The sequence below is a fragment of the Camellia sinensis genome, chromosome 1 (assembly GCF_055761805.1).
Source record: "Camellia sinensis isolate YWXY chromosome 1, ASM5576180v1, whole genome shotgun sequence".
Classification (NCBI taxonomy): Eukaryota; Viridiplantae; Streptophyta; class Magnoliopsida; order Ericales; family Theaceae; genus Camellia; species Camellia sinensis.
In genome coordinates, this window is record NC_138961.1 from 193,360,923 (window position 1) to 193,433,011 (window position 72,089).

Here is a 72,089-nt window from a genome sequence, read left to right on the forward strand (position 1 = left end):
GCAATGTCTCTGAGATTGACAAGAAGAGTTCTCGGCAAAGCCTCCACTACAAGGAATGCGCCAGACTTGTCCATGATTTCGAGCCCACCAATGTTTTCATCCTCTTAAAGTATGGTAAGAAAACCTGCATCGGTGTGTGCTTTCGCACTAGAGTAGTCTACAGTCTCAATGGTGAAGTTGTATTTGTTGATTCTAAATTCACAAGGCCGTCCCTCAAATGAAAAGCTAGTCAACTCCATACCTTTAGCTAGCTTGCAAGCAATATCCATTGCTAGATTGTGTATTGCTTCAGCATACATCTTTGTAGTTTCTCTAGTAATAATAGCAAAAACAAGAAAGAGTGAGTATTGAAAACAACTTCAAGGTAGACATTGCAATACAAAAAAAGTATGCCCCAAAATAGCAAATTGTTCTTACTCTTGCCGTTCACCTCTCAAAATTTTCCCTTCATCTTGTTTGAGGGGTTTTTTTTTTTTTTTTTGTGTGTGTTTTTTTTGGCCAATGATAGCAGTATATTAGATAGTGAATCATGAAAAACAAAACCGTCCTCAACTAAAAGAGGTAATAACCAAGAAGGGGGAGTGGCATCCTATGAGATACAAACTTTGCAATAGACTAGGTTCTACCTTATTCAAACCCAATTGGAAGGCATCTCCACAGAACCCCTTCCTTCCACCTAATTATCAGTCTCATTTGCAAGCTTAGCATTGACCTTAATAAGGTTTCCATACCAAATTAGGAATCAAATTCAGATAAAGTGATTTACTCATCCCAGAGAAAGAGACCGCGCGATCTCACGAGACAAAGGAGGAAGAGAAGAATGTAAGGGATCGCGGTGGCGGCGCTGGTCGACTCTGGAGAGGAGCGAAGGCCAGAGCTCTTCTCGCCGGAGGCTTCTATGCTTCCGCTTCTGCAGCTTCGTTGTTTTTTCCTTTTTTTCGATTTTTTTTTTTTTGAAAAATCATGGAAAAGTATATATGACTTTAAATAATAACATTTGTAAAATTTATCACTAATTTTAATTTATTTTTATTTTTTTTTGAGACCGAAACAATGTGCATTTCAAAAATGGGTGGCAGAGATTGTGGGATGGAAAGAAGAGGTGGTGGCGGTCTTTATTTAACAAAAAAAAAAAATAGAGAATTTTTTTAAAATTTTTAAATTTTTGTCTAAAAAGTAATTTTCCTAAGGGGTAAAATCATAATTAAAAAAAATAGATAAATAATGGGTGTAAACAGGCAAAAACATGGTGTAAACAGAAAAGCTCTCTTTGCCCCGCCTCAGCTTCTCTAAAATTATTTTCCGTTTGCATGAATTATTATGAGCGCATTAACCAATGTAAACAAATATGACACCCCCAAAAAACACTACAATATATAATGTCTATTAAGGGAGAATTCTATTATACACCCTAGTAAAGATTGAGACCCTTAAATTTGGAGACCTTTATGACTCTTAAAATGATCTGAACCATTTATGTTAGAGAGATAGGAAAAAAAAACACACACACACACACACAGACAAACACACAACACAACACCACACACATAAATGATCCAGATCATTTTGGAGGTCATGAGAATCCTCAAAATTGGGGGTCTGAGTCATTTTTGTATACACCCCATATCATATGTTTTTGTTTGGCTCTATAAAATAAAAAGGATTAACATATCATATGTTTTTGTTTGGCTCTATAAAATAAAAAGGATTAAGAGTGCGGTGGGATTAAGTAAGAAGATTATTAGGGGTTGTTTATGGTGTCCTAAATAAGTGCACTTTTTGTTTTTTTGAACTAAAAAATTGAGGAAGAAAATATAGATGTTTGGGTTAACTTTTTGACTTTTTATGAAAAAATGTGTAATAAAAAATTGTAAAAATTGGTTTGTAAGAGAAAATTAGAATGGGAGTTGTGCAGCCATAATTGTTGACTTTTGATGAATAGTGTTAACTTTTTAACTTTTTGAGTAACTTTTTGACTTTTTGACTTATTCTGGACTTGCCAAACTTGACCTTAGTATAATGATTATAGGTTGGAGATCTAAGATAAGGAGTATTTGTTTATATACCACCTCATTAGTAATACTATAGATAATATTATTATATAAAATTAATATTTTTAAATTTTTAATATTTTTTTATAAAATATATAAATTTTACTTAAAAATCATTTAAAAATTCACTAATCCCCTCACTCAATTTTTAATCTCAACCCTACCATATGACTGATAGTTCTACCAACGGGGGAATTACTAGTTCAGGGGATAGTTAATCTCCTCACTCATGTTCCCAATCAAACACTCCATGGCCATGTTAGTTTGGCTCTATAGGATGGAGAGAATTAAGAATACACAGGGATTGAAAGGGGAGATTATTAGTGTGGTGATATTAGTTTGGAGATGTAAGATAAAGAGTATTTGTTTGTACACCACCGGATTAGTAATACTATAGATAGTATTAATATATTTTAATTTTTAGGATTTTTTTTAATATTATAATATTTTTTTTTTGGTTCTAAAAAATATAAATTTTGTATAAAAATTATTTAAAAATTTACTAATCCCCTCATTCAATTTCTAATCCCAACCCCACCATAGGATTGATAGCCCTACCAATAAGGGGGATTATTAGTCCAAGGGAATAGTTAATCCCCTCACTCATGACCCCAATCAAACACTCTATGGCCACGTTTGTTTGGTGGATTAAGTTTAATACGATTATGAGTACGCTGAGATTAAATGAGGAGATTAGTAATATACTTAGGCCAAGTTTGGCATCCTCCAAAAAATCCAAAAAGTCAAAAAGTCACTATCCTATTTAAGTCACATCATCTTATTTAAGTCACATCACTTCTCTAACACATCACTTCAAACCCAACCCAAATCCAACTCATATTTCATAAAAAGTCAAAAAGTACACTTATTTAGTCTTCCCAAACTTAGTTGAAAATGTAGAGTAAAGTGCATTTGTTTATGTAGTAGTGTGGTAGTATTAATTGATTGGAATTAAACCTATGAAATTTCATAATTACCCTTATTCCATTATTGTAATCATATAGGCTAAGGGGTAAAATAGTCTTTTACCCATTAATCCTATGGGATTACATCTCAATCTCATGCGTTTCCAAGCTTTGCTGGTCCCTCCATAGTGTAGGATTACTACTCCAAGGTCCCGTCTGTTTGGCCGGACTAAAGTATGATGGATATGGGTCCTACTCATAGTATGTTTGGTGTTATTTAGGAAGGTCGACTTCACAGTCTGGGTGACTTAATAATCCCCCTCAATAAAGGGATTAGCTTGGCTGGGAAAATCGGGGGATTAGGAAAATAGTAAGCGGATTGAGTCTATCCAGTTGTTCGCCCGGTCGTTCTCCTGAACGTCTGGAACAGAGCTCTTTTTTTTTTTTTTTTTTTTTTTTTGCAATTGCAGCTTGTTATTTTTTTTTTTTTGGTGGCAATTGCAGCTTGTTATTTTAAAAAATAAAATTTTATATTTGTTTTAGATATTTTTTTAATATAAATATTAAATTTTTTTAGATTTTTTATAAAAATAATTTAACAATCTCATTAATCATCTCTTACACTATATTATCAAAACAAACACACTTTCACTTAATCTCCTCACTAACAAACTTGCCTGTAGGTTTTTGTTACTTTCCTTTAAGTGTTGTGAGTGCTACAAGTACTAAGCAAGAAGCAAGGCTTTCGTGCAATAGTTTTCTTGTAGAATTTAATCTTGAGAAAATAGCCAAGGATGTAAGGCGACGATGAAAAAAAGAAGCTCAACTCCAATTTTGGTTTAGAAAAGAGGGGAAAAGAGAACCTTCCATGGTTGTTAGCGGCAGTCTAAGGTTACATTTGAATAGCAGTTCAGTGGAATTCTTATTCTCATCCACTAGCAGGAAAGAAAAAGAGTTCAACCTTCTTTGCGCATGGTTTGACTGGCATTAATTGGAATGAGAAGAAGTGAGAACGTGAACAAGACAGGATTGGGAGTCACACGGAATTCTCTTCATTGGGATTGCCTTTCCTTGGGCAGATTCCTCAAAAGGAATGAGAGTCAAAGGCATCAACTACTTCGGATAAGTGCATCGGAGAATCCATTGCAGCTCTTGCTCTCTCCTAAGTATCAGACTATAACTGAACTAACAAAGGCTTGAGAGATGCCTTAAAGGACAAGTTCTTACAGGCCGTAGTAACTAACTACCTATAGGAGACTATGCCTTGTAGGACAAAGAAGCCTTCGAGCAATCTATACGTCTATTAAATGGGGCATGAAAGACGAAAAAGCAACCTCCCTTCTTTAGCATTATTCCCAGCTCGTGGGGAATTGAGTGGCCATAGCATTTTTCAAAAGAAATAGGGAGAGATCCGTCCTTTGTAATAGGATGTTAGGCCACCAAGAAAGGGAAGCTATTGACTTATATCCTATTTGCTACGTTCAAGCTTTCAAAGAGCAGATTCACTAGCAAATTTTTGACTTCTTTCCATTTATACCGTCAGTTTGTGCCAATCAAAGAAGTCCAATAGCTGCGCTTACAAAAGATTCAATGACATCGCTTATTCCTCTAAGCATGCTACCAGTCCTAGCTACTGAGACCTGACTTAGCAGACAGGAACTCGCCTTGAGTAAGGTTTAAGATGTAACCACATCCAGCGGGAATCGAACCACCACTTCATCCTCTATCTTAAGCAATGCTTGCACGGGCTGCCCTAATATGTTTTCTTTTACCCTATCTTCATTACTTCTCACCTGATTATTCCTGTCTTTGTTGAAACTTTGTCTGATTTGTCTGTTATTAGCCTTTTCTCCTTCGATAATTCCATCTAAGATACCTTTACATAATCGAAGCAACCACGACTTAGCTGTTGTGTCATAGCTAATAAGGTGGTATGTTATTTCATCCCTATATTCATCTTTTGTAGTCTACCTAGCCAGAAAAATTTATACCTTTTGGCTAAGGGAGACAATGAGATGTGTGTGTGTGTTTATATGGATATGAACAAAGATACATAAAAAAAAAAATGAAAAATATATTAGCTACCCTAATTATCTAAACAAAAGCTGTTTTGAAGTAAAAGTTGAGAAATAGCCTGCTCCCAAACCGAAGAAAGATTGAGGATATTCACTCATTTTCAAAGAAAACCACGCCCAGTGCTCTTTCCTTTCAACCACTACTAGGTCTTGATGCGGTTTTGTTTATTGATCAGCTTTTCCTCAAAAGAAGAAAAGTAAAACCGCTACAAGGGATTCAATTAAAACTGGCTCTTCTCTTGCTCTTACTCCATCCGAAGGGGAAGGGACCCCTAAATAGAGTAAGGGGGCTAAGTATCCGCTTAGAGTTTCGCAGCTCTGTCTCTCGAGCTACCAATCCGAACGAGAAACCGAATGAAGCCCAGTCAGAGTAAGCGGCAAAGTTGTCTTAAGCAAATGATATGATTTAGCAGGTCTAATCCTCAGGACACGTCACTTTCATTTTGTTAATTTTGCCTGCGGACCTGCTCGTCTATAGGCATCTTTACTACTTTAACCAAATCATACTTACTTGACTTCGCTTTTCGCTTTACTTTCAGAAAGAAGACAAGATGAACTTCACTATTGACTGACTACTACCCCGGTTATCAAATCAGACTGCTTTAGGACTGTCACTTTTGCTTGAAGCCTGGAGATCGGTGCTTGGTGAAAGCTTTCTAAGCGAGGCACAATGTAATAATGAAATGAACATATAAAAGATCAGTACAATTTCAAGTGCAAAAGTTCTTAGAACTCTTAATTCTTAGTCGAAGCCTTTTGGCCTCTTTTCTTGGGATTGATTTGAAGGCATGAAAAAACGGTCTTTTTGGCATCAAATGAATCTCTTTCTGGCTAGGACATATAAATATAAGACATAGAGGATAATTGAAGGGTTAGCGAGCGAGAGCTCTTTCTTAAACGAAGGGATCTTCCAGGAAATGCAAAAAGAATCGGTAAATCATACAAGTTGGAGGTCCTTCTGAACCTTTTCCTTATGTTGCATTTCAAGTAGCACCAGCTAGCTAGAACTAGAATAAGACGACAGATGACGATTGAACCTACTCGATATCAAGAACCTTCCGTATCTTACTTTCACCATGCCTTTGCTTGCTTAAATTTAATAGTTCGATTCCCCTTAATGGTTTATTCTAAGCCCAAAGGCCTTGTCTTGTGAAACTTTCTTCTCCCAAGTTCTAATTCATTCTGAGCTTAGGCTATAAAGGATTCTCTGAGCCAACCCAACCTTCAGTTCCCTCAGCATCTCGCAAGAGCCAATCTAAAGCATTCCCCAAACGGCTTACTTTTTGCTTGCGTCGGCATCTTCTTAATCTTAATCTTAATCTTAAAGGGCTTAACTTCTTTATTTACTTTATCAAATGGAGCTTAACTTAAAGAGTTTCCTCAGCTCTAACTCATTCCTAGCCTTCCTCCTTTTGCTTGCTTTGCTATCCCCCTATCTATCTCTGGCTTAATACGAGCATCGGGTAATAACTATAACTATAAATAAGTAGTAGATTAGCAACGAAGGCTCATACTCTATAGCTGCGTCTAAAGTCAAGCTAAGGAATGCCCTATTTTATGAAGGCTTCAGATCTCATATCGATTTGAAAGTGAAAGACCTATTGGACGACTATTCTCTCATTGTTATTCTGCTCGCTCTCATTCACTTGAGTAGACCTTTCATTCAACTCTCCTTCAACCTCCATCATTGCCAGACTATAATAAACTTCAGGACCTAGGAAAGGAAAATAGAGAGAACCCGAAAAGAGATTCATCAGCCAGCACACCTCCAAGATCAAGAGCTAGTGGGGCAGTACCGAAAGAGTTCACAAAAGAAAGCCCGGTGAAATCTCATAGGTTCGAAACCTCCGGAAAGGCTGCAAAGACTATGTTTTGAGGGATCTAGAAAGCCCGAGACGGGGTAAGGTAGACCATATTCTAAGGGTCGCTTTCCTCCCCTAGTAAGTAAATCAACCAAAGTCAAAGCAAGCTCCAAGTCTTTCTAGTCAGGCTTTATCAGTATAGGGGCTTCCAAATCATGAATCTTTTCTAGCAAACTATCTATAGTAAATGGCCTTTTGTTTCCTTCCTCCTCGCTCTTACTTTGAAGTTCGAAGGTTCCTCTCCTTCATCGGAGGTTTGCTTAGCTCTTAAACTATTCCTATTCTCAACCCCTCTTGTCGACTAACCAAGATGGTGAAATGCCCGAAGATAAGCTAAGCTATTAAAGCTCTTAAGTTAGGGTCCAAAGGAGACTTGACTATTAAGGAGAGGAGGGGAGTAAGTAAGAAAATCCTTTTCCTTGGAACATAGTACAGTCAGTCCCAAATGGAGAAAAGCCGATATCGAGGTGAAACTGATAACTCATCTTCATAACAGAATAAGCCGATGCGAGTCTAACAGTTCCACCAATAAGGAAGGAAGAAGCAGAAGAAGCAAAGATTAAGGAAGCTCACTCGACCAAAGGAAGCACAACACTGCTTTGGCATCCTGCCTTCCTGATTTATTCTTAAGAGATATCCGTAGGCTTTCTTTCTGGTGAGCTTACCGTAAAAGAAAAAAGAGGACTTCAACCAAAACAATTCACTTTACATCGTCCGAGAGAGACAATTCACTTTACATCTTCCGAAATAGGCCTAGAAAAAGAAGTTGAAAAGGTAGAAGAAATCTCAAGACCCAAGAAATAACTGAAAGATCCAAGATCTTTCATTTCAAAGTGTGCACTGAGAGATTGTTTGAGATCAGAAATACCGGCAAGGTCATCTACAGTGATAATCATATCATCAACATAAAGAAAGAGGAGAGTGGTGCTACACTCAGTTTTGTGAACAAAGAGAGCCGAATCATAAGGACTTGAGGTGAAGCCAAAATCTCTAGTGACCGTGCTGAACTTGTCAAACCAAGCTCGAGGAGCTTGTTTAAGCCCATATAGTGCTCGACGAAGTTTGCATACCTTGTTATGAGGATGATTATACCCAGGAGGAGGTCGCATGCACACTTCCTCTGTAAGATTGCCATTGAGAAAAGTGTTTTTGACGTCCATCTAAAATAATCTCCACCTTCAAACTGCGGTAACTGCAATTAAACTCCGAACGGAGGTAAGACGAGCAACTGGAGCAAATGCTTCCTCATCTCATAGTCAATCCCATGCTCCTGTGTAAAACCTTTACCAACCAAACGAGCTTTATAACGCTCTACTAAACCATTTGAACGTGTCTTGATCTTGTAGACCCATTTACAAGCCACAGCTATCTTGCTAGAAAGAAGATCAACCAAATCCCATGTATGAGTTTTCTACAATGCCTGCAATTCTTCTGCCATTGCGTGCTGCCAAAAGGGATTAGAGCTAGCCTCATGATAAGATTAAGGATCATGCTGAGAAAGATAGAGAAGTAGTAATAGTCATGAAGATAAACCGGTGGCTTACTTACTCGAGTAAAGTAACGACAAGACTCAGTTTAAACGTTGATGGTAGGACCATCAGATAGAGCAGGCACCTCAGAAGAGACCGTAGCAGTAAGCGTAGATAAAGATCCTGTATCAAGGTTATCAGGAAACAGTTTAACAGAGCAATCAGTAAAGAATGATGAAGTGGGGATAAATGGTAGGTAAAACTCGGGCATAGAGGAGAACATTTTTTGTTCCCAAAAGATGACATGTTGAAAAACACGAAGTTGTTTGGAGAGTGAATCCCAACACCTATAGCCTTTGTGTTCAATCCTATAACCCAAGAAGTAGCAACTCTAGCTCGAGCTCACTATTACCTTTCAGGCCCTATCTTATCTCGAACCACTAGTCTTTAGCAGCTCTATTCGATAGATATGTATTGACAAATTATGGGTCCCTAATTGGATAGGCGACTAGCACTACTACGACTGGCACTATGACTCGCTACCTGGAAGTGCCTTGTCATACCGCCTAAGGAAGTTTCCTTGGTCTGACCTCGGGGTCACATTAGACTAGCGTTGCTATTTTGGCTGGCACTGCTACTTGCACTACTAATAGCTCGAAATTAGATTAGGGCAAGCAATGCAGGTATTTATCGCTACTTTCTATCTAGTAATACTGGTTCCGAACTCACAATCAATCTTAATCCATTCTATCTTACAAACAACTAAGCAGTAACCTTGCTACTTATACTTATTTACTAAACAAATAAAGGGGAAGGAACTTAACGACCCATTTGGCCTCTTTCTTTAAGAAACAAAATAACCGGATGAATCGAACTACAAAAGGCTTCGTGCCTATATTTTGTCCAAAGGGAGAACTGCTAGCTGGGGCCCCGTCCCTTACATTTTAGCAGGGCGCCTGACTGTACAGAATGAAATACCATAAATAGAAGTGAAGTAGTCAAGCCCCAAAAGCACACTTATTTGTTGGGGCAGTAGCTATATGTGAAAAAGGCATGGCTTAATAGTTGTAGGCGGTTCTTTCCTCTCTTTTGCGAAGCCTATCCTTGGGCTTTTCTCTCTTGCTCATGCTCCGTATCTCGATCCATATCGGGCTCTCAATCTTGATCTTGACCAGTATTCACACCCCGTGGAATTCGTGTGAAAAGCAGTTCATTCTCATGAATCTTCCAATCATTTCAGTTAGCTTGTTGATTGAGAAAACACAATGACTGGCATGAATGAGTGAGGTGAGGTCAAAGTTCCCACGGAACATAGTCCTCTAGAAAGGTGCTTTGGTTAAAGAGAATGGAGGGAGTAGATCACTTACTGAATCTTTGAAAGAAGAGAATGCGCTTCAAGTCAGCTCATCATGTTCAATCCGTTGAAAGTGGATTTCATTAAGCGGTTCTTCCATCTGATCTGGCAACTGAGATCAGAGTGAAGAAGCTTGCTGATGAGAAAGAAAAAACAAGTTGAGATCTTAATTCTAATCTTTGAATTTGATCTCAGAGAAAAAAATGGTTTTTGACTTCATTCATCAGAGAGATGGAGCGAACGAAGTTCAGTTTTATTTATTAAGACATTTCGAATCCACTTCTACTGCAACTCCAACAACAAGCCCTTATGCTACAAAAGCTTTTGCACAATATATATATATATATATAAAGGCATCCTCAAAACAGTAGATCATGCGAGAATTGAGTTCGATCATGTGACAGTAGCGATTGATCAGTGAAGGCTGAATGTTACTACAATCTTTTAAAACTATTTCGAGCATTGAAGTTGCATTTCTTAAGATAACACGAGTCAACCGATGTGACCAAAGAATTCCTTTAAGAGAAAGCCACTAATTTGGAATTTCTTCATTGAATAGGGGGGACCTGCTAAGTTAACCAGAAAAACTGGGATGCTTGGGGCGAAACTACCTCACAGAGGGGAGATGGCGATCAATTCGATTTCTAGACTCTTTCTTTTTGACTACTTACAAAGCCGGAAGAAAATGGAAGGATAGGCTTTGGTTACCAAAAGGAAAAAAATCCAAAAAAATGAGTAAGGAGTGCTTGTCTTGTAGTTTTGACTTCCTTGGCAAGTCGACCAGAGGGATTCATCCATTCATGCAGTCAGTAGTCCAATGGTCCCTCTATCTAATGAATCAATGGCCGCTAATTCGCTTCAATGCTATTTAGTGCCTTCGTGATATCTAAGGAAATGGGAGAAGAGACTATAGCTTAACAACTAGAGTTCCGATCGAGTTTCCACTCGATAGATTGAAAGGATGAACGAAGGACGCATACCTCCTAGATCAAAGAAATTGGAACTAGGCTTCCAAACCTTTCCTTCTCGTACAGAGGGATGTCTATAGTACTCTCGCTTTTAATTCCGCCATGGGGAAGAATAACTAAAATTCTATCGGATTCCTCCTTTGCTAAAGCCCTCTCCAAAAGCACTCCTTGAACATAACTTATTTGACTGGTTGAAAGAGAATGCAGAGTCGAATGAGGATTGGGTTGGCTAGAATATCAAGTGGGGTACTTTGTTCCTTGTCACGGTTTCAACCCTTTGGGCTAACAGGAACAGGGCTGTCTTCCATGGCCTCTTAACGTATTAGAAAGGGAAATTTTGAAGTTCTCAAACCACTCAAGCCTTTAAGGATAAAAAGCGACCCAAGAAGTGCAAGGAGATCAATGTGAGTTGGGTCAAGCCTCCTCGCAGGTGGGTCAAAGTTAACACGGATGGCAGCGCGTCTAATCCTCCGGGAAGGGCAGGAGCTGGGGGTCTGTTGCGTGATGAGGAGGGGGACTAGATTGGGGGGTTTTCCCTCAATGTGGGTTCAGTAAATAGTCTATCTATAGAACTTTTTGGCATAAGGGAAGGGTTGAATCTGGCGTGAGAAAAGGGCTTTAGAAAAGTTGTGATTGAATCTGATTCAAAGGCAGCTATTAGTCTTGTTAAGATGGGTGATGTGAAGAGTCATCCCTTGGGAAGGCTAATTCAGAATTGCAAAGTGCTCATTACAAGGTTTTGGGACTACATGATAAGTCACACCTTTCGGGAAGGCAATACTAGTGCGAACTTCCTTGCGAGTCTTGGTTCGGTTCAATCTGAGAGATGCATTTATTGGGTTAACCCACCTCAAGAGCTTTGCCCATCGTGTTTGCGGACATGGTTGGTACTAGTTTTCTCAAGGTTGTAGCAGCTTAGCTGTCTGCGGTCCATTTAATCAAAAAAGAGAAATATCATTCCTATCTCTACTCAACTCTTCGTCTAGAAGAACTAAAGGCAAGGAGCTACATCCAACTACAGAAACAAAAACAGCAACCCGAGACATCCTTACCTGTCTTTACCTTCTATAGCTATCACTTGAGAGATCTTATTTGTTATCATTCATTCTAGGTGGAAAATTGTCTACTTTATCTAGCTCGAGCACTCTGGCAAAAGTTCTCTTCACCCAAGAAGCCTAGGCGTTGGGGCTTAGACAGCAAGGAAGTTAGCATAGGCATCTCATGACCCAATGAAACTCGTGACCGAGGTTCAAGCTCTAAAACCTGCTTTCATGTATTCCTTCGCCCCCTCACAGCATTCGGGGTCAAATCAGGAAAGGGATTGACCACAAAAAGCACTATACAAGCTGTTCCGCGATTAATCTTCTTGACCTAAGGCATGGGGTTTCTTTCGTCACCGTCCTTTGGAACTCTCTTTGTTGTCCTGCTCTTGTAATAACCGGTGGTGGCCTTGTAAAAGTCTCCGCTCTTTTGGTGCTATCATCCTATAATCATCATATATATTTAAGATCACGTTTCTAATGAAAAAGCGTGACGAGAATTCTCAACTCGAGATATTAGAGGGTGCAAAAGCAATGGGTGCCAGAGCTGCTACAATTGCTTCAGCGGGAGTTGCATTCGGTATTGGAAATGTTTTCAGTTCTTTGATTCATTAATGATAATGATTGCATTTTTGATCGAATTCGTATTCCAGTGGATTTTTGGGACTAGTTGGAGCCCTCTTGTTCCTTAGGGAATGGAGAGGGGCAAGAGGCTCACTAACAATCCACACATTAACAATCTCTTCATTAACCATCATTTTGCTAACAATCTTATCCAATCTAATCCGCCAAACAAACGTGACCCAAGAGAAATACTATTCCCCCACACATTTCCTAACCAAACATGGCATGAGTGGGGCCCACCTCACTCATACTCTAATCTCCCTCCCCAAACCTCCAAACAAACATGACCTATAGGTAGGTCCCATGGACTATTAGTCCAATCCCCATCCCCAAAAAGCCAAACAAACATGGCCCATAAGTGGGCAAACTATTAGTACAATCCTTCTTTCGAAATAGCCAAACAAGCATGGCCATAGTTACACCATTTTCTTTTTTAGTTATAACTAATTTTCTTCTTTAGTGATGATATTATTTTGAGATTTTAATTATGATTTTTTTTTTTTATGTATTTGGTTATAATTGTTTTTTTTTTTTTTTATAATTATGACTCAAAAAGTATGAAATTATTTCATTTTCTTTTGTAGTTATAAGATACGTATGGTATACACTAATTAAAAGGATGTGTACCGTAGTCTTTCTCCTATTCAAAAGTTAAGACTGGAGATATTAAATTCATTAATCATACTTAATATCACAAAATATAAATTTTTGGATAAAATATATTTTTCACCTTTTAATTTGACTCAAATGTCGCTCTAATCTGTATTATTTCAATTACATTTCAGGTGGACACACTGATATGTAATAAAATTTTAATTTTAATGTGTAATTTGAATTAAATGATCAAATTAAAACTGTATTACGAAAAAAGAAAGAGCAGCCAAAAAAAAAAAAAACCTTTGGTGAGGAGAGGCACCAAAGGGAGTACAAAAGGCATCAACAGCTTCATCAGAGGCTATATCATAAACGCGAAAAGCCTCACAATGAGGATTGATTTGGCTAGGTGCCACAGCTAGAGATGGTGACGGGATAAATTTGGGACTGGTTTATCATCTCTTGCTTTTGTTTCTGTGGATAAATCTTACCTTTGCTCCTGCCCCAATGCCGTTATAAGTGAAATTTTCAATCTTATTTCCATCTCCGCGGATATCCGATATCCACCAATACCCGACTATATATCAAATAATCAAAAAAATTAAGAATCATTCTCAACACACTAAATAATTTCTTTTATTTTTATATATATAAACAGTAAAACTTTTAAAATTATTATTTATTTATATTTGAATAGAATTACAGACTTTTAATATTTATTTTTTATATCTAATTATATTTTTTTTAATTATATCGGGTCGGATTTGGATCGGGAAATATAATACCCGCCTCCGCCCCACTCCCTTGTGAGTGACCAAAATATAACCCACTCCAGCCTTACATAAGTATTAGATTAGGTAAAATTCGCTCCATTCAAACATGTATGGACAGACCCGTTAATCGAATTAAAATGGTTATCCCTTACCATGTATCCACTTCTGGCGTTGATGTCCGCGTTCTGCCGCTCGATTTTTGTTCGGAAGGTCAAAAAACGACTGGAACACCACTTTCCTTTCTGACGACAGCGTCGGAGGGAGGAATTTATTGTGGTTAGTCATTCTAAAACATCCCAATTCCTCACATGCCTCTATCATCTTCCTTGACTGCCCTGGAAAGTCTTCCAGATCAATCACTGGCATATTACATTGATTGTTTGTGGTCATTTTTCCTTATATTTGAGGAATAGAGTGGCAACTAAGAACAACTTTAGAGCATCTATAATGGTATTTGCTAAAATAACATTATTATTATTATAATTTGGTAATAAATAGTATTATTTTGCTAAATTATAACAATAGTGTTCCAATGCTCACTTGCTATTTTGAAAAATTTCAACCAACTTTTCCTTCAAGTTTGTAGGTGCTATTTGGATATAAGTTTTTTAGTGATTTTTTTTTTTTGATCTTTTTTTAACTGTTTCTAAAAAAAATTATATATTTATATTATTACCAACTAGACAAATTTAAAAATGAAAAAAAAATTGAAAAATTGGAAAAAAATTTAAAATATAATTCAACTCACCAAAAAACATATCACTACAAAATATATATATATATATATATATATATATTTTTGACCTTTTTTTAGGCAAATAGAGCACAACGGCTCATTTTAATTCCAAGACAAATCAAAACCATCCACATACCCATTCACCAACGGCTGAGATGATTTATCTAGAATCATCCAACCCATTCCAAGACATACAACGGCTCTATCTTCACTCTCCCTCTCCCTCTCACTCTGGCTCTCACTCTCATATTCCCTCACCCTTCCTTCGTCATCGAAACCTCCCTCTCTCTCTCTTTCTCTCTCTGTCTCTATCTCTCCCTCTTATTCTCCTACTCTCATCATCCCTTTCCATCCTCCATCGTAGAAATGGCTCTCTCTCTCTGTGTCTCTGTCTTTGAACTCAAAAGCAGTCAACACTACCGATTTGTCTCCGATCTATCTACAGTCGTTGATCTCTCTCTCTCTCTCTCTATGTCTGTCTTTGAGTTGAAGAGCAGTATACTCTCCGATTTGTCTACTGTTCGATCTCTCTCTCTCTCTCTCGCGATCCAGGTCATCTAAATTCGTTTATGAAATTTGTTTGTGTGATTCTAAAATTGATTCACACAAATTAAAATTTGTGTGATTTTTTTGTGTGATTCTGAAATTTAGAAATTTATTCTGAAATTTGTGAAATTAAATCTGAAATCCTGAAATTTATTCTGAAATTGTGAGATTTATTTTGAAATTGTGAAATTTGTGAATTTGGCAACTCCTTTGAAATTTGGATTTGATTTTGAAATTTGGAAAGTTCGGTAATGTTTCAATTATGTTTTTTGGAGCAAAAAATCTGTTAATATTTGCTAATGCAGCATGTGTTGGCAGCTGCTATTCAACCAGCCAAACTTGAGAAAAGAAATGGCATCGCTATCTTTGGCAAGCAGAATAACAAGCCATTAGAGACCTCTTTTTATAACTTTTGCCAAATTATAGCTTTGGCAGGTAGTTTGACAGGTCTATTTGGAGATACTCTTACTTGGTGAAGCTGTTTTGAGATCTGTTTTGACAAATGATGCTCTGCTTTCAATATGGAAAATGTTATGGACCCTAAATAATTTACTAAATTTTCTATCAAACATTTCAAGGGGTGTGGACCTACACAAACCAAAATGTGTATAAGTCTCATATGGTTTAATAGAAATTTTGATAGATCATTTAGAATTCCTAACATACCTCTTTCAATATATATTGTAGTGGGAAGCAACAAAATGTCTTGGGCAAATTGGACTATAGGTGCTTTCATTTTAATTTTTTTTTGTACCATTTGATCTTTATAGATTTAATTGATTCAATTTTGACTCTTAATTTTAATTTTTGTATCGGTTCTAATTAGGGTTTTTGATATAAAAAAAAAAATCACTAAATTGGTTGAGCAAGTTTATAATTTTATCCTTAAAATTATTACGCATTTTACTTATGTGTATATTTTTCATCAAAAAAACTAATGAGAGTAATTAATTAGACCAAATTGATACGAAACCATAAATTTATGGTCATATTCAAATCAATACAAGAAAAATTGTCTTTTTCCAGATCTATCATTATAATTTTTCGCCTCATATGTGCTAAATATCATTATAAGGCAAATGAACAAACTAATTAACGAATTTTACAAATTTTTCCTTTAAGTGTAATAAATAAAAATTGTAAGTTTGTACAAAATTACTCATTTTTTAAATATGATAAGTCTTACGGCATATATATAATTTTTATTACATTAATACCTGTAAGAGATAAAATAAAATGGTAAAATAAATCTGATAATATATAGGATTTCTCAAAAAAAACAAATACAAATTTTTTAGCTATCTTACAAGTGAACATTACCCTATTCTATAATTGAATTTTTATTAGTATTCACAACTTTTTAGTGAAATTCAAAACAATGAATCTCAATAAAAGAGTAAAGAAAAATGTTAACCACCATTCAATGGACAATAATTAATGTTGATATATGTATAAAAGTGTACAAAAATATATAAAAAATGTCTTAAAATTTAAATTATTTTAACGTTATATAATCCTTAACAAACATCCATAATCCTTTGAACGATAATTGGTGGAATAGTCCCATATTTGTCCGACTTACATGGAGGAACATTTTACATGAGTCTCAAAACTAATAAAAATTTATCATGATATCATATTACAAAAAATAAAAAATTAAATTTAAGAAATAAAACAACAATGATTCATTCACACAATTTTTCTCTCCCAAATTCTCTTGAATGAGACTCTTACTAGTAAGAAACCAGACTCTTACAAATAAGAATCACATTCGGAAGGTTGAGAGAAAAAATTATATTGATAAATCATTAATCAAAATAAAAATAAAAATAAAAATAAAAAGACAAGACTAAATGCCAAATGCATGAACCAGAGAAAAGGGCCCTCTAATTTGAGACAAATCCAAACGCATAAAACACATGCCGCCCAACACAATGAAAGAGGGTCGTTGAGGTTCAAGTCTTGTCTCTGTCATGTCAAATAACAAAGGAAAGAAGAAGTCAAACAAGTAATCTCATTTTCTTTGAGTTCATACCTCACCTTATTCAACGGGAGTAATTCCCTTCAAGATCATATCTTTCATTCATAATTTGAAAGACTATTTTGTAGATTTTGCAAAATTTCATGATGATTCGAACCGTCTATATTGTAATCTTAGTTACAAGAGATGTAATATTATTAATTATGAGACATATGATTATAAAATATGTGGGAGTGATTTTAAAATATATGATATTGGTTATGAGATATGTGATAGCAGTTATAAGATATATGGTGTTAATCTAAGAAGCACGGACACTTCTAGGAAGGTGACGTATCCGTGTCGGGTACGTGTCGGACACCGACACTCTTTAGACACTCTCAGGACACGTGTCCGACACTCTTCAAAACGTGTCCTATTATTTAAAGACTTGGACACTCTTTGGACACTTGAAGGACACACGTGTCAATCGTTTAAACACACGTGTCTAACGATTAGACATACGTAAAACTAATTATAAATTTGAACAAAATAACTTAAGATACAATAATAAAATAAAAACCATATAAATTTATAAGAATTAGTGTCATATTGTATTTTTTATTATCTTTGAATGATATATTCATATATATATAACATATTGAAAATCTAAGTGATTCGTGATTAGATCAAGATTAAAATATTCCAAATCCCAAAAAGAACCAAAACACACAATCTAAATCAACAAGCACTTACGAAAGTGATTTAGATTGTTTGTTTTTGACAGATTAAATAATAAATCGACACAAAAGATTTTTACGTGGAAAAAACCACAATTGGACACCTCCAACTGTGATTAAAAAACCACGGGCGAAACGCCATAAATCAATCCACTACTGAAGTAAAAAGATTACAAAGATATCTTACAAATTACCCAACTTAGTCAATCTGTCTTCGAATCTTCTGTAACTCTTTTTTACGACTTCATCTCGGAACTGATCAATCTTGAAGTTGATTCCACAACCTCACTCACATATAGAATCAAACACCTTTCGAAACTATATGCTTGAATCTTCGGAATCCACCGAAGAGAACTCTCTCTTGAATTTAAAGAAACCAACTCCTTGATGTATGTATTTTTTTGATCCTGAGTGAAGAACTCTTCTCAAGACATCAAGAAAAACTCTCAAAAATCTCCCAAGAAGACTTTAAACACAACCCTAGTTTGTTTTTCTCAGATCTAGAAAAAACGTACCAAACAAAACAACGTTAGCAGCTTTAAATAGGAATCTGAATCGCGATCTCCGCTCGAGCTCACCATAGCCCGCTCGAGCGGACTGAACAAAAACTGCATACGAAGAAACAGAGATGCGCTCGAGCGTAGGAGTTTTCGCTCGAGCGTCAAATTACACCTTCCAGTATCTGTGCTTGCCCTGTCAAACTACTGTGACCTGCTAATCTACGCTCGAGCTCAAGAGTCTCCGCTCGAGCGTACAGTACAAAAACAGAAAAACATAGTTTTGAATCAACACAAGATTTTGTCTCCGGATTTGACAACACAGGGACCTAACAATCTCCCCCTTTGTCAATTCCCGGACAAAACTTTTCTAAACAAAAGTCCTTAAACACAAGCACTAGACAAAATTCAAAAACCAATACTAAAACACTCAAAACAACTCAAAACAACTCTATGAATCAAAACAACTCAAAACAACTCTATGAATAAACAAGCTTTCCAATCTAGCCATATATCAAGCCATCAATCCAATTCATCATCCACCATTCACCTGTAAAAAAAACGAGCAACATACCAGAAAAACCAAAACTTGTGGAACTGTATAAGAATATAGCAAAATGTATCCATTCAATAGAACCAACGGAACACAATATCAAAATATCCATACAAAACAAAATATACCAACAATATCCATGTACCATCAACAAAATATACCCATGTCCAATCCAGCATGAACCAAACTCTCCCCCTTTTTGACCGGGAATGAAGAAAGCTACAAATCAAGCACCAGACGGAGGAGGGGGCGGCTGAAGCGTCAGTAAGGAAATGATGTGATCCAGCTGCAAAGTATTGTGCACAGCAGTCTGCTCCAGCTGACCAAGACGACCATCAAAAGCGTCAAAGCGAGCATCAAGAAAGTCTAACCTCCGAGTCATAGCCTCCTCAAAATGCCGAAACTGATCAGGAAACGAGCTAGGTGGAACAGGTGGAGTAGGATCCTCCTCACCCCCGGCGGCAGCAGCATCATATTCAGCCTCCTCAGCAAGACCAGCAGTGGTACCTGTAGAAGGACCAGCCCGAGAGGACTCCCCCTTAACATGAGCCCGACTCTGTGAGACAGTTTTCTTAGTGAAAGGGCGAGAGGGAGAGACAAACTCATCATCATCGAGGGTAGGAGCCCCAAGGTCAGACAAAAGGCGGTTGATCAAGCAACCGTAAGGAAGGCCAAGCTTGGAATGGCCATGAGCACTGATCATCTTGGTGACAATAAGAGAGGCAAGATCAATAGAGCGGTGATTGGCAATACAAGACAAAATGAATCCTTGGTCTTGTTTGACCTCGGAAGAATGTGTGGTGACAATGATGTTGGCGCAGACAATCAAATTAAGCAGTCTGAACTCCGGATGATGAATGGGAGGAGAATCGACCACAATGCAGCCACACGACCAACCCTAGATCGAGAGAATGAAACAGGAAGAGAAAAAATACCTCGAAGAGTCAAGAGAGGGAGTTAAGTATGAAACAGGTCCGCTCGAGCGTACTGAGTACCGCTCGAGCGTACAAAATTGCAAGCAGACTCCCGCTCGAGCGTGTCAAAGGCCGCTCGAGCTCAAAAAACCATCTCTCAGAACTGACAAAACACGAACAAACTGCTGCAAGAGTGAAAAAAACGCTCGAGCGTAAAACATGCCGCTCGAGCGGAACAAAACAAAACAAAACAATTTTTTTTTTTTTTTTTTTTTTTTTTTTTTAAAACAATCCAATATGCAAAATCACGAGGTGAGACCTGAAACAAAAATAGATGATCAGACTGAGCCAAATGAAACTAAGATGAAATAATCCACAATTCATGAATCGTGTGAACTTGCACCTTTTTATTTTAAAAAAAAACGACACTGGAAATCATGAGCATAGCAAAAAAAATATCATCCATGATCATAAGCTACATGAGAATGTACAACTCAGAATCCAATATGAGAGCTCACATAAAAAAGTGTGTGTGTGCAATCCATGAGAGGTCACTGAGCTAGAGTTAATCCTAGTAGTGATCGGATGGCTGGACCTCCATCAAGAGTAACTCAACAATACAGTGAAAAGTCAAACCACTAGGAATCACGGGGTATTTGTTGAGTAAATGCGGAGGCTCCCCCTCAGTCAAAGAGTCCTTTTTTTTTTTTTTTTTTTTTTTTTTTTGTGGGCACTCACTGGTGGCTTTCACTCTCAAGAGTATGGAAACCAAACCAGAGAAGAATGAAATCATAAAGGATGGCCTGGTTGGTGCCTCTGAGGTAGCCTTTTCCTAATGTCCGGACTTCAAGGAATTGAGGGAGAAACCGTGGAAGTGAAAACAGATGGTGGATGGTTAAGAGACTCAACATCACCCATGATATGCTAGTATCGGTCAATTCCACAGTAAAAGTACAAGAAACACTGTTAGTGGTCCATAGAGAACTTTGATCACATGTGCGGAAACCCCTGCAACAATTAATCTCAAGGATGTGTACAGAATGAGATCATGAGGTTAATGAGCATGGGCATTCAAAATGAGCTATGACCAATGAACAATGAGATCTTGTAAGCAGCATGAGTAGTGTATAAAAATTGGATGCAAGTAAACAGAAATCAATGATATTGAGATTATCACATCCAAGCATTCATAAGGCACAAACATTTACACCTACTCAAGAAACAGGTAACACTCTAGTGATCGAGCATGACACCCAAGGTCTTTCTAAGGAACTCAAACCGAAGAAGATCAAGGGGTTTTGTAAAAATATCAGCTTTTTGATGCTCAGTGGGAATATGCTCAATAACAACAAGGCCCTCTTCCACTAACTCTCGAATAAAATGATGACGAATGTCAATGTGTTTGGTGCGAGAGTGTTGGACAGGATTTTTTGAAATGTTTATGGCACTTGTGTTATCACAGAAAAGAGTAAGAGTGTTCTGTTCTATCCCATAATCATGAAGCATTTGCTTCATCCACAACATTTGAGCACAACAACTCCCTGCAGCAATGTACTCAGCCTCAGCAGTGGAAAGAGAGATGGCATTCTGCTTTTTACTATGCCAAGAAACCAGATTGTTCCCAAGGTAAAAACACCCCCCGGATGTACTTTTCCTATCATCAGCACATCCTGCCCAGTCGGCATCAGAAAAACCAGTAATATCGGCTGTAGTGTCAGTGGAAAACCAAACCCCATACCCCAAAGTCCCATTAACATACTTGATGATGCGTTTTACCGCAAGAAGGTAAGACTCTTTAGGACTGGCTTGGTAACGAGCACAGACACCGACACTGAAAGAAATATCAGGACGACTGGCTGTAAGATACAAAAGACTCCCTATCATACTCCTATAAAGGGTAGGATCAACATCAATACCAGAGGAATCTTTGGAGAGGTGAAGACTGGTGCTCATGGGAGTGCGTGCATGCTTGGAAGACTCAAGACCAAACTTAGACACAAGATTTTTCGCATACTTAGACTGAGACACAAATATACCTGAAGGAGACTGTTTAATCTGAAGACCCAAAAAATAAGACAACTCTCCCATCATGCTCATCTCAAACTCATGTGTCATACAATCCGAAAAATATTTCACAAGATGTTCAGCAGTGGATCCAAACACAATATCATCAACATAAATCTGAGCAACAAGAATATGAGACTTAGTATGTTTCACAAACAAGGTCTTATCCACACTACCCCTTTGAAAATCATTGTCAAGAAGAAATGTAGTAAGTCTGTCATACCAAGCTCGAGGGGCTTGTTTCAACCCATACAAAGCCTTGTCTAACTTGTAGACATGATTAGGACATTTAGGGTCCTCAAACCCTTTTGGTTGCTCAACATATGCCTCTTCTCTCAAGTACCCATTCAAAAAGGCACTTTTCACATCCATTTGAAACAATTTAAAGCCAAGAAAACATGCAACACCAAGCAAAATACGAATAGATTCGAGACGTGCAACTGGGGCAAACGTCTCGTCATAGTCAACACCCTCTACTTGTGTGTAGCCTTGAGCAACCAACCTAGCTTTGTTCCTAACAACTGTACCATTCTCATCAGATTTATTTTTAAAGATCCACTTGGTACCTATCACATTCATGTCTCTAGGTCTGGGAACTAGAGTCCAAACCTTGTTACGTTCAAATTGACCTAATTCTTCATGCATAGCATTGACCCAACTATCATCTAGCAAGGCCTCTTTAAAATTTTTAGGTTCAATTAAAGAAACATAACACATATGTGATACCTCATCCCGAATCTGTCTTCGGGTTTTCATTCGATCCGAGACACTTCCAATCACCTGTTGAGCTGGATGATTTAGTTTCACCCTAGCTGATGGTTTAAGCTCAGGACTCGCAGTGACAGGGGCAACAGGAGTTATGTCCCTTGGAGCACTCTTTGGACTTGACCTTACCTGTGAAGATGGTTCTGTAACCATTTCTTGTGATGGGTCCACACCTTCTCCTTGATTTTGTGATTCCGTGTCCAAGATTGGAGACTCATCATTATCATCCTCATTTGTTGCTGGAGTAGGTGCACCTGTGTCATCTATAACCACATTGATAGATTCCATTAAAGATGAAGTTCGCAGGTTATAGACTCTAAAGGCCCTACTAGTGGTTGAATACCCTAGAAAAATACCTTCATCACTTCGGGAGTCAAATTTGCCCAAAGGCTCTCTATCTTTGAAGATGTAACACTTACTCCCAAAAGTTTTGAAGTATTTTACATTAGGTTTCAACCCCTTCCACAATTCATATGGAGTTTGTAAAGTGCCGGGCCTTAAATACACGCGATTTATGACATAAACAGCAGTATTTAAGGCTTCAGCCCAAAACTTAGGAGGAAGTTTCTTACTAAGGAGCATGACCCTAGCCATTTCTTGAACAACCCTGTTCTTCCTCTCAACAACTCCATTTTGTTGTGGAGTAATAGGAGCAGAAAATTCATGCTTGATTCCATGCATATCACAAAAATCCGAAAACGAACTATTTTCAAATTCACGACCATGATCAGTTCGGATTCTTATGATACGCCCAATGGAAACACCCTGTTCATTTTGGATTTTAGGGACTAAGGCCTGGAAAGCATCAAACGTATCAGATTTTTCCCTTAAAAAATTTACCCACGAAAATCGAGTAAAATCATCAACAGTTAAAAAAATGTATCTTTTACCTCCGATGCTTTCAGTGCGAGTAGGACCCATTAAATCCATGTGAACTAATTCAAGAGGACGTTTGGTTGTAAAGCTGTTCACTTTTTTATGAGGAGCACGGGTTTGCTTTCCAAGCTGACATGGTCCACACACATGGCTCAAATTCTTACCTAGTTTAGGTATTCCCCTCACAAGCTCTTTGTTGGCAATCTTAGTTAGGTCATTGAAATTCATGTGACCTAATCTTTGATGCCACAAATCAATGTTACTAATGATGGCAGAGTGACAAGTGAGATCATTAGTTGTAACAATCCCATAGCAGTTATCAGATGTGCGAACCCCATGTAAGACAGTATTTCCTTTTTTATCCAAAATTTCACATTTATTTTTAGAAAACAATACTTCATGATGGGAATCACACATTTGACTAATGCTTAAAAGATTTGCTTTAAGACCATCAACTAGTAAAACATTATCTAGCTTGGGAAGACCAGCAACACTAATAGAGCCCTTACCAATGACTCTCGAAGTGCCACCGTCTCCAAAGGTAACAATTCCTCCTTCATATTTTTCAAGGGAGGTGAAGTAGGATTTGTTACCGGACATATGACGAGAACACCCACTATCAAGATACCACATGTGTGAATCACGTGCTTTTAGAGCAGTGTGAGCAACAAAACAAGTCAAATCCTCTTTTCTAATCCAAATCTTTTTAGTCTTGGTGTTCAGCCTAGACATGTAAGGTTGTCTCCTAACCCAAAAAGTATTAGAATTTCTACCCTTTTGAGACACCTTACCAAAGAGTTCAAAACAGTAAGGACGAATGTGGCCATTCCTACCACAGTGATGACAAATAAAAACTGGTTTTACCTCCTTTTTGTTGATTTTACCAGCTTTCGGTAGACGGAGAGAGAGATCAGCCTGGTCTACCTTCAATTTTCCCTTTGCTTGAGTCTTCTTGTCATGTGAAGTAGAGGCCTGTCCCTTGTGTGCTGTTGCATCATAGCCTAACCCGCTTTTGTCGCAACCCATTTGTTGAGACCCGAGGATGTCTTCTAAGGATTTTGAACCTTTGTTCCACATGGCAATAGTGGTTCTAGCAACCCGAAGCTCTTCATCCTTTTGACAGATTATCTCTTCCAATCTGGCTTGTGACAGCTCAAGACTTTCAAGCTTTTCTTCATATGTGGAATACACCTTCAGAAGTTCATTCCTTTCAGTTTCAGAGGATAGTAATTTTCCACATAAGTCTTGCCTGTCACTCGAGATCTTGACAATATTCTGCTTTGCTGCTACAAGTTCTTCTTTCAGCCTGACATTCTCACCCTCACATGTCTTGAGCTTGAGAGAGAGTCTGTCGTTGAGTTTGGACAAATTCAAAGACTCCTCGTACAGCTTTTCGTAGGCTTGTTGTAGTTCATCGCCATTGATCTCCTCATTATCCTCAGATGTCTCATCATCCTCTTTTTGTTCTTCATTCTCCTTTGCCTCCTCCAATCTTGCAACTAAGACTGAAAAGTCGCTGGATGGTGGTGAATGTGAGTTTCCTCTTTCATGGAATTGGCTCAAAATTTCCCATGCCTCTTTAGCCTTTGTGCAACGAACAACCCGTTGTTGTTCTTCAGCAGAAATTGCTCTACGAATAGTGCTAAGGGCTCTCAGATTGCTCGGACTGTCAACACTTTCTGTATCTTCTTCAATGGCCTGCCAGCCTTCTGGATCAAAGGCTCTCAGAAAAGCCCTCATTCTGATTTTCCAAAACAGGTAGTTACTCCCATCAAAAGTAGGAGCATGATGCAAGTTCTGACCACGAGCTAACTCCGCTGGCTTTGGAAGAGTTTGAGTGAAAGTGGACCAAAAAGCCATAAAAGCACTATCCCCGTCTTCTCCAGATTCAGGTTCTTCGGGTTCTTGCTCCGACCCGCTTTCATCATCCCAAGTTACAGTGTAGACTTTCTTTCGATTCTTTTTCGAAGGGCATTCAAGGGTAATGTGACCAAAGCCTTGACACTCATAACACTTGACCCCTGGTCCCCTAACAATCTTTTTTTCAGTAGTTTGAGCAAATTTTGGTGGAACATTTTTGGGTTTGTCATTACTCTTATCTTTTGAAATAGGGGCTCTGAAATTCGGCTTCTTTTTCAAAAATTTTTTAAACTGTTTTGTAAGCATAGCCGTCATCTCAGACTCTAAATCAAATTCAGTCTCCGGAGGTTTTGCAGTCTCATGGGCACTCGTGAAAGCCATATTTTCTTTTTGCTTTTTCTTAGAAATTTGGTGGGCTTCATAAGTCTGCAAATTTCCAACCAATTGATCGAGCTTGAGGGTATCAACATTCTGAGCCTCCTCAATGGCTGTCACCTTTGGTTGGAACCTCTCGGGAAGGGACCTCAAAATTTTTCCAACAACTTTTGCTTCCGGGATTTTCTCACCGAGAGTGAAACAGGAATTCACGATATCACTGAGTTTTGCATAAAATTCATCGAACGTCTCATCGTCGCGCATAAAAAGGGTTTCAAAGGCGGACGTGAGACGTTGAAGTTTTGCCCTTTTAACAGAGGTGGTACCTTCGTGAATCGTTTCAAGAATATCCCACGCCTCTTTTGCTATTTCACACGTGCAAATTCGACGGAATTCTTCAGGTGTGACAGAGCAGAAGAGGGAGTTGAGAGCTTTGCTGTTCCAACTCGAATTCTGGTAATCGTTTGTGTCCCATTTATCCAGGGGTTTAGGAATATCACTCCCATCAATGGTGATTGTAGGTTCACTCCACCCAAAGATTACGGAGTGCCAAACTTTCTCATCGATGGATTTTAAAAATGCTCTCATACGAGCTTTCCAATAAGAATAGTTTGTACCGTCAAGTAAAGGGGGTCTATGAGTGGAGTTACCTTCACGAATAGAATCCATGATACTAATCACACAAAATCACACTCCTATAGTTTTGAAAAAACAAAGAGTGACCCGCTCTGATACCAATTGAAAATCTAAGTGATTCGTGATTAGATCAAGATTAAAATATTCCAAATCCCAAAAAGAACCAAAACACACAATCTAAATCAACAAGCACTTACGAAAGTGATTTAGATTGTTTGTTTTTGACAGATTAAATAATAAATCGACACAAAAGATTTTTACGTGGAAAAAACCACAATTGGACACCTCCAACTGTGATTAAAAAACCACGGGCGAAACGCCATAAATCAATCCACTACTGAAGTAAAAAGATTACAAAGATATCTTACAAATTACCCAACTTAGTCAATCTGTCTTCGAATCTTCTGTAACTCTTTTTTACGACTTCATCTCGGAACTGATCAATCTTGAAGTTGATTCCACAACCTCACTCACATATAGAATCAAACACCTTTCGAAACTATATGCTTGAATCTTCGGAATCCACCGAAGAGAACTCTCTCTTGAATTTAAAGAAACCAACTCCTTGATGTATGTATTTTTTTGATCCTGAGTGAAGAACTCTTCCCAAGACATCAAGAAAAACTCTCAAAAATCTCCCAAGAAGACTTTAAACACAACCCTAGTTTGTTTTTCTCAGATCTAGAAAAAACGTACCAAACAAAACAACGTTAGCAGCTTTAAATAGGAATCTGAATCGCGATCTCCGCTCGAGCTCACCATAGCCCGCTCGAGCGGACTGAACAAAAACTGCATACGAAGAAACAGAGATGCGCTCGAGCGTAGGAGTTTCCGCTCGAGCGTCAAATTACACCTTCCAGTATCTGTGCTTGCCCTGTCAAACTACTGTGACCTGCTAATCTACGCTCGAGCTCAAGAGTCTCCGCTCGAGCGTACAGTACAAAAACAGAAAAACATAGTTTTGAATCAACACAAGATTTTGTCTCCGGATTTGACAACACAGGGACCTAACACATATAATAAATATATAAAATTATGTATTTCATGCGTGTCCTCCTCGTGTCGTGTCCTGCATTTTTTGAAAATTAACGTGTCGGCGTGTCCGTGTCGTACTCGTGTCGTGTCACGTGTTCGTGTCCGTGTCCATGCTTCTTAGGTGTTAATTATGCTTAAAGTCGTGTAGTTATGAGATATGTTCGTTATGAGATATATGGGGTTGATTATGAGCTAAAATGATATTGATTATGAGATATGTGGTATTGGTTATGTTCAAAATTATGTGGTTATAAGATACATGGTATTGGATTATGACATGATTATGAGATATGTGATTAATATTTATGAGATATATGGTGTTGGTCATGACAATTATGAGGAGAGTGATATTTAAATTATGAAGAGAAATAGTGGTGGCTCATAACAAAGTTATGAATAAACTAATTCCAGAATAAATTTGGTTGTGGCTCATAATTAACTTATGATCAAACTAGTTCTACTTATGAACAAATCTCAACTCATAACTGTAAAAAAAATTAATGACATAGCGCAATCCTAGCCATACCTATCCTAGCCATCATTTGTTTCTACCTAGATGCAATTTCTCTTTAATTTTACAACTAAACACCCATTAATAGAGATTTTGGCTTTATAAACACACACACACAAAAACACTATAACTGAAGTTTGAGCCCAACCCTATTCAAAATTAGAACAAGGTCAACTTGGAGCTAGTAAATTATTAGTCTTCAATACATTGTTTATTAAATCAAAGCCATAAGCTCCCCAAATTTCAATTTCACTAGTTTCTTCTCATGTAAATAGCAATGGTGCATCAATCCTTTCTTTTATTAAGTTTCGGCACATATTCTTTTTCAAGAGTTGGTGTATAAAAGATCAAGAGCTTCACCAGCATGTAACTCTTTTGAGATTCGGAGCTTTCTGTAATCACTGTAAAAGAAAGGAACATACAAGCGTGAGTGTGAGGAATCCACTAATTGCACGGGAGCTTCCACTTTTGCCTCCTTTGGTCCCAACAGAAATGAAGCAATCGACATTCTTGTTCTTGCTTCCTTGCATACTACTCTATGCTTCACATTGCATAATCTACCATTACTCCATACCTTTCACATTCCAACAAGCACAGAAAAATAAATATCAGCATAATCTGTATTTGAGCAAAGTGAATTTACAGACCATAATGAGAACTAATTTTGTTGGAACATGTTTTCAAACATAACTTAAGACACTTTTTGCTGCAGGGTAACAGGCAAAGTCATCCTTAGAATTGAAGAACTCCCACGAAATTCTTTTTATTTTTTCATCATAACTATTTAGATTTTTTGATGTGTTGAAAACAAATGAAAACTTATGTATTTTTTACTGTTTAGTGTCTATTGATGAAAAGACATGCATACCCCAATTGTTGATTTGAAAATTATCACAATTTGTCCAAAAAATACCTATCTAGGTAAATAATTTATCAAAAATAAGCGTGTGCGAAAAATATCACATGATGTGCATTTTAGGCTTCTTGCGCATATTGGGTTCTTTGAAATAAATGAACCCATTCAAGTTTTGTTAATTTTCCAATATGGGACAATAATAAAGGCAATTATAAATCAAACAAAGAAAAATCTCAACAAGATTTACCCACCTTAGCAATGTCTCCGAGATTGACAAGGAGAGTTCCCGGCAAAGGCTCCACTGCAACAAATTTGCCAGACTTGTCCATGACTTCAAGACCGCCAACATTTTCATCCTCTTGAAGTATAGTGAGGAACCCTGCATCAGTATGTATTTGCACACCGGAAGAGTCTACAGTCTCGGGGGTGAAGTTATATTTGTTCATCCTAAATTGACAAGGCCATCCCTCAAACGAAAAGCTAGTTAACCCCATACCTTCAGCTAGCTTGCAAGCAATATGCATCGCTAGATTGTGTATTGCTTCAGCATACATCTTTATAGTTTCTCTAGTAATAATAGCAAAATCAAGAAAGAGTGAGTACTGAAAACAACTTCAAGGTAGACACTGGAATACCAAAACAAAAAAGTATGCCCCAAAATGTGCATCAGCAAATTGCTCTTACTCTTACACCACCACTCAAAATTTTCCCCTCACCTTGTTTGAGGTTCATGGGGAAATGTTTTGGCATTCCCTTAATAAGGTTTCATAGCAAATTAGGAATCAAAATTCAGATAAAGTGATTTGCTCATTCGAGCTTTTATTTACACGATATTTTTTTCTCCCACTATACCCACATTCTCATTACACCCAATTAAATTTTTTTGAATTTTCCTTGTCTTTTTAATCCTCTCAATGTCCCAAATTTATGACCAAGAGTTTGGCCTAGTGGATAAGGTACTCCCTTATCAGACACAATGACATGATTCAAGTCTTTACTTTTGTGTTATGTAATTTCTTATTTTCCTATTCCCTTCCTACCAATTGAGAAGAAAAAAAAGTGTGCCAAATCTATGTTATCAAAATCTTATGATTCGCGATTCGATTTGTAATTTTTGCAAAATCGATACGAATCTATGAATGAATTTATTTTTAAAGTGAATCTCTAGTAAATCGCACGATTCATAATTGATTCATTTTTAACGATTCATGTAATTCTTAAAATTATTGTTAGGTACCTTGAAGAAAAAAAAAATGATAATAACAATAATAAGTACAATATATAAGTTTAACTTCTACTGTTAGAATCCCAATCCCGATTATACGATTTTACAAATTTATGACTCTAATTGGGTCAAACGATGTGGATCATACTATGATTAGTGGGATCTTTAAAGTGACTACGATCTTAAAATTGTGTAAAATCACACTACAATCCCAATCCTACAAAAAAAAAAAAAAATTGTATTATTATCTATTTCTTATATATGTGTATATCAATTTAAGAAATTTTACTATAAACTATTTCTCTAAACGTCTCCTCTAATATGTATTAACATAAAAAAATGAATCATATTAAATTTATCATTTTTTTGATGATTTTAAAATTATTTAACATACATTATCATTATTATTGATAATTTTTCATTTTATTTTACATTAAAAGTAGAATCTAACAATCGTTGGTCTAATTTTATGTTCCGATCCACAAATCCCTTGCAAGAATCCCACCTAGGATCCCGATTTTGATAACTTTGTTCAGAAGTTACAGATTGAAGAAATTGATTATACATTAAATCACACTTAATATAACAAAATATAAACTCTACGTAAATACCTTCTAGTTTGAGTCAAATGTTACTATATTTCAATTATACTCGAGGAGGATACTGATACAAATAACAAAATTGTTAATTTAAACGTGTAATTTGGATGTAATGATCAAATTAAACTGAACTAAGAAGAAAGAAAGAGCAGCAAACAAACCTTTGGTGAGGAGAGGCATCTAAGGGAGAACAAAAGGCATTAACAGCTTCATGAGAGGCTATATCATAAAGCCCAAAGGCTTCATAATGAGGATTTATTTGGCTAGGTGCCATGTACCCACTGCCGGGGATGACGTCGGTGTTCAGCCGCTTGATTTCGACCGGAAGGTCGAAGAGTGACCGGACCACCGCCTTCATCTCCGCCGACAGTGCCGGAGGGAGGAATTGATGGTGGTTTGTGATCCTGAAACAACCCAATTCCTCACATGCCTCTATCATCTTCCTTGACTGCCCTGGAAAGTCTTCCAGATCAATCACTGCCACATTACATTGATTGTTTGTGGCCATTTTTTCATATATTTCATTTGATGAAAGAATGGAAATTAAGGACACTTTACTTTCTGAAGCTTGTTTTGAGTTTTGTGCACCAAACAATTAACCTTGTTTTGAGTTTGCGTGGGATGGTGATTGACTTTTTGATTTGTTGGTTTTTTATGGGTTAAAAAGTTTTTTTGGGATAGATTTTTTAATTTTTTTAATTTTTGTGTGAGAAAAAATAAAATAATAATAAGTTGGAGATAAGATTTTGTTTTATTTAGTTAAAATAGTCAATTTTATCTTATATGGTTATTTTAGAGGAAATTATATTTCTACACACTTAATTAGCTCAAGGTATACATTGTTGGAACAATCTTCTATGTAAATAAAATAAATTGAAACTAAATCAAATAAAATAAATAAATAACATGCCGAATTTATTTATCGAACCGAATTTAAAAATAAAAGACCAAGTCGAGTGTGTGACATTCTATCCTTAAGACAGATTCGCCCCGCTACGGTTCTTACGGTTGAGTGGCGTCTATCTGCCAAGATACAATGATCTTCACAAATTTGTAGTAGCACTTCAAACAAATTTGTCCGGCAAACTAGAACCTTGTGTTCTATAACTCTCTGGAATTTTTCCTAAAATAATATGAAGAATAAAGGACGCAAGAGAGCAAAATGAAGGCAAGGAAAATGAATTTTTAGAATTAATCAAAATTGGAATGGGGCTGCCTTTATATAGGCTTTGTTGGCACCTATTCAATTTGAATAGAAAATGTATGAAGAAGGGACATAACCCTTCCTTTAAAATAAAGAAACACAATGAAAGGTTTGCACTCTTTCATTCAAATGGAGGTTTGACCCTTTGTATAAAACAAAAAGACACCATGAAAGTTTACACCATTTCATTCAAAATGGAGTTTATTTCAATTCACAACTACCTCTTTATAAATTTTCCAACAATCTCCCACATGAATGAAATTGACAAAGAGAAAATGCAACATGATGTAAATACAGAGAGTGCATAAATTGAAAATATTCTGCAAAGGATAGGTAGCTTTTGACTTTGAACCTTCCCTTGTGAGACACTATCGGATTTACTAGCTAACTAATGAACATGATGTCTTGAACTGTTCAGTCGTTTATGTAAACTAAGACAATAGAACTCGCACAGTATATCCCCAGACACAGTTTAGTTCTCACTATTGTGTTCATTTTGGCCCTAAACAACCTGGTCATTCATAAGTGCTCTAAAGACTTGTAGCCCTGCACAAATCTCATAGAACCGGCCCAGTTCACACTCACATAGGTGATTCTTATGAAGAATATCCTGCCATACTCCACTAGGTTTACCTAGATATAAGAATCATTAAAATTTTACTTAACCTAAAACGTTGCAGACATCACTATTTCATCATAGAAATGGGTAGGAGTTAGACTCCCCAGTGATCCTTCTGAGTCATTCACAACTCGGTTGTCCCTTTGAACCTAGATCTTGGGATCTCCAGTCAACTAGGTTGGGTTGCCGTTGAGGTAACTCTTATTAAATAGGCTTAAGTCCCATTCCCCTCGATGAATTCTCAACTAACTCTCTTGCTAACCCTTTGGTTAGTGGATCCGTTATGTTATCTTTAGACTTAACATATTCTATGGAAATAATTCCATTAGAGAGTCGTTGTGCGGCGTCTGGATTCGCTCTAGATCCCTTGAGGTGAAACTAATCACGTCTTTTTCTTCAATCTTCCCCCTTTTGATGGCAGGTTGTACCGACAAAACTTCCCTCATATGTTCTGCCTTTTTTATCATGCCCCGGAGTTCGCAAACACGCTCCGGTTCCACGATGCCATGGATGACATTAATAACTCCCTGTGGTGGTGCGTCTCAGTCATCCTGTCCCCTGGGATCGACCGGAGCATGATTCGGCTTTACGCCGCCATCAATGTAAAGGTCGAGGTGCCCGGCCGCGACCAGCTCTTCTAAGTGTTGCCTCAAAGGCAAACAATCCTCAGTCCGGTGGCCTCTCTCCCGGTGGAATGTGCAACGATACCGCGGATTGTAGCCCTTCTGTCCATCGCCCAACTTAGCAGGAAACCGGACATACTTCTCGTCTCGGATTTCACTAAGTATACGATAAATTGGAATCTTGAAGACCGTGGTTATGTCAGTTCGTGCCTTCAATCTTCTGTTTGCACCCGCTACGTCATCTCGGGGGTAGTCATCCCGGTCATTCCGACGTCCTCTACCCCGGTTTTTGCGATTCGAGCCACGGTCCGATTCCTCTACTCGGTCACTTGAGCGGCTGGACTCTTGCCCAACTGCGTGCACTTTGCCTGCTGTCTTCTTGTCCGTTGCTACCGGAGTTGCCTTCATGGTAGATGCAGACGCGTCATCCTCTACTCGAATGTGCTCATTGATGCGTTGCATGAGCTGGCCCATGGAGGTCGGTTGGTGCATGGTAAGCGAGTCCTGCAGTCTATGACCGACCGGGAGACCACGCTTATATTGCGTGATTGCGAGGTTGACCGGGCAATCCAAGATCTCGTTGAAGGTTTCCCAATACCTTGAGTTGTATGCCTTTAGTGTGTCACTCGGTTCCATCTTGACACTTAGTAAGTGATCGACTTCTTTTGGTGTTTTTGTGTTGGTTTTGAAGCGTGTAACAAACGCCTCGGCCAACTGATGCCACCTTTGTATGCTCCCTTCCGGCAACCTCTCGAACCACTTTAAGCCCAGCTCGCCTAAACTTGACGGGAAGATTAGGCACATAAGTCCGTCATTTCACCTATGTCCGGCCATAACCTGTCGGAAGTGGCTCACATGCATGTAAGGATCGGTTTTTCCGTCATAGAGTGTGAACTTAGGCTGGTGAAAGCCTGCCGGAAGCGGTGTTGTTTCTATTTCCAGGGAAAAAGGGGTGGCACTCAGCCTGGCTAAGTCCGTATCTTCAAAAAGTGGCACTGCTTGGCGGGGTGGAGGCATTCCGACCTCCTCGCTGGCGTAAACCCCGTAGGATAGCCGCTGGAAAGCCGGTATTCTCTGAGCTTCGCGTCGGCGAGCCCACTCCTTTAAGACCGCCCGCAAATCCTCAAAATGAGCGGAGTAAGAGTACCTCGACGTCGTCACCGGACGTGAGGGTTTGTAGGTGCTGTCTTGCGCGCTAGACTTTTCTGCATGCACGTCGGAATCACCAACCTGGTAACTTCTGGTAATAGATATAGACTGAGTGCGTCGCTGACTCTGACCGCCTGAACGGCGGAATGGGGTGCGCTCACTGTGGTCACCCACTCCAGCTACACCTTTCCCTTTGACATGCCGCTTCAGATCCTCCATCTCCGCCGCCATTCGCCGGATGATAGCGTCTTGGTCCATCAACTTGTGTTCCAGACGTCGGGCATGTGATTCTCTCTGTCGCCGATGACCGTCCGGACTTCGTGAGTGGCCATAACTTCTTCCGCGCTTATCTCGCGTGTCTCTTGACTGTCCTCCGGTGAGTATCTCCAAGTCCGCCATTGGATGGATGGTGGGAGGTCCTTCTCTCCTTTGGGTGAACTCCGGGGTGGCTCCGTCTATGGCAGACAACGGAAACTCTTCGTTGTTCGCCATGGACGGCGATCAGACGAGCTTGGAAAACAAGGTTTTGTCTGTCAAAGTTTCCCACAGACGGCGCCAATTGTACGGGGAGCAAATATTCAGGCAAGCCCATATTCCTTTCTTCCGAGCTCCGTTTCTGTCCGATCACCTGCGAGCAAATAGCGGTGAGCTACCCGGTGGTGTGTGGCCGAAAAAACCCTCCGACGATCAAGTTAGCACACACCTTAGGATAGAGAGAGAGAGAGAGAGGAGTGTTTTAGTGTAAGAATTTCCTTACAGAATGTTCGTCTGTCTCCGTATGGAGGGCGCAGACATGCTTATATACCCTCTGCGCCCCATAACCACTCCCAGTCATCTCCTGACACGTGGCTCCGCTATCCCATCTGTCAGCATAAACCTTGCTGAACATCACCTAATCTCAACTGCCTGCCTTCTCAGCTGGAGCTCGGCAGTCGAGCTTCTCTATCCACAGCCGTGCTGTGCTTCATACCCAAGCACTTCACTGGCTCAGCCCAAGGAGGACCGAGCTAGGCGGCATCTCGGCAAAGCCTAGCCGGGGGCATCTCCTGTGGTTGGCCTTCCTGCCGATCAAACGATTACCTCGGCTGACCACGCCTTTCCGGGCGCCGGTCACTCAGCTTGACTGGCTCCACCATCGCCTGATCAAGCAGCTCGGTCCAACCGAGCACTGCCTTGCCGAGCAGCTTCTTTCCAAACTGGGCCACACATCCTCGGCCCAACACTTGCCCGACCCAAATCTGTCCGGCAAAACCCTGTCTGGCCTAGATCTGTCCGGCCCAGTACCAGATCATTAAACTCCCTCTCAATATATTAGATAATATCCCCCCTTAAGCTCAAGGTAGTAAAGCAGATATCAAGTTGAGCTTGGAAAGTAAATCAAAAAATCGTCCTGGAGGATGAGCCTTAATGAAGATGTCAACTGTCTGATCGGCAGAGGTAACAAAGATAAGACGAACAGTGCCACTAGTAACGTGTTACCGGATGAAGTGACAATCAATCTCAATATGCTTGGTGCGATCATGGAAGACATCATTATGTGAAATCTGAATAGCACTCTAATTGTCACAATAGAGGGTAGTGGCAGCAGGATAGGGAATTCCCACATCAGTAAGAAGCCAATGAAGCCACACAAGCTCTTGAGTAGTATCTGCAAGAGCACGATACTCAGCCTGAGTACTATAACGAGCAACAAGAGTTTGCTTCTTGCTACACCAAGCAATAAAAGAATCACCCAAGAAGAAGCAGAACTCTGTAGTAAAGCAGCGGTCAGTAGGATCCCCGGCCCAATCGGCATCAAAAAATGCATGTAGCTGTAAAGAAGAGTGTGTTGAGTAGTGAATACCATGGAACATAATGCCTTTTAGACGGCACAAAATGCGAACTAGAGCATCATAGTGCGGAGAGCAAGGAGCAGCCATGAACTGACTAACAATGTGAACAACATAGGCAATGTCTGGACGAGTAACCGTGAGATAGACAAGACTACCAACTAGCTGACGAGATACCGTAGCATCAGATAATAGGTAACCATCAAGAGGTGTAAGACGATTTTGAGGATCAACTGGACTAGTAGCAATCTTGCAATCAGTAAGACCAACAAGAGCCAAGTGATCAGAGATATACTTGGCTTGTGTTAGAAAGTAACCAAAAGGATCATGAGAAATTTCCAAGCCGAGGAAATAGCTAAGCAAACCCAAATCTTTCAGGAAGGAACAGAAGTAGCCCGAAACCATGTGATAATCTGGTAGTTCTTTCCTTCCCATTCATCAAGACGCTCATCGAAAGTAGATGCAGTCTCTTTTTCTTCCTGGACAAGTTTAGAAAGAGCACCAGTAATAATACGCCAAAGCCGCTTCCCTTTGACAAATCCAAGGAGAGCTTGAGCCTAGAGAACATAGTTAGGCCCATCAAGTATAACAGAGACGGAATGAATGTTGTCAGAACAATCCATGATGCTCAAACAGGGCAAAAATAAGAAAAAGGTGCTTTGTAAAGGCTAATTTTGCCAAAACATAACACGCCAGCAGATTCAGGAGGCCGAAAATAGTAGGAATATGGCTGAACGGACCAAAAACACACCCAGAAAGGCACGAAACGACTGGTTTAAGTGGGTTGACCAATCTGGTCAACTAGAGCTGATGTCACAACAAGGAGATGACGTCAGCGTGTGCGGCGCACGTTAGCAGAGAGGCGTGCGGCGCACGTTAGAAAGAAGAGCAGCAGCAGTGCACCAGGGCTAACGTCAGAAACACGCGACTCAATCTTTGAAACAAGAAGGGGCTAGATACGCAGAAACCAACGTGAGCTGGAAGCAATTTGCCAAAAAAAAAAAAAAAAGTGATGAAGAAAAAGAAAGGGTTAGGAAAAAACTCTAGGCTTTGATACCATGTTATGAGAGTAAAAAGAAAAAAGAAAAGAGAACTCTTTGTATTCAATGTGTATTAATGAATAGGTACACACTCCTTTATATAGGGGAGCATATAAGTATATACAGAGAATATACTATAATAGATATGTACAAATAATATCCTAATATATCTTAATATACTAGATATACTATATTAACAAAAATAATTTAAAAAAAAATGAGTTATAACCAAACAACACAAAGTATAATAAAAAAAATTATTGAATTATAACTAAAATAATATCATAGTTAATATTATAATGAATTATAATTAATAACACAATATATTATATCCAAAGATCTCAAAATTGGTGAGAAATGATCTACACAGCCCATAAAATTTCCACCTTTTTTTTAGACATATGAACACGACAACAAAAGTATAAGAAATGACAAGTTTTGAGAGAAAAAAATAATTGTAGGTGCAAAAGTCCTAAACTTATATTATTTTAGTTTTTTGAAAAAAAAATAATTTTAATTTCTTTTTTTTGTGTGTGTTTAGTTTTATCAAGTTAATTTATATTTTTTTTTTAAAAGTTCAATTAAACATGAGGCATTGACGAGTAGAGTTTAGGCTAGACCCAGACTCAAAAAATAAAGAAATTTTGTGCCTAAGAATGACTAGGCCGAGCTCAAAAATCTATCGCATACTTGATACTAAAACTCCATTCCAGTCCCAAACACGTTCAATGAACTCATATATTAAATAAAAAATAAATTTTATAAAATAAAAAATGAATAGCATCAAATAAAAAAAATTATAAAATAAAAAATCAATAACATTGTAGTTAAGTTACAATAAAAATTAGTTTCCTTCATTATATTCAAAGTTCAAAGCTTAGTAAGTATATTTTCATTGCAAGTGTAATTTTTTTACTCAAAACAAAAATAAAATTAAATAAATTGTATATAGAGATTCATATTTTACATATAATTTATAAAAAATATATTTATTAATAATTTGGTTAAACCAGGCTGTACTTGGCTAAAAAATTAGGGCAAATTACATATACACCCCTCGAGGTTTGGCTAAATTACAAATACCCCCTGAGGTTTGAGAAATTACGAATTCCCCCCTGAATGCTATATTTGCATAAGAAATTAGGGGGTAATTTGTTATGAAATATAAACCTCAGGGGGTAAATTGTTATGAAAATACAAACCTCAGGGGGCGGGATGTAATTTCCGAAACCTCAGGGGGTATCTGTAATTTAACCAAACCTCGAGGGGTGTATATGTAATTTGCCCAAAAAATTATTGCCAAATGCAATTCATTTAACAAAAAAAAGTTAAAAAGTATCCGGTCCAATCCTATAAACTTAATTATCAATCTCAAACATTTGAAAATGTGGATGGGATGGGCCACCCGGGCAATGGCCGCCCTATGAGCCTAATTATCAATCCTAAATCTTTAAAAATGTAGATTAGGTGGGCCACTTGGTCAATGGCCACCCCTCAATCTCAAATGTTGGTATTTTGTATTTTCATTTTCATTTTCATTTCTCGAGTCATTTCTTGGATTCTCTTCTTCCTATTCATACTCTATCAAGGAAATTATTTAATAATTTCAAAACATCGCATGGCTATACTTTAAGTCAATTATTAATTATTTAATCTTATGTTATTCTCTCATTCCTAATATAAATTGTGGATCCCTGTCTATCTCTACCAATTAAAAACTTATGAAACATCACGTATTCATATTCTGAAAATACTGAATAATCACCCTCGATCAAAAATGTATATAGCATTAAATCTCAATTGGTGAGATGTTTTTCTTCTTCTTATTTGTGCGAGAAAAAAATATCAAATAAGTTATATTTTTTTCATTAAAATACCATTAAGTCATTATTAATGATATATTGATAGGATTGAATCATGAGTTAATAGTATTTTTATAAGAAAATTAGAACTTATCTGAAATTTTTCCTTTTTTTCAGAGAAACATTGATACATAAGAATAAATATGAAAAAAAAAAAATACAATCCTAAAGAGGCCACGTTGAAAAGTAATATCACATCTTATTTTCACAGGTTGCCATTGAATTTGAATGAAATAAATTGATTATATCTTATTTAAGCATCGACTTATTTGTTTACTTATAAACTAACTAAATTGATTTATAAAATGCGACCAAAAGATTATATAATAAAGTGTAAGCAAATTATGTAAGTTGAGCCAACACGAGGTCAGCCAGTGCCTTATTGTAGTACATAATTCCAATCAAGCTATTGCTGAAGTTTTCAATACAAAAACAACATTATAGCTGAAGTTTGAGTTCAACCCTTTTCAAAATTAGAACAGGGTCAACTTGGAGCTAATAAACTATCAGTCTTCAATACATTGTTTATCAAGTAGGAAGCCATATAATTAAGCTCCCCAAAGTTCAATTTCACTAGTTTCTTATCATGTAAATAGAAATGGTGCATCAATCCTTTCTTTTATTAAGCTTTGGCACATGTTCTTTTTCAGAGTTGGCACGTACAAAATCAAGAGCTTCACCAGCTTGTAACTCTTTAGAGATTCGAAGATTTCTGTAATCTAGGTAAAAGAAAGGAACATACAAGCACGGGTGTGAGAAATCCACTAATTCTGCGGGGGCTTCCACTTTTGCCTCCTTTGGTCCCAACAGAAACGAAGCAATTGACATTCTTGTTCTTGGTTCCTTGCATACTACTCTATGCTTCACATTGCATAATCTCCCATTACTCCATACCTTTTACATTCCGACAAGCACAGGAAAAAAATATCAGCACAATCTGTATTTGTGCAAAAGTGAATTCAATATTGCTAGACACCCACAATTTGGACTCCTAACAATGACGTGTGGCAAAAGAGATAGGCCCCCATATAATTGAATATATGACAAATTAAAATTTGACATCTATCACAATGAGAACTAATTTTTTTGGAACAGGTTTTGAGACGTATCTAACGACACCTTTTGCTGCTGGGTTGCAGACAAAGTCATCCCTAGAATTGAAGAACTCCCGCGAAATCCTTTCCCTTAATCGTAACTATTTAGACAGAAGATTTTTTGATATATTGAAAACAAATAAAAACTGATGTATTTCAGACTGTTTAGTATCTATTGATGAAAAAGACATACATGAAAGATTAGTTTGAGAGAGTGAGAGAAGCTAGAGAGCAATTGAAAGAAAGAAGAGAGCAATTGAAAGATGTTTCTGTATTGTATGTATTAACTACAAAGAGTAATGAACTCTCTCTTTATAGAGAGAAGAAAGGTTACATTGGATACCAAATGACCCACTTCCACCGAAAGCATAAAGGAAAGCATAAACCTATACAATTAACAATTATACTAAAGCTAAAGTTATTCAATTAACAATTATATTAACAGCCCCCCGCAAACTCAAGGAGGGAAAGCATCAACCAAGTTGAGTTTGGAAACAAGATCATTAAAGCGGCCAGGAGGATGAGCCTTAGTGAAGATATCAGCGGGTTGATCGACTGAAGCAATAGGAAGAAGATGAACCGTTCCACAAGTAACATGCTGGCGAATGAAATGACAATCAATCTCAATATGTTTGGTGCGATCATGAAAAACATCATTGTGAGCAATCTGAATAGCACTCCGATTGTCACAGTAGAGAGGGGTAGGAGTAGATGAAGAAACTCCCATATCAGCAAGGAGCCAGCGAAGCCAGAGAAGTTCCTGAGTAGTATCAGCAAGAGCTCGGTATTCAGCTTCGGTGCTAGAGCGGGCAGTGAGAGATTGTTTTTTGCTACGCCAAGCAAGAAGAGAATCCCCTAAGAAGAAGCAGAATCCCGTGGTGGAGCGTCGATCCGTAGGATCCCCAGCCCAATCAGCATCGGAAAAGGCACGTAGGTCAAGAGAGGAAGAAGCCGAGAAGTGAAGACCATGGAACATAGTGCCTTTGAGGTAGCGAAGGATACGGAGTAGAGCAGTATAGTGGGGAGTGCGAGGAGCCGACATGTACTGACTGACAATGTGAACAGCATAGGTAATGTCAGGACGAGTGACGGTGAGATAGACAAGACTGCCGACGAGCTGGCGATAAAGAGTAGCATCAGAGAGAAGAGTTCCATCGAGAGGAGTGAGACGAATCTGAGGATCAACCGGAGTAGAGGCAGTTTTGCAATCAGTAAGACCAGCACGAGCCAGAAGATCGGATGCATATTTGGCCTGGGACAAATAGGAACCAGTAGAATCATGAGAGACTTCAAGGCCTAAGAAGTAGTTAAGAGTACCAAGGTCCTTCATCTCAAACTGTTGGTGGAGAAATTGTTTGAGGTGGAGAATACCAGCTATATCATTACCAGTGATAATCATATCATCCACATACAGAAGAAGAAGAGTAGTACCATGAGAAGTAGTCCGTATAAAGAGAGCAGAGTCATAGGAGCTAGAGGTGAATCCGAAGTCATGAATGGTAGAACTGAACGTAGCAAACCAAGCACGAGGCGCTTGCTTGAGACCATAGAGAGCACGCTGTAGTTTGCAAACCTGATGAGGTTGAAAAGTGGACCCAGGTGGAGGGTGCATGTAGACCTCCTCAAGGAGATGACCATTGAGGAAAGCATTTTTGACATCCATCTGAAAGAGCCCCCAGTGGCGAGCAGTAGCAACAGCAAGTAAACTGCGAACAGAGGTAAGCCGAGCAACAGGAGAGAATGTCTCCTCATAATCAATGCCATATTCTTGGTTGAAACCCTTGGCAACAAGACGAGCTTTGTAGCGTTCAATAGAGCCATCAGAATGTGTTTTGATTTTGTAAACCCATTTGCAGCCAATTGCAGTCTTGCCAGGAGGAAGATCAACAAGATCCCAAGTATGAGCTTTATCCAAGGCATGGAGTTCATCAGTCATAGCTTGCTGCCAAAGAGGATTAGTACAAGCCTCACGATATAAGGTAGGTTCATAAGTAGAGAAGGCAGCAGATCCAACAATATAATCACGAAGATGGATAGGAGGTTGAGTTACCCGACGTGGTCGACCCGTAGGAGGATCGGTGAGAGGAAGAGCCCGTGGAGAAGGAGGTGTGGTAACAAGAGGTAGACCTTCAGGTAGAGCAGGCTGGACAGAGATGATGTCAGCAATGATGTCAGCGGCGCACGTTAGCAGAGTGCAGGGAGGAGCACGTTAGCAGGAAGGCAACGGCGCATGTTAGCAGACAGGTGCAGGCGCGGCGCACGGTAGCTGGTTTGGCGCACGCGGGTGCACACTAGCAAAGCGGCGCACGGTACGCGTACGGTAGCAGGCGCGGCGTATGGGAGCCGCGGACTTGTGGGCGCGTGTGGGCGCGTGGCGGAAGTGAGCGACAGGAGTTGGCGCGTGTGAGAGTGGTGGCGGACGTGTTGACGCGCAGAGGATAAGGGCGGCGCGTGTGGGCGCGTGTTGGCTTTTCTGAGAACGGGCTTGGTGCCGTTGGACTCAGGAGAAAATTTCGAACAGGTTGATGTGCTCTGATACCATGAAAGATTAGTTTGAGAGAGTGAGAGAAGCTAGAGAGCAATTGAAAGAAAGAAGAGAGCAATTGAAAGATGTTTCTGTATTGTATGTATTAATTACAAAGAGTAATGAACTCTCTCTTTATAGAGAGAAGAAAGGTTACATTGGATACCAAATGACCCACTTCCACCGAAAGCATAAAGGAAAGCATAAACCTATACAATTAACAATTATACTAAAGCTAAAGTTATTCAATTAACAATTATATTAACAATACATAACCCAATCCAACAGATTTGACTACTGTAACAATTGGTCCGAAAACATGGATCTGGATCGTTTGTCCAGATTTGGTGTGTCCATAGGAAAGGATTAAATGGTTGAGATAAAGCAACGTAATAATTTGAAGAGTATAGCGCATCTTTTATCCATACGGTGTCGTTTTTCATCCTAAAAGGGTAGATCAATTTCTGCCTTTGTCAATTCCATTAAATTAATTAATTAATTGGTTGGCTCACCAAATAAATAAATAAATTGGTAGATTTTTATATGTTAAAATAAAAAATTATTATGGTGCAGCACAATGTTTAAATCTGAGATATTGAATTTCATTAAGAACACACTTACTATTTAAGCAATTTATATATTATGATATTAATTTTTTTATTATTTATTTTTATTTTTACTTACACACGCATCGGATGTGTTACCAGCTAGTACTATTATTAAGTAAACGTCTCAATTGGTATAGTGAAAATTTTACTCTCTACATGTCACGTGGCAGTGTTTTCATTTTAAAAAGAAAAAAATTATAATGCCTAAAAAGGTGGGAAGACTTGGACCCATAGAAGACTCATACCACTTAAGCTAAGGACACGTATCGCCTGTGTCACCGGCTAATATTTTTATTATACTACGATATGCTGACACTAAATCTGAACGAAAGATCCAAATTCCGAAAACATATCTATCTTGAAAAATCTAGAAATCCCCTAGATATTGATTTGTGATTATGTATCAATTTTAAGCAGAATATAACAATCTCAATCAAACAATCAAGACAAAGAGACACAACGATTTTACGTGAAAAAAACCACAATTGGACACCTCTAACTGTGATAAAAAAATCACGGGCAACAGTCACAAAACAATCCACTAAGAAGATTTAAAGGAATTACACAGGTATACTCTCAATTACCTAGCGAATCCAGGTCTAATTGAACCAACCTCTATGTGCCTCTTCCAACCCGTCTTCACCTCGGAATTGTCTTTACGATGAGCCACCCCGGAATCCACCAAAGCTTCAGGCTCGAATTCTTCAGAATCCACCGAAGAACAACTCTCTCTTTTGTAGAACAAAACACAACCTTTGATGTACTCTCTTTAAACCATGAGTTGAATACTCAATAAAACATCAAAGAAAACTCACAAAGTATCCCCAGATATAAACCCTAAAATCCAAAAAGAAGATCTGGAGTAGTTGTGGAGTCGTATAGTTTTGGGGGAAAACCAACTACTTATAGAACACCAAAAGTAATCCTAGATTTGGAAGAAAACCCAATCTTTATTGAAATTCCGAAAACTGTGTTCGAGCGTCAGTTTTGACGCTCGAGCGTCGAATCACACCATCCAGTACTTTTTCAGGCATAACAGAGATACTGTGAGCTCGCAAACCCCGCTCGAGCGTCACTTTTCCCGCTCGAGCGGGAAGGCCAAAACTGGAAAAACTGGAAAAGTATAACATGATCGGACAGGCAACTTTGAATGCATTTTTGCATTTTGCTTCGGGCCGCGAGCTGACCGGGCAGCTCGACCCCCGTAATAATCAGCGAAGTGGCAATCTTGAAAATATTAGCATCACAAACTTCTCTTAAAGGCTTGATTCGGGTTGGATTCGCATCTAACAACTCATAGCCTCACTGAAATAAAAATGCGAATAAAAGTACAACTCAAAGGAGTTTTGTCAAACGGGATTGCCAAGAAATAAAACCTAACAATCTCCTCCTTTGGCAATGCCGTGACAAAACACACCTAACAAATAAAATCCTAAACACCCCAACCCATTACAGCCAACAAAAGCCAACTTCTTTCTCAAGGTCGTGATCTGCAAAACAGTTATTAGTGCCACAATCTCCAAAACAACTATTAGTCCCATAAGAATATATGAATAAGCAATAGACATATGACACGATTAACTTGTAACATGAGATGGAAAACATGAATAGATGAAAACTAAGACTCATGAAAAACAACTCTCAAACAACAAAAGCAAGATCATAAACCACACAAGCAATGATATGACAATGTAAATACCAGGAACATACAAGAAGGGCAAATAGTGCATAGCAACATGCAAAACATATAGCCAATCTCCCTTACCAAACATATCAAAGTGTTCATACTAAACAATTCTTGCAATGAAAAACCAAACTCCATTACCAACGCAAATCAAGATGAACTAAACTCCCCCTCACTAAAATGAACCACAAACACTGAGTGAACAAGAAGAAAACGACAAAAATAATATGGTGGAGCAATCTAAAAATTTCAGATTAGTACCTTAAAACACACAAGACTATCCAAGAAGCACCATTACAAGAAAACACAATGTGCACAGTCTGTAGAAAATTCCTCATGAAAGAAAGTGATGCATTATGTGAAAAGCATAGATCCCATGAGAAAAGTGTGTGTGTGACTCTTGGAGTTCGACAAACACTAGATTCAATCCTAGTAGTGATCTGAAAGTTGGACCTCCGACAAGAGAATCTTAAGCACGACAAAGGAAAGTCAAACCACTAGGAATCAAGGGGTATTTGGTGAGTAAAGGCGGAGGCTCCCCCTCAATCAATGAATTTTTTTTTTCTTTCTTGTGCACATTTTTTTTTCTTTTTCTTTTTCCTTTTTTTTTTCTTTTTCTTTTTCTTTTGCACAATCATTGGTGGCTGACACGCTTAAGAGTATGGAAACCGAACTAGAGAAGCATGGATATAATAAGGATGGCCTGGTTGGTGACTCTGAGGTAGCCTTTTCCTCATGGCTAGACTGCAAAGATTTAAGCGGAAAGCCATGGAGATGCAAAAGGATGGTAGGTGGTTAAGAGACTCAACATCACCCAAGATATGCTAGTATAGGTCAATTCCTCTAGAAAAGCAAAAGATACAATGCCAGAAGTCCATAAAAAAAATAATCACTAAGGCGGAAGACTCCAAAATTTGCTAATCCAAGAGTGTGTACAGAATGAGACATACTAATCAAAAAACACACACTCCAAAATGAGTAATGACTACAGAAAGCACACATATTTAACATGTAATGGATATTCTCATCAAATCCAATATGCACCAAGGACCACTCAAAAATTTCAAGCTTGCAAAACCATACTAAGAAAATCTTTTTGGGATTTTTTTTTTTTTTTTTTTTTAACCAAAGCAAGACAAAAACTGAACATGCACACATTTTTTTTCTCACAAAAAAAAAAAAAAACACAGAAATCCAAAACCTAAACCAAATAAAAAAAATTAACACAAGTTAAGTTTTTTCACCCAAATCTTTTTGATCTTAACAAAATTAGGTCTAGCGGTCTTGGTAAATGTCGTGGCATTGTGAACACCCTCATAAATCTTAGTATTCTGCCTGGACATGTAAGGTTGTCTCCTAACCCAAAAAGTATTCGAATTTTTACCCTTTTGAGACACTCTCCCATGCAACTTATAACAATAAGGGCGAATATGACCATGCAAACCACAATGATGACAAACAAAAACAGGGTGTCCAGAGTGTACCTTCTTTTCTTTTACCTTACCAACTCTAGGAAGTTTGAGAAGTCCATCCTTATGTTGAATTTTTTGTTCTCCCTTTCCTTGAGTTCTTGTATCATGAGATGTTGAAGCACTCTGCTTTTGCTCTTTCTTACCACCAAAGCCAATGCCATTCTTGTCACAAATCATTTGTTGAGATCCAATGATATCCTCCAAAGTCTTTGATCCTTTGTTCCAAAGACCAATGGTAGCCATAGCACACTTGAGCTCTTGCTCTTTCTTGATCATTAGTTCTTCCAAAGCAACTTGTGACATCTCGAGAGATTCAATCTTTTCTTCATACATGGCATGGGTTTGCAGCAGTTCATTCTTCTCTGTCTCACAAGTCAACAGTTTTGCACAAAGAACTTGTCGATCATCAGCTACCTTGATGGCATTAATCCTGGCTTCGGAAATCTCCTCATTAAGTTTGACATTCTCACTTTCACATGCTTTGAGTTTCTTTGTGAGTTTGTCATTCAATTTGAATAAGTTAAGAGACTCCTTATACAACTTTTCATAAGCTTGCTCAAGCTCTTCATGATCACTCTCCGAGGATTCATCATCAGTGATATTCTCAACTGACATCTTCGGAGAATCTGTTTGTCCTTCAGCTTCGGAAGCCGCCATGAAAGCAAGGAATTTTTTATGTCCCTCTTCGCCTTGATCTTCGTTGTCACTTTCATCTTCATCAGATTCTGATTTATCATCCCAAGTGATAGCGAGGGCTTTCTTCTTCCTCAAACGAGTAGGGCATTCTGAAGCAAAGTGGCCAAATCTTTGGCATTCATAGCATTGGAGTCTTTCAGAGTTCCCTTGTATCTTTCCTTTCTCCTTCTTGGCTATAGGATTAATTTTGAGTTTATCTTTGCCTTTAGATTTATGAGAATGAGTAGATTCCAAAAGATTAGGATTCTTTTTCAAAAAAGATTTTTTAAATTGTTTAACAAAAGCAGTCGTAATCTTGGAATCTATCTCGCAATCCTCATCAGAATCCTCTACCACTTTATGAGCACTACTATAAGCAATAGTATCTTTTTGTTCTTTTGAAATTCCTACGTGCTTCATAAGTTTGAAGGTTTCCAACCAACTGATGTAGCTTGAGGTTGTCAACATCTTGAGCCTCCTCAATAGCCGTAACTTTTGGTTGGAACCAATCGGGCAAGGATCTCAAAATTTTTTCCACAACTTTGGATTTTGGAATTTTTTCACCTAAATTGAAGTTGGAATTTACAATGTCACTCAACTTCGCATAAAATTCATCAAAAGTCTCACTATCTTTCATTGAAAGGTTTTCGAAACTAGATGTGAGCCTTTGAAGTTTTGAGCGTTTAACAGAAGGAGTGCCCTCATGAATAGTTTGTAAGATATCCCAAGCCTCTTTTACGACTTCACAATTGCAAATACGACTAAACTCTTTAGGTGTGACAGCGCAAAAGAGAGAATTGATAGCTTTACTATTCCAGCTACTATTTTGGTAATCAGTTGTGTCCCATTTATCAATTGGTTTGGGGATTGTAACTCCATCAACGGTAATTGTTGGTTCGGTCCACCCATTCATGATGGATTGCCAAACTTTTTCATCAATAGATTTTAAAAAAGATCTCATTTGAGCTTTCGAAAAAGAATAATTGGATCCGTCAAGTAGGGGTGGTCGAACCATAGAATTTCCCTCACGAATTGAATCCATTATCACAAATCAAACAAGATCTCGTTCTAAAAGAATTTTTTTTTAAAAAAAAATAGAACGACCTGCTCTGATACCAATTGAAAAATCTAGAAATCCCCTAGATATTGATTTGTGATTATGTATCAATTTTAAGCAGAATATAACAATCCCAATCAAACAATTAAGACAAAGAGACACAACGATTTTACGTGGAAAAAACCACAATTGGATACCTCCAACTGTGATCAAAAAATCACGGGCAACAGCCACAAAACAATCCACTAAGAAGATTTAAAGGAATTACACAGGTATACTCTCAATTACCTAGCGAATCCACGCCTAATTGAACCAACCTCTATGTGCCTCTTCCAACCCGTCTTCACCTCGGAATTGTCTTTACGATGAGCCACCCCGGAATCCACCAAAGCTTCAGGCTCGAATTCTTCAGAATCCACCGAAGAACAACTCTCTCTTTTGTAGAACAAAACACAACCTTTGATGTACTCTCTTTAAACCATGAGTTGAATACTCAATAAAACATCAAAGAAAACTCATAAAATATCCCCAAATATAAACCCTAAAATCCAAAAAGAAGATCTGGAGTAGTTGTAGAGTCGTATAGTTTTGGGGGAAAACCAACTACTTATAGAACACTAAAAGTAATCCTAGATTTGGAAGAAAACCCAATCTTTATTGAAATTCAGAAAACTGTGTTCGCGCGGTCCGCTCGAGCGTGGGACTTCCCGCTCGAGCGGAGACTTCATATTTCGTGATTTCATATAGGCTCCACGCTTGAGCGTCGGTTTTGACGCTCGAGCGTCGAATCACACCATCCAATACTTTTTCAGGCATAACAAAGATATTGTGAGCTCGCAAACCCCGCTCGAGCGTCACTTTCCCCGCTCGAGGGGGAAGGCCAAAACTGGAAAAACTGGAAAAGTATAACATGATCGGACAGGCAACTTTGAATGCATTTTTGCATTTTGCTTCGGGCCGCGAGCTGACCGGGCAGCTCGACCCCCGTAATAATCAGCGAAGTGGCAATCATGAAAATATTAGCATCACAAACTTCTCTGAAAAGCTTGATTCGGGTTGGATTCGTATCTAACAACTCATAGCCTCACTGAAATAAAAATGCGAATAAAATTACAACTCAAAGGAGTTTTGTCAAACGAGATTGCCAAGAAATAAAACCTAACATATCTATTCAGGTAAATAATTGATAAAAAATAAGTGTGCGTGCAATATATCACACAACGCACATTTTAGGCTTGTTGCGCGTAATGGATTCTTTGAAATAAATGAACCCATTCAAGTTTTGTTGATTTTCCAATGTGGGACAATAATAAAGGCAACTATGCAATCAAACAAGAGAAAATCTCAACAAGATTTACCCACCTTAGCAATGTCTCCGAGATTGACAAGAAGAGTTCCCGGCAAAGGCTCCACTACAACGAATGTGCCAGACTTGTCCATGACTTCAAGACCGCCAACATTTTCATCCTCCTGAAGTATGGTAAGGAACCCTAAATCGGTGTGCATTTGCACACCGGAGGAGTTTACAGTCTCGGGGCTGAAGTTGTATTTGTTGATCCTAAATTGACAAGGCCATCCCTCAAATGAAAAGCTAGCCAACCCCATACCTTGAGCTAGCTTGCTAGCAATATCCATAGCCAACTTGTGTATTGCTTGAGCATACATCTGTATAGTTTCTCTAGTAATAATTGCAAACAAGAAAGGGTGAGAAATGAAAACAACTTCCGTGGTAGACATTGCAATACAAAAAGAAGTATGTTCCAATATGTGCAAAACCAAAATATTGCCCTTACTCTTACCCTTCGCCTCTCAAATTTTTCCCCTCATCTTGTTTGAGGTTCATGGGGAATGTTTTGGCATTCCCTTAACAAGGTTTCATACAAAATTAGGAATCAAATTCAGATAAAGTGATTTGCTCATCCAAGCTTCTATTTACATGATATTTTTTCTCTCATTATACCCACATTTTCATTACGCTCAATTAAAATTTTTTCAAATTTTATTGTCTTTTTAAACCCCTCAATGTCCCAAGTTTATGACCAATGGCTTGGCCTAGCGGATAAAATACTCCCGTAACAAGCACGATGCCTGAGTTCAAGTCTTACCATTGTGTTATGTAGTTTCCAAGAGCCGACCTGGGCTAAGGCTAATAAGGCTTGTGACTAGGACCCCAAAAATTAAGTTCAAAAAAAGGATTCTAAATTCATTAGTTTTGTATTATATTAAAAATTAAAAATGATCCAATACTATTTTATTAATTGAGGTCAGTTTGAAGGGTTCCAAAAAATTCTGTTTAGCCTAATTGATAAAAAAAGGCCAATTAAAAAAAAAATTTAAGGATTAGTTGTTAGCCCAATTGAAAAATTAAAATATAAGATATATGTATATGAATTAGTCTTTACCTCAATTCTTTTTGTCCTATTTTTTTTTTTATAGCCTAATTATGTGTTTTTTTAATTATTTTTTTTATTATTTAAAGCAAATTTTTTTTATTATTTTGTAAATACACCTAATCTAGATACACTTAAAAAGTATAACATTTGTGATTTTTTTTTTAAAAATAAATATTTACCAATAAATCCCATCTCACAGACAAGTACTCCAATTAGTTTAAATTTTTTCTATTGATCTATTAAGTCCTATTAGTGGAGATTTTTTTTCTATGTAGTGTTATTTTTTATTTTGGTAGTGTTTTGGTGACAACTATACCTTTTTAATAATATAACATGTATGATGTGATACTTCAATGTAACATGTATTAATGTGACACTCTAATGATGTGACACTTCAAAAAAATTTAAAACTCCTTAGTGTACTTTTTCCAAATGTGACAACGTGGCGGGTATGATGTGACATTCCAAGACTTTTACTCTAAAAAAAATTAAAAACTCCTTCGTGTATTTTTTTCAAATGTGACAACGTGGCGGGTATGATGCGACACTCTAAAAAAAATAAAAATTCTTTAGTGTACTTTTTTCAAATGTGACAATGTAATTGGTTTGATGTGACACTAAAAAAAATAAAAGCCCCTTAGTATAATTTTTTCAAATGTGACAACGTGACGGGTATGACATGACACTTCAAAAAAAATAAAAATTCTTTAGTATATTTTTTTCAAATGTGGCATGTGTCACTCCAACATAACATATATGATGTAACACTCGAAAAAAATTCTAAACCAAACAGAATTATTTATTTATTTTTTTTAGGGCAAATTATATAAATAGTCCCTATGCTTGTGTCACTTTGGTCCCTGATTTTTCAATTGTGACACATTTGACCCTAAATTTTGAATCTTGTTCCAAAGAAGAACAATTGAATATATAATTAGATTTTTCAAGGGTAAAATTGTCAATTTGATAAAATATAAACTAATTTGACAAAATTAATGTCAAACAAATATTTTTGAATTTTTAAAAATTATTTCTACCTATTAAAAATAAAATTATGTAAAATTAATAAATCTTTTAGACATTTATTTATTTATTTTACCAAATTAATTTTTATTATGTGTTTGGATGATAATCATATAAAATTAATTTTAAAAAATTAATCATGTAATTTTTATTAATTTTACATAATTTTATCATTGGTGGATAAAAATAATTTAGAAAAATTAAAAATATTTTTTGGCATTTATTTTTGTCAAATTAGTTTATATTTTATCCAATTGACGATTTTACCTTTGAAAAATCTAATAATATTTTCAATTATCCTTATTTGGAACAAGGTTCAAAATTTAGGGTCAAATATATCATAATTAAAAAGTTAAAGACCAAAATAACACAAATTCCAAACTATAAGAACTATTAATGTAATTAACCCTTTTTTTTTTTATGTATATCTTAAAGGCCTCCAAAAAATTATTTCACCATAAATCTCAAAAACCCAAGACGGGCCCAACTAATTTCTTATTTCCCCATTTTCCTCTTATCCTCACACCGATTATGTATATATATATATATATATATGAATAAATAAATAAATGCTCCAAATATATCCTCATGTCAAATCACACATCTTTTCCTTAACCATCATCTTCTTCTCTCTCTCTTTCCTTCCCAACATCTCTTTTTTTTAAGGTAAAAAATATTTGAGAATTCTAGAGAAAAAGTTCTAGAGAAAGAATTAAGGGTTAGCTTCATCATGTAATGTGATGTTTTATCTTATGTTGTTGTTGTTGTTGTTGTTTTTTTTTTTTTTTTATTATTATTTTTTTTTTCTTTCACTTTACCACATCACTAGAGTGCATATTAAAACTCTATTTTTAGAGTTCTATATCATTGTTCTTTTTAGATATAGTGTTTCAAGGCAGTGATACAAGTGGTGCCTAGGATTTTTCAAATGGTGGAAGGGGGGTAGCAGAGATTGTGGGATGGGAAGAAGAGGTGGTGGGGTGTGTCCGGGAGGGAAGGGGCGGGGGTGACGAATCTGAAAGGTAAGGGGTTTAAGGGTGGTAGTAGCGGTAGTCGAAGAAATGGAGAGATGAGATGAGATGTTAGTGGTCGATGATTTGAAAAGGATGGCAGCAAGTGGTGAAGGGTAGAGAAAGGTGGTGGCTAGTGGTTGAGAAGTAGGTGTATAGAGAATTTTGCGTTTTGAATTTTTAGATTTTTGTTGAAAAGGTAATTTTGTTAAGAGGTAAAATCACAATAAAAAATAAATAATAAATAACGGGGGTAAAGAGGCGAGAACATGGTGTAAATAGAAGCTCGCTTTGCTCGACCTCAACTTCTCAAAAATTATTTTTCCCACTTACATGAATTATTACGAGCGCCTTAACCATTTTAAAACATTTGATCATAAAACAAATGGAAGCAAATATGACACATTTATGAATGCAGGAAAGACTTTTCAATTATCAAAAAGAAATTTTGGTTAATCACAATCAAATTTGTACAATTAATAGGGAAAACATTTAGAATATTCGAAAGAAAAGAAAAAAAAGGTGCAAAACTTTAATATTTAGATTTTGTCAATGCACACTTGAAAAACAAATAAAAATAATAACAATTGATGTGAGTAGGCCCATAAAGGCCATAACCCACTATAACCAACCCAAGCCTACCACTTAGGGCCCAATACATAACCCAACTGATAAGGCCCAGTATAGCTGGAAGTTAACATGACATGAAGGACCAATGATATTCAGACACGTGGCAGGTAAAGAGCAAGTCACCTCACCAAACAAAGATCTGCAAAGTTATTACCATTGCACATCACCATTAATGCAGCCCCTCACAGCATTTATTACGACAACACCTCTCCGTCGGGACAGCACGTAGGTGTATAGAGAAAGGTGTATAGAGAATTAGGTGTATAGAGAAATGAAGGGTAGAGAAAGGTGGTGGCTAGTGGTTGAGAAGTAGGTGTATAGAGAATTTTGCGTTTTGAATTTTTAGATTTTTGTTGAAAAGGTAATTTTGTTAAGAGGTAAAATCACAATAAAAAATAAATAATAAATAACGGGGGTAAAGAGGCGAGAACATGGTGTAAATAGAAGCTCGCTTTGCTCGACCTCAGCTTCTCAAAAATTATTTTTCCCACTTACATGAATTATTACGAGCGCCTTAACCATTTTAAAACATTTGATCATAAAACAAATGGAAGCAAATATGACACATTTATGAATGCAGGAAAGACTTTTCAATTATCAAAAAGAAATTTTGGTTAATCACAATCAAATTTGTACAATTAATAGGGAAAACATTTAGAATATTCGAAAGAAAAGAAAAAAAAGGTGCAAAACTTTAATATTTAGATTTTGTCAATGCACACTTGAAAAACAAATAAAAATAATAACAATTGATGTGAGTAGGCCCATAAAGGCCATAACCCACTATAACCAACCCAAGCCTACCACTTAGGGCCCAATACATAACCCAACTGATAAGGCCCAGTATAGCTGGAAGTTAACATGACATGAAGGACCAATGATATTCAGACACGTGGCAGGTAAAGAGCAAGTCACCTCACCAAACAAAGATCTGTAAAGTTATTACCATTGCACATCACCATTAATGCAGCCCCTCACAGCATTTATTACGACAACACCTCTCCGTCGGGACAGCACGTAGGTGTATAGAGAAAGGTGTATAGAGAATTAGGTGTATAGAGAAATGAAGGGTAGAGAAAGGTGGTGGCTAGTGGTTGAGAAGTAGGTGTATAGAGAATTTTGCGTTTTGAATTTTTAGATTTTTGTTGAAAAGGTAATTTTGTTAAGAGGTAAAATCACAATAAAAAATAAATAATAAATAACGGGGGTAAAGAGGCGAGAACATGGTGTAAATAGAAGCTCGCTTTGCTCGACCTCAGCTTCTCAAAAATTATTTTTCCCACTTACATGAATTATTACGAGCGCCTTAACCATTTTAAAACATTTGATCATAAAACAAATGGAAGCAAATATGACACATTTATGAATGCAGGAAAGACTTTTCAATTATCAAAAAGAAATTTTGGTTAATCACAATCAAATTTGTACAATTAATAGGGAAAACATTTAGAATATTCGAAAGAAAAGAAAAAAAAGGTGCAAAACTTTAATATTTAGATTTTGTCAATGCACACTTGAAAAACAAATAAAAATAATAACAATTGATGTGAGTAGGCCCATAAAGGCCATAACCCACTATAACCAACCCAAGCCTACCACTTAGGGCCCAATACATAACCCAACTGATAAGGCCCAGTATAGCTGGAAGTTAACATGACATGAAGGACCAATGATATTCAGACACGTGGCAGGTAAAGAGCAAGTCACCTCACCAAACAAAGATCTGTAAAGTTATTACCATTGCACATCACCATTAATGCAGCCCCCCACAGCATTTATTACGACAACACCTTTCCGTCGGGACAGCACGTAGGTGTATAGAGAAAAGTGTATAGAGAATTAGGTGTATAGAGAAATGAAGGGTAGAGAAAGGTGGTGGCTAGTGGTTGAGAAGTAGGTGTATAGAGAATTTTGCGTTTTGAATTTTTAGATTTTTGTTGAAAAGGTAATTTTGTTAAGAGGTAAAATCACAATAAAAAATAAATAATAAATAACGGGGGTAAAGAGGCGAGAACATGGTGTAAATAGAAGCTCGCTTTGCTCGACCTCAGCTTCTCAAAAATTATTTTTCCCACTTACATGAATTATTACGAGCGCCTTAACCATTTTAAAACATTTGATCATAAAACAAATGGAAGCAAATATGACACATTTATGAATGCAGGAAAGACTTTTCAATTATCAAAAAGAAATTTTGGTTAATCACAATCAAATTTGTACAATTAATAGGGAAAACATTTAGAATATTCGAAAGAAAAGAAAAAAAAGGTGCAAAACTTTAATATTTAGATTTTGTCAATGTACACTTGAAAAACAAATAAAAATAATAACAATTGATGTGAGTAGGCCCATAAAGGCCATAACCCACTATAACCAACCCAAGCCTACCACTTAGGGCCCAATACATAACCCAACTGATAAGGCCCAGTATAGCTGGAAGTTAACATGACATGAAGGACCAATGATATTCAGACACGTGGCAGGTAAAGAGCAAGTCACCTCACCAAACAAAGATCTGCAAAGTTATTACCATTGCACATCACCATTAATGCAGCCCCTCACAGCATTTATTACGACAACACCTCTCCGTCGGGACAACACGCCCTCACCCTGAACAAGGTAAGTTACAACATAGACTTTTGGCCAAGGTGACAGGTCGGACGGGACAACGAAATGATTACCAAAGGAAATAAGCAGACGTTGAAGACAAGAAAAAGATTAAGTTCTCTATTTCTAATTCATATCTCTACATTCCACTTCTCTTTCTCTAACTTGCTCGTCGGAGGGTTCGCTGGGGGATACCCCGTTCCCCGTTGAACTCTTGTGCAGGTTCTCAGGTGGGCTTGACCACTCGGATATTGGCTCGAGAAGCGTGGATCAGTCCGACCCGTTCTACCAAGAACCCGTTGTATCATAACTGTATCATCAGTTGGCGCCGTCTGTGGAAACGCTTTGCTCCTCGCGCCAGTTGTGCTCATTGTCGCCGGGGACCCTGTTCCAATAACTTTTTCCTGCTACCCATCAACGTGTATGGTCATGACTAGATCCATGGCTTCTCACCAAAATGTCGCCGACCATCAAGCTGACCCCCCCCCCAATCCAAACAACCCACCACAGTATTTCATCGAGCTTACCAACAGCATCAACCACATGGCCGAGCAAAATCAAGCCCTGATAAATGCTCTACTCCAAAGGGACCTTCCTCTGCCTCTTCCACCACCTCCAGATATTCCGCCCAACCAAGAACGAACCCCGAGCCATACTATCCCGCAGCCCTATCCACCCAACTTGAAAGGCCTGCAACCTTCTCCTCCTCATATAAATCCACCACCTTGACCCCCACATCCATTGGTCCTGGCACCAACCCCCGAGGGGGAAGCCAGTAGCGTCCAACCCCCACTCCCTTCCGGTGGTGAAAACATCCCTCTCTGGGATGCAGAACTCCGAGCCATGAAGCTCCAACTCCAAGGGGTCATGCAGAACATCCAGCATAAACCCTCTACCACAGCAAACTCACCATTTGTTGCCTCCATCCGAGACAAACCCCTGCCCCCAAGTTCAAAATGCCCACCATCGACTCTTTTGACGGCACGACGGACCCAATCGACCATCTAGAAACCTACAGAACCCTCATGATCCTCCATGCATTCCCTGACGAGATCATGTGTCGAGCTTTTCCCGTGACACTGAAGGGGTCAGCTCGGCTGTGGTTTAGCCAGTTACCAGCAGACTCCGTCTCCACTTTACAACATCTCAGTGACTCCTTCCTCAATCATTTCATTAGAGCCCAGCGCTAGCGCCATCCGGCAACCCAACTCCTCAACATCAACCAAACCGAGGGGGAGTCCCTGCGTAGTTTCGTTACTCGCTTCAACACCGAAGCCTTGCAGGTGGCGGAAAACGATGATAAGGTCATCCTTACAGCTTTCATGGCCGATCTGCGGTCATCCGACTTCCTGTTCTCCCTCTCTAAAAACCCCCCGACCTCCATGGCAGCCTTACTCTCTAAAGCCCAAAAATACATGAATGCAGAGGATTCCCTAGCTGCCCAGCAAGATCCAATAACCAAAAATTCGACCCCCAGAGAAAAGAGAAAAGACTCAGAACCCAGAAACACCCAGTATAATAGCCAAACACCGCACTATACCGACCAACCCCCCCGAGCTGGCCGGTCGGCACCAGCCCGACCGCCTGGTCGGTTCAAGCGGTACACGCCCCTTAATTTTTCCATGGAACAAGTCCTCAATCAGATCCAACGGGACTACCCCCTCAAATGGCCCCAACCTTCACGAACCCCTTCCAATCGGAAAGACCAATCCAAATATTACCGTTTCACCAGGACCATGGCCATAACACCGATGAGTGCGTTAACCTCGAATATCAGGTCGAGACCCTAATACGTCAGGGACGTCTTAGCTGGTTCACGGACACCCGCCCTCGGTTGCCAGGCAATCCCCCTCCACCTGTTGGAGAAATCAGAATCATTTCAGGCGACCTTACTTGTGGGGGACCATCCCGCTTGACTCAGAGAGCAGAACTCAGAAAGATAAGGCAGGGCTTAGACAAAGCAGTTGCCACGGTCGACCGACCCTCCAAACAGCCCAAGCAGTGGACCGAGCCTATCACCTTCACGGACGCCGACTGTACAGGCATCCGTTACCATCATGATGACCCTTTCATCATTTCTGCCCTCCTCTCCAACTACAAGGTCAGACGAGTTCTCATCGACAACGGCAGTTCTTCAGACATCATCTTTCTCAACTGTTTTCGCCAGCTCAAAATTGGGGAGGAAAGTTTGTCTCATCTCCAAACCCCTTTGGTCGGTTTCACTGGCGACCGGGTGACCTCCATCGGCTCCATTGATCTCCTCATCACAATCGGCGGGTACCCACGGCAGACTACAAAGTTGCTCACCTTCCTTGTTGTCGACTGCCCATCCGCCTATAACATTATCCTTGGCCGCACTGCCCTAAATGCCTTTCAAGCCATCACATCAACTTATCACCTTGTCATTAAGTTTTCCACCGATCTGGGGGTCGGGACTGTAAGGGGAGAACAGACCGTGGCCAGGGAATGCTATGTCGCCTCACTCAAAGAAATCAAGCTGAAGGAGACATCACCATTAATGCAGCCCCTCACAGCATTTATTACAACAACACCTCTCCATCGAGACAGCACGCCCTCACCCTGAACAAGGTAAGCTACAACATAGACTTTTGGCTAAGGTGATAGGTCGGACGAGACAACGAAATGATTACCAAAGGATATAAGCAGACGTTGAAGACAAGAAATAGGTTAAGTTCTCTATTTCTAATTCATATCTCTACATTCCACTTCTCTTTCTCTAACTTGCTCGTCGGAGGGTTCGCTGGGGGACACCCCGTTCCCCGTTGAACTCTTGTGCAGGTTCTCAGGTGGGCTTGACCACTCAGATATTGGCTCGAGAAGCGTAGATCAGTCCAACCCGTTCTACCAGGAACCCGTTGTATCATAACTGTATCACACTACAAGAAAACACATTTTTGCCGACTATTTTTGGCTACCAAAACAAATTTAGTCGCCAAAAGTGTGGGAATTGGCTACCAAAATTAATTTTAGTAGGCAAAAGTCAACCTTTTAGCTACTAATTTTTTTTAGTAGGGGAATGTTGATTATTGACGACTAAAAAAAATTTAGTAGCTAAAAAAAATACAATTGGCGACTAAAAAAATTTTTAGTAGCTGAACATATCACAATTGACTTACTTTTGGCTACTAAATAGTTTGGTAGCCGAATGAAAATAAAAAAATTATAAAATACCTTTGGCGACCAAAATTTTGGTCGCCAAAAACAGGGGATTCACCGACTAAATTACTTTTTAGTCGCCAAAAGGCCTACTTTTGGCTACTAAATAGTTTGGTAGCCGAATGAAAATAAAAAAATTATAAAATACCTTTGGCGACCAAAATTTTGGTCGCCAAAAACAAGGGATTCGCCGATTAAATTACTTTTTAGTCGCCAAAGAGCTACTTTTAGCTACTAAATAGTTTGGTAGCCAATTGTTTAATAATGGTAAAGTGTTCCTTTAGGTAATGGTAGTTTCTGTAGGGTTGTAATGAAAAATTAATATTATTAAAATGTAATGAATGTTTTTAAAATGTAATAATTTATCATTTAAATAAATTTTTCAATTTTTCAATATCATTATCAAAACGAGGGCTAAGTGTGTAAAAAAAATTCACTCATCATGACTTCTGAGTAAATAATACATATTTGTAAGACTTATTGATATTATTTCAGATTTTAAAATTTTTCTTATTTTTTTAATAATTAATTTTTTCAACTTTTTTAAATATTTAAAGCAAATTTGTTTATTTTTGAGATTCACTTAATTATTTTTTAGATTCACTTAATTTAGATATATTTAAAAAAGAAAATATTTGTGATTTTTTTAAAATACAAAATAAGTACTCACTTAATTTAGATATTTTTTTTTTAAATTTGAGGGATTTATAAAAGTAATTGGCGATTTAATGCTAATTGAACTAAAGGCATAAGTTGGGGCTGTGCGTATATATTTTTTAGTTGTGCGTTAATGATTTTGACTGCTAAGATATGCTTGAGAAAATGATTTTGACTGCTAGTTACAACTGAATAATAAATTAATTAAATCCACTTGACACATGATTTCTTTATCTGTCTTTATCTATGAGAAAATATACATATTGCATGTTCTAAAATTCTAAAAAATTGATTAGTGCCTAGTTAGTCATGCAGGAGTCCCAAAAAAAAAAAAAACACGGGTTGAGTTGGCTCATAATTTTTTTTTTTTAAAAAATTCCTTCTTTTTTTTTTTAATTTTCTTTCTTTCTTTTCTTTCTTATTATATATATATATATATATATATAATATAAGAATATAAGAAAATATAAGAATATAAAATTTTAAAATATATTATTATATTTTTCAGTACATAAAATATTAGGACAAATATTTAAGATAATTTAATTTTTGCCTTTTTTTAATTTATAATTTTATTACTTATATTTTTATTTAAATATAATTTTAATATATTTGTTACTTTTATTTTAATTTTTTAGATTGTTGTTATTTTACTTTTACCGACTAAATATTAGTCGGCGATTATAATTGCAAAATTTAAAAATTGTGCTTCATATCTGAGGGAAATTTCGGAGGGAAACTTTATTACTTCTTTATTTTCTCTCTCTCTTTCTCACTCTCTCACGCCTTTGCCCTCCTCCAGCTCTCTCTCTCTCTCGCCTTTGTCTCCATCGTCGTCGGGCACGGGAGCATCACTGCCATCGCACACGAGCACCACCGTCACTGCATATGCGATTCCACTTTGATCGACTCAGCCCTTCCTCTTTGATCTCTCTGAAATTATCTCTAGATCGACCAAGGATCTCCGGGCCACCATTATCACAGGTAAGAAAACTTCCATTTCTCTCTCTATTTTTCTGAAATCTGGTTCTTCTCTGATCTGATGAGTGAATTAGTTTTGAATTCAGTTCTGAAATGGTTTGATCTTTATTTGCTGATTTTGGATTGTTTTTTCTCTCATCTGTATAGTTTCTCTGTGTATAGCAAAGATGAATCATGCTATATACTTTTTGTGTCTGCAAGGTGTTCGACAAAATGTCACAATGGCAACTGAAATTTGCATTTTGTTCAGGTGAGTCTTTTGACTGAAAATGGAAACACCAAGGATGATTTGAGGCTCCCCACTGATGATGCTCTGCTCACCCAGGTATATGGCAAGCACTCATCACTACAAAAGAACATACTTTTTGAGTCGGCAGGTTACTGTCGCAAAAAACATAATTGCCGTCGCAAAAATTTTTTGCGACGGTCTTTCGACGGCATGGTGAGGGACGAGAGTACGGGGGTCGCTAAAACTTTTTGTGTCGGCAACTCTGCCGTCACAGAATATTTGCGACGGCAAAATGTATTAATTGAGACGGTATCCTGCCGTCACAAAAAAGACCAAAAAATACTACTACTATTTATGTCGGTACATTACCGTCGCTATAGAGTTTTTTGTGTCTGCAATGTGCCGACTCTAAAAAAATTCACCTGTACATTTCATAGGTTTTTTGAGACTGTTAGTTGCCGTCACAAAAATATATATATATATATATATATATATTTTCATAAAAAAGTTATTTCTTTTTTGTAATTAATACCTGTATTATGTTCATTGAAATCTAATAAAAAAAATGCATTCAATCAATAAACATTCATTCATTCATTCATTCAAAAACCAAAAATATTTATACAAATTCAGTCATCATCTTAGCTTCATTGACATCAAAATATTAACAAAAAATTTGTTACATCAATACAAAAAGTATGGTAGCAATATGTTATAAATATTAAGTACAAAAAGCTTGACATCTCAAGCCATAATATAATATGTCCAAAAATAAAGTTAGCTTCCATGCCACCATTAATTCATCTATCAGTCTTCATGCAAAACCTGAAAACAAAAACCAAAACAAAATTACCATCACTGTTTATTTTATATAATATATATATATATATATATTATATATTTGATTTATATGTATTGTCGTGAGGTTTAGGTAATGGGTTGGAACATCAACTTAATCATACATATGACATTGACCATGCACAAGATACTCACTAAAAAAAACACAGAAAAAGCAAGACATGGACACACTTTGTTATAAGACAATGTTTTGTTGTTTATGTTTATGTTTTTTTTTTTTTTTGGGGTATTTAATCTAGACAAAAAAAAATGATGAGATATCAAACCTAATTTGATTTGCAAACTCCCAATAATTGTTATCTTAAGTCAAGGACGTGAAAAACTATAATTTTAATTTCTAAATCAAAATCATTATGAAGCGTGCCACATGACTCAAAATCAAGTTGACATGTCATTATAACAAATTAAATCAAATATTAGGTTATATAATATATATATATAGCTTCACCAAGTCATAAACTCAATTTTAGTAAAACACTCCCTAGCTATACTATTAGGCCTCACTGAATATAATCAAATTGTCTAGATTATAATCAAATTGTCTAGCTCAGTGCTGGACAGTGAAGGCAATTGGGACATTGAAGTGCTGGAAAACTAGGTGTGCTCTTGAACCATACTAGAAATTCTCAAAATAAAATAGGCCCAGATTTGTGACCTTTACAAATGCTCCTTTTTAGGTTGGTTCCACTAGTGGTAAGTTCACTGCTGCTAACTATAAATTGCTAATCAGGACATGAGCAATGGAGATTGGAATTGGATCTAGAATTTCATCTGGCTTATTCTTAAGGGAAGGTTGCTCATATGAGACTCATAAAGAATATGGCCTCAATTGACTTGTGCTCGATGTGGATTAGCTAGTAATGACATGAATCATCTCCTCAGAGAGTGCAACTCCTCTAAATACATTTGGGTTCAAATAAAGGACACTAAATGATGGGAGGATGGATGCGGTCAGCCACTTTGTGAATGGGTTGCTGAGAATTTGAAAAATAAAACTGAGTTTTTTGGTAAAAAATGATACACTATTTTCATTGTTATCCTTTGACAGTTATGAAAAGATTGAAACAAATTTGTTTTTGAAAGCCAAATTACCCCTATTCAAATCAGTCTTAAGAACATGAAAAATTATGTCCATGAGATTGATGAGGCCTTCCAATCTATCCTCCACTCGAATCCCTCTCATCCTAGACTAATCAAATGGTTTTGTCCATGTGTAGGAAAGCTGAAATTAAATGTTGATGGCTGCTCAAAACGAATGCAAAACAGGTTCAACACTATTAAGAAATGCAAAATAGGTTCAACACTAATCAGTCTTACTTTAGGTTCAACATCACGAAAATAGGTTCAACAGCAACAATAACACTAAATCGGGTTTTCAGTAGGCTAACCCTTAACCTCAATTGCGTGTGATTGTGAATATTACATTATGTAATAGAGATACCTGCACAGGAGAACCCAACAACTCATCATCTTGACTGTCATGATCTCCTACAGACTTCCTGACTTGTTGACGTCCACTAGAGGCATTTGGAAGCTATATAACCAACACCAATACCATTTTATTAAATATGATACATAGAAATAAAAGAAAAGAAAAGAAAAGAAAAGAAAAGAAAAACAAACAAATTGCCCAAGTTATTCAGTTAGTCATTTTTACTCCACCTGTATACCACTTAGGCCACCTTGGGACCTTATGAAGTCCATCCAAGCTCTAACTTGCTCGAACTCTGCCTTCAACTTCTCAGTGACCCTTTGCTCAATCTCAACCGTCAGCCTTTGCTCGATCTCTTCAGTAACTGTTTGGCGTACTTGTTGAGTGATCTCCTCAACAGTCGATGATGAGGATGCTTGTGATGGACTGACATCTTTTTTGTACACTGCACTTCGAGGCACACCTATCCCATAAGTCTTGCAATATCCGTGTCCATCCTTTCCTACTAGGTTATGGAAAATCTTATCTTGTACCTCTTCTGTCCTGAGGGGCTCGTCTATCATTGAGAGTTGCTCATTATACTCATCCTAATATTTAAAGATATTAGTATACAAATAGCACAGTTAAAAAAAATATTAAACCAATATGCAAAGGCCCATACCTAAAATAATTTCACATCTGGATCGGTTATCATGCGTGTCTTCATGAAGACACTCATTTTGTTAGTGCTCTCTCCATCAGTCATCATCTAAAATTGCCAAACAGATAAGAGTTAGCATTTAGTTAATTTTTATATAATTGTTAATACAAATCATTACCTTATGTCGTACATCAATCTTGTCCCCAGGTCCTTTTGGGCCATCGATAAGTACAGACAAAATGAAAAATGGTTGCTTCATGCACATCCACAGGGGTAAGTTGTAAGGAACTAACACGACTGGCCAAGTGCTATGAACTATGTGCATTGATCTGAATGGATTGAATCCATCAGATGCTAACCCAAGTCTTACACTTCGACTATCACTAGCAAAGACGCTATTTTGTCGATCAAAATCTTTCCATGCAAGGGAGTCAGCAGGATGCCTTAACACACTATCATCAATTCGTTCCTCTTGATGCCATCTCATGAGCTTTGCCGTTTTAGATGACATAAACAATCTTTGCAACCTTGGCTTCAAAGGAAAATATCTCATTTGTTTTGCAGCTTTACGTTTACCATGTCTTTTACCATCATTCGATTTCCATCTACAACTCTTGCAAACAACACATTCATCAAGACTTGCATGATCATTTCGAAACAACATACAACTATTAGGGCATGCATCCCAAGTCTCATATGTGAAGCCCAAATCCTCAGTTACTTTCTGAGCCTCATAGTATGAACTTGGAAGTTTCACACCTTCAGGAAAAGCCTCATTCAATAACTCAAGTAGCATGTCAACAGATTTGTCTGTCCATTTATTGAGCACCTTCATATGCAAAAGTCTAACAATGAATGACAATGATGTGAATTTTTTACAGCTTGGATACAGTTCACTTTGTGCATCTTGTAGAAGTTTGAAATACTTTATAGTTTCTTCATTTGGACCTATGCAAGCCTCATTTGTACTTAGATCATCATCCTCAACATTTACATGTACATGTGGATTTCTTAGAGTATCGTTTAGCATTCCAATCATATCATCCCTAACATTTGAATCCACCAAAGTTTCCATATCCTCATTACCATGCAAAGGAACATATGATTCACCATGATTAGTCCAATTTTTATACTTCTTAAAAAAGCCATTACTGTAAAGATGATCCTTCACAACTTCTCGTGAAAAATTATAGCGATTCTCACAATTCCTACAAGGACAACTAATATATGAACCTTCAGGCCTATTAGTGTATGCAAACTTTAGGAATGTATCAATCCCATCCAAGTACTCCCTTGACATCCTAGTTCCTAAATCAATCCAACTTTTATCCATCGTCCCACTTTTCTTAACTTTGCCTGTGAAAATCACATCACATTAATTACTAAAGGTTTACAATTTAACACAGTGAGCTACAAACTACAATATATATTTATGCATTCCTAAATTATGAAGTTAGAACATGTGTATAACTACAATAAACCATTAGAAGTTATGCATAAGACTCTGCCAAGGACAAAAAATAAATCGTGAAATTAATTGGGAAATTCCTTCAGTATATATATATATATATATATTTTGTAGAGCCATTTCTTGGTTTTGAACTGATTCATATATAGTAAATGGATAATCAATGAATAATGTTTCAGAGTTCATGAATGAATTTGAGATTATCACTTGTTTTTGCTTACTGCATCATCCAAGTTTGCCTTATATGCTCTCATACCTTTGTGATCTATACGGGCTTCCCTATTAGTGCCTATGTTTTGTTTGAGCTTATCAATTTTATTTTTTTTTTGGTTTAATGACAAGGGATGTCCGAAAAAATTTATGCAAATCTTAACTAATCCCCTCTCTAGTTCGGTCAAAGATAGATGATCCACGCTAGAATTAGGAAATTCATGAAAAACTTCTTCCTCGCAAATTGGCATAAGAGTTGAATTCTAAACAATTGTATAAATAGCATACTTACTTACCAACCATTCAGGACAATTATAATTTAAGATAAAATAAAATAAAATAAAATAAAATAAAAAGGCTTCCCTTAATGTTTGCGGGTATGAGGATTAAAATTTAAGACCTTAAGTCTAAGGAATAATATTTTTATCATTTGAATGGCACACAATAAATTATTTATTTATTTAACTAGCATACGCAAATATGTATATATATATGGAGAGAGAGAGAGAGAGAGAGAGAGAGAGAGAGTATGCGTTTAACACTAGTAGGATAGGAAGTTACATTCAAGAGAGTGAGAGTGAGAGTGAGAGTGAGAGTGACAGAGTAGTAATTGTTTAACACTAGTAGCAAGTTATTTTCTTTGAATAAATATCTACTCACGAAGTTGAGTTCTAAGGGTTGGTGTGAAAACATTTTCCACCAGCATGAGCAATGGAGTGGACTACACTGAAAGGAACATACATATTCATATATTAAGCATGCTTGTGTCTATGTAAGTCAATATTTTCGGCTATGTTCAATAAACTTGCCTATAAGTACTTTCAATGAGGCAAATGGCCATGTTTAGGCCATATAATATATCTATCTTGTTTGGTGGGTACCCTAGTTGGTCTGCCATTTCTTCAATGACAACCACAGTTGAATCACACATATAGGACCATTTGATGGGTACAGATCATCATGACCTGATGTTCAACAATGTACATCACTATTCATGATCATCGTATACAAAACAAACATGTCTTGCATTCCGAACTCTTATCTTTTAATATTCTGATATTAAATGGGAGAATATGCACTTTTTATGCATTTTTATGATATATATTATGTATTTTTGTGATTAATGTTACGTAATTTTTTGATAAAATTATAATAATTTGTAATTAAAAAATAATATTAACATAATGACAAAATATATAATTTTATTTTTAAATAACAAATTATTATAAGAAAAAATACGTCTGGGTTATCCTTCTTAAGTCAATGATCACTGTCCTCCAACATATAAATAGAGGACCTAAGGATTTAGAGTGGAAAGAATTAAGTGGGTCAACCAAAGCATTTACTTTAAAAAATTTATAGATATATGAACCCCCAAAGCCATAGTCTACCAACCTCACAAATGCCATTTCATGAGTTAGTGAAGTAGTACTTTAGCAGAATTGTTGTTGTTAATCAAAAGTCCCTCCAGTCAAAAAGATAGGCACTGAAATTAGATATATTTCAAACCATATCCTTGTGTTTGTTTTTTTTTTCTTAATGACTTTCTTGACCGTTCTCAAAAGCTCAGTGCAATTTTCACCATATCCTTATATTCTTACAATTTTTTTATATAAATTCTTCACCTTATGTTCTTACAATTTTTTTATATAAATTCTTCACCAGAATGATATATCATATATATGATGGTGATAGTTTTATTATTAAAGTAGTCATTTATTTTAAAATGATCAAGTTTAAATTTAACTGCATATATATATATTTTCTTATGTATGTGTAACATATATATATATATATATTTTTTTTTTCTCTCTCTCCCTCACTAATATATTTGTCTTTATATTTTAGTAGAAAAATCAATGGAGATGGAATCATGTGTCCCTCCTGGCTTTACATTTCACCCAACGGAGGAAGAACTCGTGGGATATTATCTCAAGCAAAAGATTAACTCATTGAAAATTGATTTAGATGTCATTGTTGACATTGATCTCTACAGAATTGAACCATAGGACATCCAAGGTAAATTGGCTTTCTTTTCAAATTTTTTCCTATTACTTAGACCAATTGACCAACCAAAATTACCATGTAATACTTAGGTTTGATTAAATTATGATGATGTGAAATACAGATAGGTGTAGATTGGGATATGAAGAACAAAGTGAGTGGATTTGAAAGACAAGGCTGTGCTTTCAAAGAATTGAAAGAACAGAATAATAGGGATGAGAAAGACCCTAGTTTGTTTGTATACACCATTAATCCCTCATACATAAACAAGCCAAATCAAACCAAACCCAAACCCATTCGGTGAAAAACAGAGAACATTTTTTGGGTACATAAACAAGCCAAATCAAACCTCATACAAAAGTATACACCATTAATCCCTCATACATAAACAGGGAACATTTTTTGGGTACAAATCAAGCCAACCCATTCGGTGAAAAACAGGGCCGAAATGGAGAACCGGCGGTGAAAGAGGGGTGGAGATGGAACACAAATCAAACCTAAATTCTTACAGAGACTGATATATATATATATATATATATACATATATATATATATATAGAGAGAGAGAGAGAGCACTTACCCGCAAGAGGATAGTCGGTGGTGTTGGTGGAGGGGAGGAGAGTCGGTGGTGTTGGTGGAGGGGAGGAGAGTCGGTGGTGCCGGTGGAGATGGAGAATCGGCGGTGCCGGTGGAGAGGAGAATCGGCGGTGCCGGTGGAGAGGAGAAACAGCGGTGCCGGTGGAGAGTCAATGAAGAGTTTGTTTGTAGTGATGAACCAAAGATCGAATTTAGGGCAAAAGAGAAAAGAAAAAAAAAATAAAGAGGAAGGGTATATATATTAGGTTCTAAAACTATGTCGTTTCAATATTTTTCAATTACTTTTTGTGACGGCAAAGAATACCGACACAAAAGAGACCTGAAATGGCGCCAAAAAAAGGCGCGCGATGTAGTTTTTGGAGCCAAAAAAGTGGAAAAAAAATTAAATAATTTTTGTTTGCGACGGTAAATATTTGGCCAACGCAAATAAAATGTTTTTGTGACGGCATAGTCTGCCGACTCAAATAATAACACTAAGTAAATTTTTTTTGAGACGGTCCTACTTTGCCGACTCTAATAACACATTTTTGAGTCTGCAAATGTTTCTGTCACAAATAATGGGACTCAAATAGCTCATTTTCTTGTAGTGCATCCAGAAGTCACTTTGTTTTTACCTTGCGAATATCTGGAGTAAATGTGGTACACTTCTGAATTTTGTTTGTTTCCATAGAAAATCTCATCTCCCTCTAATATGCGCATTCCATATGCTGATTTACTTCACTTGTTAGAACACCGAGCAACAAGTACAGGGTGTGTTGAACCTCATTGATTTGGCTGGCAGTGAAAGACTCTCAAGGAGTAACTGGGGACCGACTGAAAGAGACTCAGGTCTCTGTCTCTGCCTCGCTCTTGCTCTCTATAATAACTAAAAAAGAGAGTATTTCTTTACAAATTATTTTTATTCTTTTGATTTGGTTAGATGTGTTTATTGTTTTGTTTTGTGTATTTTATTTATTTATTTATTTATTTATTTAAGGAGCAGCAGGATTGGATAATTATGAAATTTGATTCATCTTTTATTTTTTTTCTTTTTTTTGCAATCACAAAGTTATTGTAATGATAATGATTGATAAATGACAATGATGATTGATAATGATTTACAAAACACTCATAGGTTGTTAGCATTGCCTTGAATCACACCAATCTTTTGTAAAAAGGTGACAGTTTTGAGCTTCTGCTTCCAAGCTAACCACACAATGGATTTAGCTCTAGGAGGGGATACATTATGCCACATCATGTTGGCAATAACTCCAAAATCATTTGGTTGTATATTGTTTTCACACCATCTGTACATTGAGAATACACTGAAGCACCCAGAATTTTCTGCCATCCACCTTAAATCGTCATCCTTATCATCTTTAAGAGCATAGGCATTGGTTATCAGATTAACAAGTCTAGCAACCTTTTCTTTTTCCCAATCTCTCAGCTCTCTTGTAAACCCCCTCATCCCACTCTAACAGACCCTTTTGAGTATGAATGGAAAGAAGAGGGAAAAAGAAATGATAAATAAAAATAAAATACAAAATAACAGCTATTTTAACAGTTTGAGATTGATAATTAAGCTTATAGGACTGGACTAAGTTCAACTTTTGGGCTTCTTTATTAAATGAATTGTGTTTGGCAATGGTTCCTGAGCACAGTAAAACCTGGCACAACCTAATTATTAATACATATTTTTTATAAATTATATATAAAATATTAATCTCTATATACAATTTATTTAATTTTATATTTGTTTTGAGTAGACAAAAAAAAAAAGTACACTTATGAAAAAAATATACTTACCAAGCTTTGAACTTCGGATATAATGAACAAAACTAAATATTTATGGCAACTTAACTACAATGTTATTGATTTTTTATTTTATAAGACTTATTTTTATTTGGCATTATTGATTTTTTGTTTAATACTAGCATTACATTCGTGCTATACACAGTATCACACAAATAATTGAAAAACATTGTTAATATTAAATAATAATTGAAAAATATTTTAAAATGTGGAGATAAAATAGATTTAAAATAAAATAACTTTTAATTATTTTCATAATATTTACAATTATTATTATTTTCTTGTCATCAATGGTTTGTTCTACATATTAAAAATAAAAATGTGTTATAATATAAATAGTAAAACACAAAGGCAAAAAATAGAATAAACTTTAAAAATTACACTTACGATAAAACATAAATAAGTTATGTCAAGAAATTTTGTAATTGTAGCTTATCTTATGTTTATCCTATGATATAGCAAATCAAATGTGTCAATTAACTTTTACCCTTTATCTTCTTTGTGAAACTCAATAAAAATGGTTAATATTAAAATTAATTTAATTTACAAAATAAAAATAGCAAAGAGAACAAAGGGAATAGTTCTTTTCTTCGTTACTCCTCAAATTAATCTCCACTTTGTTAAGCATAACTGTAAGATCTCTCCTCAAATAGATCAATTATAGTTAAGTCAGCTGGCCCACCCCAAAGCTTTTCTTTTGGTCTGATTCCACCATTAAGACCAATATTTTCTTAATTTTAAAATTAACATATATATATAATTTTTATATTATAAAATAAAAAATTATACCAATACCTTTTAAACTATTTATGAATACCAACTTATCCTATGAAATAACTTTTTTTTGGCGTAGATCCACTAAAACAATTCTCACTGCTTGAATTATATGCCACTTTTAAAATTAAACTATTTAATAAATAAATAAAACACATTTGTATATAAAATAATGTAAAGGAGTTAGCTCACAAGCTTACTTTTTTTTTTCTTTTCTAATTAAATCATTTTAGTGTTTAAAGCCCAACCTATTGATTTAGGCTTTTTTTTATTTTTTTTATTTTTTTGGGACTAAATTATTTAGACTGTATAGGTTATTCAATTACGAATAACATTAGATGATGAAGTCTATTATAATTTACCTTAAGGATAGTTTTCACACTTCATATGTAGATTTTTAAAATGAGTAATTGTCACAACCCAAACCCGCTCCTATGAATTTAGCATCGTAATCGGCCAGTAATTCTGGGATTACTGAAAGCCTCTGAGACAAATTAACGTAATATTAAGGGCTAGCGAAAGTAAATATCAAATATACAGCATTCATTGAGCTGTGCAGACTTATATGAGACAGAAAAATTTTAAACTTTTTATATACATATCTACACATCATCCTTACGTCATCATATATACAGATTAGACAAAAAGAGACTTAACCCTATTTTCAAAATAGATAAAGACTTGTTTAACCAAACATAAAAACAAAACTTGAACTTTAATCACTTAGCCATAACTACTTGACATATCCGAAACCTCTACAAGAGGCACATAGGTTGGCCGACAAAAACATATTCCAGGCAGACATCTCTAAGCGTGGTCACGTACATGATCACCTACATACATAAATAATACAGTGAGTTAGAGCCCAGTGAGTAATAACAAAATAAAGGGTTTTAATGAATGATGTCCATCACAGAGTTAGAAATCAAATTTTATATTAGAAACAGACTCTTATGCATAGATTTCAAATCAGAAGCGGATTCGGATTCACATACTTATTTAGAAATCATAAGCAGTTATAGGTGGTACATCCATTAACTATCATATCAACTTAGTCCTGAGACCCACATGTATAGTCGGTACCAACGACTGCAAAGGCTCACATCTTGTGTACAAGTAGCCATGGAATTATTACCCCTAGGCGAGGGCCACGTGAACATAGGCCTCAATATTGTTATCCCCGGGCAAGGGCCCTATGAATATAAGTCACGATATTGTTATCCCCAGGCGAGGGCCACGTGCATATTGGCGAAGGTATTGTTACCTCTAGGCGAGGATTATGTGAACTATGGATGCCACAAATACATTTCAGAAAAATGGGCATTCATTCATGATTCATAAAATAGCATTTCAAAAAACAGATCATATCATTTCAGTCATATCAACTTGATCATATCTTATAGTCAAACATAACTTTACAAAGTTATTACTCACAGATAACTGCAGAAGCAAATCAGACAGATCAGATAAATCAGGCAGACAATAGCACGTGACCTACACAAACACATAACATATACACATTGAAACACAATATCAATTCCTTGATCAAACTTGACTTTTCTTGTCTTTTTCTATCTAAGTAGTCTGAAGTTCTACTACGCTTATTCTTTCTTATTCAAATGAACCGAGTTCTTATTTCACATATTCTTTTATTACTAAGTCATTTTTCAATAGACCAATTTCTTACTTGGCATCTTAATCAATT

The 72,089-nt window shown here is 37.1% G+C and overlaps 2 protein-coding genes across 2 annotated transcripts; both read right to left on the reverse strand.

Annotated features, from left to right (window-relative positions):
- Window positions 1-27,914: 27,914 nt before the first annotated feature.
- Window positions 27,915-31,088, reverse strand: LOC114290128 (2-oxoglutarate-dependent dioxygenase DAO). The gene is made up of 3 exons (XM_082891181.1): window positions 30,625-31,088; window positions 28,891-29,206; window positions 27,915-28,357 (listed from the first exon to the last, which is right to left on the reverse strand). The coding sequence occupies exons 1-3, from the start codon at window positions 30,969-30,971 to the stop codon at window positions 28,109-28,111; spliced, it is 912 nt and encodes a 303-aa protein (XP_082747307.1). The 5' UTR covers window positions 30,972-31,088; the 3' UTR covers window positions 27,915-28,108.
- A 7,998-nt stretch (window positions 31,089-39,086) lies between these two features.
- On the reverse strand, window positions 39,087-50,009 carry LOC114290127 (2-oxoglutarate-dependent dioxygenase DAO). Its single transcript, XM_028234018.2, has 2 exons — window positions 49,266-50,009; window positions 39,087-39,683 (listed from the first exon to the last, which is right to left on the reverse strand). Exons 1-2 carry the CDS (start codon window positions 49,638-49,640, stop codon window positions 39,396-39,398), a joined length of 663 nt encoding a protein of 220 aa, XP_028089819.2. The 5' UTR covers window positions 49,641-50,009; the 3' UTR covers window positions 39,087-39,395.
- Between the last annotated feature and the right edge of the window lie 22,080 nt (window positions 50,010-72,089).

Coding starts and splice junctions, on each gene's coding strand:
- LOC114290128 (XM_082891181.1), bottom strand. CDS start 30,971: ATGGCCACAAACAATCAATGTAATGTGGCAGTGATTGATCTGGAAGAC. Junction 29,207..30,624: donor GATGCCTCTCCTCACCAAAG/GTTTGTTTGCTG, acceptor TATTATTACTAG/AGAAACTATAAAGATGTATG. Junction 28,358..28,890: donor ATCTCGGAGACATTGCTAAG/GTGGGTAAATCT, acceptor GGAATGTGAAAG/GTATGGAGTAATGGTAGATT.
- LOC114290127 (XM_028234018.2), bottom strand. CDS start 49,640: ATGTCTACCACGGAAGTTGTTTTCATTTCTCACCCTTTCTTGTTTGCA. Junction 39,684..49,265: donor ATCTCGGAGACATTGCTAAG/GTGGGTAAATCT, acceptor GGAATGTAAAAG/GTATGGAGTAATGGGAGATT.